The sequence below is a fragment of the Oenanthe melanoleuca genome, chromosome 1, assembly GCF_029582105.1.
Source record: "Oenanthe melanoleuca isolate GR-GAL-2019-014 chromosome 1, OMel1.0, whole genome shotgun sequence".
In the NCBI taxonomy this organism is placed as follows: Eukaryota; Metazoa; Chordata; class Aves; order Passeriformes; family Muscicapidae; genus Oenanthe; species Oenanthe melanoleuca.
Genome location: NC_079333.1, coordinates 6,035,518 through 6,107,606, shown reverse-complemented (window position 1 = coordinate 6,107,606; position 72,089 = coordinate 6,035,518). Strand labels below are relative to the sequence as shown.

Genomic DNA, 72,089 nt, shown 5'->3' with positions numbered 1-72,089 from the left:
CACCGGCAAGCAGCCAAAATATTTCACATAGACTTGAACTGCTGATGCCACTTCTGGATATGGCCTGTGTGCCTCACAATGGGCATCTCTGACACATTTCTGAAAAGTAAGGAAGTGCTTGAGTGCCTGACAGGATATATTTTAAAATTTAAAAAAACCCAAACATTGGAAAAAGACCTTGGTTGGCTGCCTTATGATCTAAGAAATGCAGAGAGTTAGTGGAAGTTTTCACCTTGGAGATACCCAAATGTTGTCTGCACAGTCAAGGCCAGGTGATGCTGTTTGAGCACGAAGCTTGAACAAGGTGACATTCAGGGGTCCTTTCCAATGTCAAGCATTCTGTGAAAAAGTGACTTAGCCCAGGTCCATATGGGTCTTTAGAGCCATCTCTAATATTTTGAACAGAAACATTAACTGGGCATGTACTGTGATTATTTCCAAATCACTGTCTCCTTTTTTCCCCCCCACTAAAATTCAAAGTTGCCTCCTATAAGCTTTAAAGATTGTTTTGAAATAACTATCCAAAAATATACACATGTTGTGCATAGCCCTGCAGAGCTTGCAGCAAGGCAAATTACAGTCTGGGGTGGATGAAGGAAGCTGAATCAAAACATATCTCTGTACAAAATGCTTGTGGCTTAGCAAAAGCAGTCTTTTTCTTTCCTCTCATGGTTAAAATACACTGTGTTATGAGCCAGTGTCATGCTATGAAGCACAGAGAAGAAACCATACTGGTCTTTTAAACTGAGGTTTGGGACAAAAGCTAATCCACAGAAAATTCCAAATACCTTTGAAATGGGAGAGTTACACTGTTACTCTCCTCTGATGTCTGACAATGCCTCATACTAACTTTTACCATCATGCTCATAACATTATATTATGCACACTATGCATTTTAACAGCACTCAGGGACAGAGAGATGAGAAAATATCTCTGAATTCTGACCAGAATCTATTCCAAGCAAAACTAAAAGGTCAAGTTTTACTCTCAAGCCAAGCAATAAACAGGTGCAGCTGCAGGTTGTGTTGGTTCAGAACACAACCAGATTGTCTCAGGAGCAGAATTGGAACAGCACAGAGTTCAATGCAGGCCAAAACTCACTGGTACTTTGTCCTGACCCCACTAAAGCTGTGGGGCTTCCAATGCCCTGACTACATTGTGATCAGCCCCCAGGGAGGGGTTTTTTTATCCTTTAGGCTTATATTTATGATCTAAACTTGGTCTCTCTGGTTCATCACCCAGACATGAAAACCTGTGTCTTTCAGTAAGGGAACAGCTGAACAATTCATACAGGTATTAGCAATTTCTGCTCTGAAAATGGCCTGGATACTATTAAGTGTGCAGGTCCCTTCCATGAGATAATATTTATCAACAAATGCAGCTGGGTGCTCAAGCAAGCACCAATATTTGTGTTGTGCACCAAGCTGGAAATAATTTGTTGCCCCTGAGAGTCAGGTGTGTCACATTTGGCTGATCTCCCTCATCCAGACAGGTCACATTTTGCAAGGTTCCTCACAAGCTAATTAAATATTTGCTCAGATCAACTTCTGCTTTGGCACCTCACCTCCTTGCACTCCTAGTGTTGAATGGCTGGCTGTGATTTTCACCCCATTTCATAATAAATGCAGCTCTAGAAGGAGAGAATATACAGCCTGCTTATTTTTAATAGGCAGATATTACTCCAAGTACAGTCCTTCAGGGATCTGTGTAGCACTGCATTTGCATATCCTCAAAACAAGGAATTTTTCTAAAGTAAATAAACAAATATCAAATATTATATTTCTCTGGTACAGTCACCATTCTAGTCCACTTGGACCAAAATCCATCCTCTCTCAGTGTTTTCCTTTATATTTTTAGGACTTTCTAGCAAAAAAAATCTTTTAGTACAATTAAAAGAAGCCAAATCAAAATGACCATAGCACAGCTTTAAGACTAATGCCTCAAATATTCAGAATTTCAATATTCAACATGGTTTTCTCTAGATAAACATGGCTGGGGAGGGGGAGCTGCAGGTTTGTTTTTTTTTTTTTTTTTCTTTTTAATTAGTGCAATAACAGAGCAGATAGATAAGCAAAACCTTTCTCAGAGCATCTCATGTCAGTGCTACACTGTATGGTGTGCCCACTTCAGAGGCAGCCAACTGGTTTTAATCATCCCAGTAGGGGAGCATCTTATTCCTAGCAGAAAACCTCAGGGAAAAAAAAAAAAAAAAAAAAAAAAAAAAAGACAAAAAATAATTTTAAAAATGAGAAAAACTCCAAGCTGGCAAAGGCACCATTATCCAGATAAAGTTTTACACTGGGGTCCATCTATTTATTGCTGAATTGTGGGAATCAGTTTATGCAGAGAAAGCAAGGGTCACCTCAGAGTCCTTCCCAGCATCTCCAGATGTCTTTGCTTGCTTTGTGCTGTGCATGAGCAGCTGCTCAGCCCCAAGTGACACATGGATTTGTCTGAAAGGTGTCTGCACCACCATGAAAGAGGCTGCTTTGGGCCAAAATACAAGTTAAAGGCATTTAGCTCACAGTTAAATCCAATAATATATATATATAAATAAATATATTTGTGTATTTATGGATAATACATTCAATCTCTCAAAATCTCCTGTACTGGGAGAGGCTGTACTGCCCCAGCTCTGGCCAGAGTCAGCTCCAATTCCCTTCCTTTCTGTCTCCATGGAGCAGAGTTGGATTTCTCATCCTGCTTAGGACACATCCTGGGGACAAGGGAGTGTCACTGGGACAGTGGTGACCCTCAGCAACAACCCTAGCACTTTTTAAGCTCCTCTGATTTATGCCAGAGGCTTGGTTTGCCTTTGAAGAGGATGGCTTTAAAGCTCCCCTCAGCCTTCCACTGAGCAATTAAACCACATCTTCTGCTCTCTAAATCTGCTGGATGTTTTTAAACACATTTATTTCTCCAAAACTAATTACTGAAGGTAAAATGATTTCCCATCCTGGAAAGTATTATCTTCCTCGAATACCTACACAAGCTCCAGTGTAATTTTCTACCCTGTGCCTGCAGTACTCTTGCTGAAACATCTGAGGCCCAAATTTCTGCTGGAACATGTGCAATAGGAGACAAAATTTGGCTCCCCAAGTGTGAAATAGCTCAGTTGTCTACTGACTCTACATAAAAAAAAAAAATCATCAGTTCTTGGAAAGGATTAATTTTCAAAACTTAAAGTAATAAAGAGGTGAGGAGAGAAAAAAAAAGAAAAGAAAAAACCACTTCATTTTTCACAGCCAATATCCCTTTATATTGCTCTGTTGAAAACACCAACATGTGATAAAGTTCTTTTCCTCCAAAATAAAGCAAAATATTTTCCTGCTGTCTTGAATTTCTCTTTGCTTTTATCTTCCTAGCTAATGTTTATAAAGCAGTTGTTGATAGAATCAGGCTTAATTACAATTTACAGGAGCAATCCTCATGACACCCTGTGAATTCAGGTACCTCTGGGAAGCAGCAGGCACCAAGTTCTGTGTTGACTGGAGCAGCAGCACCTTTTATGCTGATTTACAGTCCATATTTAAAAAGAAAATAGACTTAACTTCCCAGTACTCGAGAGAAATGGAAACAGATCAATCAATGAGATTTAAATCTCCAGTTCAGGCAGAACCAAAGCTGTGTTGGGACCCTACAGGAGTCAAGGAGCTGCTGCTGCTGCACGTCCCCAGGCTTGGGATGCCAGCTGGGAAAGGCAGCTTCCCTAAAGGTCCAGCCAAACCTGCACCACAAAAGCCCTGCTGACAACCCCAGGCACTTGGTTCCAAGTGCAGTGACATTTTCCTGGCTGGGGAATGCATGTATGAGAACACAGATGGTGTTAAAGGGGAGTAAATCACCCTCGGTCCCTGTGCACAGCAGAAGATGAATTGCTGTGGGAGATGGGAACAGTGGGGCTCAATCCTGATGCATCCCTCAGTTCCACACTCTGTCCCAGTGACACACCCTGATCCCACCCTGCAGGACCACTCCAGCTCTCCCCCTGCATCTGCTCATCCCTTGAGCCTCCCAGCTCACATTCCTCCCTCCACCATAACCACGGAGAGCAAAGCCCAGGGATTTCTGTGAGCAGAGCTCAGAGTGGAGGGGATAAAGCTGCAGGACCCAATACCCCCTTACATGAAAGCAAAAGATGCCAAAGTCTTAAAGTACTTTGGCAGAAAGCTAGCTCTCTATAACTAAGAATGCAAGCTCTGTGGTTACTTTAATCCCTGGAATAGCTCTGCAGATTTCTGAGTAATATTGCACAGGGCAAGTTTGGCTGTGCTTTTTTTTTTTTTAATATATCTTTAAATTACTTACTGGTGTAGGGCCCTTTCTTTTCTTTATATGAGCTTTCTTCTAAAACATACAGGAGAAGTGAGAAAAAAAATAAGTATCTGTCTGAAAACAACTTGTACTATAGAAAATTTGAATCCTGGGAGAGAAATTAGTTCCAGTAGCTGCCCAAGCAGCCCCATCTAGAAAGGATACATCTGCTGCCTCAAGGAGTTTTTCAAGGAAAGGAGCATTCAAAATAGTTTTATTAGTTTTATTGCTATTTTTATTGTCATTAATTCATTATGAAGCTGTCAGAGCTGCACCAGCTTCATTCTGTATTATTATCATTCTTCTGTGTCCAGAGAAATAATGTCAGGACAGAGATGGAGTAGAAAGGGGAATTGGACTTGCATGAATTGTAGAGATGAGTTGGAATTATTACAGGGTATTTCAGAAATATTCTCTTTTCCCCCCTCCTTTCTTCAAACACAGGCTTAGCATCTGAATGCAAAACTTTAGTTTAACAGAGAAAAGAGAGAGAAATGCTTTATGATTTCCATATGTTTTGGTACCTTTAAAATAAAGGCATGGTAATACTTAAAAAAGTATTAAGCTTCAAACAGCTGGTACTGTGTTTGTTACTATAATCATCTCTCTAATTATAGTGGAATGTGACAAAAAAAAACTAAAAAAGGGGGTTGCTTTGACAGCTCTGCACTCAGGGCTCCTAACAGGCCCCCAATTAGAACCTGGAGAAAGAAAGGAACTTATAAAACCTAATGACTGCTCAGCAATGGGATAGAGGTCTATTTTTGTTATAAAAGTACTTTTTTCCCCTACAATAAATCTAGCCTCCTTTAGCTACAGCAACTTTATTTAGGTCACGTTCGTGATATATACACAAAATTAAAGATCTTTTTTGTCAGTCAACACTTCTATTTTTTCAATTATATCCTCTGGTTTCTATAAACATGCAAAACATGCCATGAACCTGAAAGTGAGCTCCTGATGATGAATGAAGAATATTCTGATTTCCAGCAGTTCAGGATCAGTCTGAAGGGCTTTAGTCAGTGGTTCTGTGTAAATCTGAACAAAATGATCCATGTCCCACAGCATCCAGACAGCAGGTTTACAATGCACTTATCCAACCACTGGTGAAGAGTTCTTTTCTCTCAGACTCAGTGACAACTCTCATGCTTAAGGAAAAAACCCAAATACATGCAGTATATAATATATACAGTAATGCTGAGCACTGCCAATTTAAGGCAGCATGAAAAAGCTTAACACACAGAATGAGATGTAGAATATGGTCCAGTAAGGAAGTCTTATCCCAGTGCAAGGTTTAATCCAGCTGCACAGAGGTTAATGGGTATCTTTTCCTCACTCCAGTGCAGTTGGATTTGGCCTAAATTACTTTCTCTGTAATGAAAAGGGCTTTTTGCCTCTACTCTGTTTCCTTTATTGCTCTGTAGCTTCCATATCTTGTCTTTTCCACCACTCTGCACCACTCTGTTGTTGACATTTTAAAATAAAATTACATTTCCAATGTACAAGCATAATAGTATGTGAATTCAAAACTCATTTAAGTGAAGGTAAATAAAGCTTTTCAGATGTTTTCAGATCTTGGTTTTGGTGCTTGTCTGAGTCTGTTCCACAATACTTGGCAATTCAATTTTCTGTTTTGAAATTGCACGGAATGTTTTTCCACAGACAAGACTTGCCTAGGAAGTTCAAAGAAAGCCAAGACTGAACAGGCATTTTTTATTTTTAAATCCCTGCATCGAGATTATTTGTACCCAGGAGCTCTGCTCAATGACAGCTGCACAATGAGAGCCTCAGCTGCAGGGAGGGCTTTGCTGGTATTGTCTGTCATCTCACAGTGAGATGGTTCTAGCAAGAACCACTTATCTATGAACACACATGGTATACAAGTAATTTTAGCCTCATTGCCATAAGACTCCTTTTAATTTAGCATTTACAAACACAGCTCTTGTTGGGAGAGGTTCCTCTTTTTTTGGTTGGGGGGTTGATTGGTTGCTCTGTGCTTAATCCTACTTAAGAGCAAAGATCCTGATTCAGCCAAGGACTTGTGCCTAAATACAATCACTTATATAAGGTGTAAAGTTGCACCAAGTTTAGATGATGGGCTGAAAAGCTGTGAATTTGTAGAAGAAAATTACCCTTGCAGTTTATACTCAAATACATGTGAAAAAATGTATAGGGAGTAATCAAATTGACCTTTCAATAAGATTTTTCTACTAAGATATTCTTCAGTCTTTAAGGCTCTCATTTTCCACTGAATTTCCTTTCCCCTTTTGTCTAGATATGATAAAGCCCACACATTTTTAATGCCTCCTAAAGAAAATTAAAAAATAGCCTCTTGAAGGTGTACAAGATTGTTTGCACTGCTTTCAATATTTGTATTAAAAGAGAGAATGTATACAAGAGATGAGAATGTCATCTTGAACACCTGCTACAATTTAGAATATGCCATAAAAGTTCCATCACTTAGACTGTCTCATTGACCCATCAGTTATTAGCATTGAACAAATATTCAATTGCTCCATTTCTTCTCATGGCATACCTTTGGTCACCAAAATTTTTGTATTTATATCTGCAATTGTACAAGTGGAAGACATTTCCTGGGAAAAGTTATAGAAGTTTAATACAGTATTAATTTATAATGGCTCACTATTTTCTTACCATTGCACATAATGGGCATTTGGAGGATACATCCTTGAAGCTGCTCCAAAACCTATTTCCTATTATTTCAAACACTGCAGCAGGCATTCAGAAAGCTCTGCAAGAATCTCAAAGCTTATCAGGATGCATTCCTACCCTGTAACATTCCTTCCAGTTTCTGCTGTGAGGCCAAAGTCTATGTGGTTTTGGAAATCCAGCCTGTGGAAGCAGTTAATTAGTTAATGTAGTTTTCCATTAATGGTTTCACTGAACAGACTGAAATTACTCTCAAAAACTAACTTTGCATCCTCCTACAATCTGCAGCTTCCTTCCTGCTCCCATGCAGCACTGTGACAGGGATTCACAAAAAAAGATTTGTGGGGCACAAGGGTAAAACCCTTCCCTGTACCTTGGTATCAAAAGGCCTTGATTGCAAAGGAAGCTGCCCCAGGCTGGTTCTGAAGCTGATATTCACAGTACACATAATTTTAATCTAAAAGTGCAAACAGAAAGAGATAAACTCTCAAGAACTACAAGGCAAACTGGCATAAAGCCACTTGGGAAGCCCCATTTCCACTCAGACCTGCAGCTGAGCCAGTTGCCACTTGTCCCTGCCTGGTTGCCCCCAGGGATGTGCTCAGCTTGTCACACCCAGCAGCCCAGACACCTCAGCTTAGCTGTGCTTGCCTCCTAACAAACATTAACCTGGAGCAATGCACCACCCCAATGTCTCACAAAATGTCAAAATATCTTTTCTGAGCTTCACACCCAGCCCTGGTGTAAGAGGCTGCTGTCCAGCATGAACAAAGTGCAAAAGGAGATTGACATGCAAAAGGTGTTTTTGCCTCTTTTCAAACATGTGGGACTGTGTATTTCCACTAAACCTCCTGGAGATGGACTGATACATCAGAGATTTCCAATGGTTTCTATTTGTTGCACACAGATGGAGCTACAAGAAGAAAATTAAAAAGCCCAAACAACACCACCACAGAAAACATGTCAGAGTTGCTGTCCCACACTTTCATTCTTTCCCCTGTTGCATTCCCCTCCTGCACACACACACAGTTTTTGACCCATGTAAAAAATTTTCATTTTTAAGGCCTCATCTAAAACCACACTGTGCACCTCTACCAGCAAAATGAGTTGGTTATAACAGTACAGAATTATTCTGCAGCATTAAAAGGATCAAGTTTAAAATAAATCTGAGAGCAAACCAAAGAAAGCTGTAAAAGCAGATACAGGTAAAGCACACAGATTTACTGAATGACCAGTTCCATAGTAAATTACATCATGTTCCATTTCATCTCCTGCTCAACAGCTTTCCCCTGCCTTGTTTCCCAGCTTGAATTCTTTAGATGAGATCAGCTGTTCATACCCAGTTCATAAACAGCTGGAGAGATTTACCCTGCTGTGAATGAAACTTTGTTTGTGTCACTCAGGACAATTAGTTTAATCTTAATTCCTCAGCTAAGGACAGAAAAGCAGCCTGCTGTGATAGTGCACCAGGAAAGTTAAATACATATCCAGGTGTCCTCCAAGTAGTTGGTAAATATGAGATTTTAAGGGTAGATTTACATTTAAATCACTAAACCTTAAAAAAAAAACAAAAATAAAACCTCTATAGGTATATCCAGTCCAAAGCCATTTCCTCTCACTGTGGTTGTACAGGTATTTTCATGTTAAGTTTGGTGCCAGCAGAAATGCCATTGCCTTCAATAATAATTAGGGAGGTGGCAGCAAGGGCTTTCTAATTAAAATGGATTTAACTGTTGTATGTTAATTACTCTCAGTTAGTATCAATCAAGCAAAGGAATAATGGGGTCGTTTCACATTTAAATCACAGAAGCTTCAAGCACAAGCTGCCTTAGAGGAAATTAGCTTGTAATTTAACAGTGTTTATTAATAATTACCTGTAAATGGTAATAGCCAAGCTGTTGCACAGGCTGTGCCTCATGGTTACAATTATAACCATCCACACAAAAACTGACAGAGGTAAACCCTAAATAATCCCTTCTCAGGATTTCAATCTGCTCAAATTTTTATTTTTTTTTTCCACGTTTCCTGCCTTGGTGATTGATGTTATCCATCCTTGCCTGCCAGGCAGGCACGAGCTGCACAGGGCACTGGGATGTGCTGTTTCACCACAGCATCCCTGCCTGTGCTCACCTGCCTGCTGACAGCAGGGGGACCTCCCTGTTCTCCCTGCTGCTCTCCCCTGCACTACAGGCAATTTTTCCAGCCTGAAGAGCTGCTCTTACATGCAGCAGTTCACACAGAGAGGGGCTCTGGTCAGACCAGAGCCCTAATGTAGGACTACACTGTGAGAACTCAATAATAATATTGCCCATTTGGCACATTTAAACTTCCTTTTGCCTGTGCAGTCTCTGTTAATAGTCTAAATACATAATCAAGCAACTGGTACATGTTGTCCACAGGAAAAAAAATACTCATCTTCATAACATGCTTAAAGCCTCAAGTTTCCTGTAGTGTTTTCTGAACAGGTGGACAGAATGTGCATGCATCTCATAATTAGATAGGAGTAGTTTGAGAAAGCAGATCAAAATTGATACCAAAATGATGTTTACCTTCAGCTGAGCTATAATTTACTCAAGGACTCTGGCAGCAGGAGATTTTGTGCTAACTCATTCCAAGAAGTACACCTATTATTGTGCATCCACCAAAATAGAAGACTGTACCCCTTAAAGAGTTTGATTCAAATGCAATCTTCTCTAAAATTGCCCAGAGGAAAAAAAAAATTTAAAAAAATAGAAATAAATTAAAAAAAAAAAAAAAAAAAAAGAGTGGGGAGAACCTCTAATCCAGAAGACTGTATTATTCCCTCAGTAAAGAAATTAAATACATAAGAACAACAACAACAAAACACAGGAAGCATGATATGCTATGCCTCTAAGTTCCCTCCTACTTAACAATGTCAGGCAGCTTTTGAAAGTTTTATTAAATGAGCAGGAGAGCTACTGCAAGGCCAACATCACCAACTTCAGCCACAGAATCACAGAGAATACAAGACCTACTTATCATCTTTAGCTGATTTCAGTGCTCCTGACCAGACCCTACAGAAAACAAAGGCCACCTTACTGGTAAAAAGAAGATGAAAACTTACCTGAGTTGTAATCTTTTTTCAGGAAGAGTCAAGTGAAACATCACAAAATTTCTTATCTCTTTCTCCACCTTGGTCAGCAGCCAGCTCAGCTGTATATTTCTATGTGATTACCCTGACCTTTTATTAAAAAAATTAAGCTTTTATATTATAATGCACTGATCACAAAGTATAATGTCCATCTCTATCCTGGAACTGAACTCTCCTTGAATGATGCCACCACTTACCAAACCAGAGCATCCATCACTCTGTTTGCCAACCACAGTTTTCCTCCCTCCACACCCTTCTTGTCAGGCTCTGCCCACCTTCAGCTGTGTACTGAGAAAGGCAACACCTGTTACAGGGCTCTGCTGTGCACAAAGCATACAGAACCAAGGCTGGTTCTGCCTTTTTTGGGTTTTTTTTAATTTATTTTATTTATTATTAAAGCACTTCCTTAATAGGATGGTAAGAACAAACTGGAGAAATGGTTTGCTGAACTTCTGGGAAGTTTTCATAGATATTTTCCCCTTAGTGAGTCAGTTTATAGGCTGAGGGGAAAAACCATAATAAAAACATAATCTGAAAAAAATGCTCTCTTGTACCCATTTGAGCTTTTAGGAGCCATGACTAGGGCAGGAATATGGAGACAAACATGCATGGCTGAGGAGCAGCCCTGACAGAGCTGCAGTCCTGAACAGCTCCTGGCTCTTTGCAGGGCTTGAGCAAAGCTGAGAACTGTTTGTAGCAGGCACAAATTGCATTTGGATCCCACAACACTTTCTCTACCATTTCCTTTTGGAGGGTCTCACATTTTTCTCTCCTTAAAATGTCCCACATTTCATTTCAGAGCTCAGTAAATTGCTCTCTTTCAAGGCATTTTTTTTTTTCTGAGATTTGTTTCAGGTTCTCTCCTTTCTCAAGCCTGTGGTGCTCCTCTCAGGGAGGGACAGGGAATTCCACAGATGCACCTGCTCAGAGATCACAGTAAGGCACTTGCAGCTTCCCATATGGGAATTAATCCTTTAAACCTACAGACAGCACAAAAACACATGAAAATATATGGCTCTGAGAGACCAGACCAGCCTCACCTCACTGAGAGAATTTTTTTTTTCATAAATTTTTTTTATAATTTTCAAAGATAGCAGCAAAGAAATAAAGACAAAAGCGAACATTTGCCCTTTTTTTCCCCCCAGACCTCAAAAGAAAGAGCTGTGGAGAGCAGATGTCCAGCAGCATCCCTTGAAAATGAGTTTTGATGCATGTAAACCTCAATCTTTTTACTCTTTCCAGCAGGAGTGCATTTCCAGATTAATAAGAGTGACAAGAGTTGGATTTGTTAACTATTCTCTATGTTCTGCCCTTCCTAGGCTCCCTGTGATAATATTGCCAATACATCTCTGAGTTCTTGGGTTTCCTGTTGAAATTAGGATCCTGGCTCCCAAAATGGGTGAGGGGGAAAAAAATCCCAAAACAACTGAAACATTTCCAGGCCTTTCCCTTTCTCCCACAGTAGCCAAATTATGACAACAGGAGCAGCATAGTCCCATTTTACCTTGATCCAAAGGTGGATGTAAAGCTGGGTTTTCTGAGCTTTTTTGGAGGACGAGTGTCTGATGAACTATTTCTAAAATTGTTTTCTATTTGTGCTGCTGTACAACACATCCAGTAACCACAGAATAACAAGATAACAAGAGTGCAACTCAGTTCTTGTGGACTGCAAGGGTTCAGATGACTTAATGGTAGATAAAAGCTCACAGCTCACAAATGTCTTATTTTCTCAGGTTTAGCTTAGTTCAAGAACATTCTGTCTACAGTTATACACACACAAATTATTTTAGGGAAAAAAATATAAAGTGGATAAACACCTAGGGTGTCAGGCACAGGAGATGGAAATGATACAGGGCTGTCACTTCAGAGCAGAAAAATCCACAACTCCCAACAACTAGATAGTATTAGCACATTCAAAGCTCATGATGAAAAGGATAAAATCTTTATTGGTAACTGTCTTAGCCCATGTTGCTATTGAAATGTTAATATTGAAAGACCCCAAACAACAAACCAACACACACCACCCCAGCAGAAATCTCCCATTAAATGGAAAAAATTACAGATACCAGAAAGGCCTAGCAGTCATAAACTTCACAATGACAACAAAGAATTGCACCCTTCATGCAAATAGACATGTGTGTAAGAAGATGTGAGTTTTAGACCACTTTGGAAGCTCATTTATGGTTCCTGAAGATGCCCAGCTTGGTGCAAGCAGAAGGAACAGCCACCCTTACAACAGCAGAAGCACCAGCAGCAAGATGCAGGTGGTGGGTCCAGAGCTGCCAGCAGTGGATCCAGCTCTCACAGACTGAATCCTGGAGGGAAGGACTGCTGTAAACAGCAGCAGTAGTGCTGGTATCCCCAAGGAATGGAACATGAAGTGCAAGCTCATCCCTGCTGGGAAGGTTTGAGTCACAGCTCCTGGTGTCCCTCCTAAAGAGCTTCCAGCCCCTTTTCCATTGGCTGTGGTTGTTAATGACAGGGCCATAAATTAAGCCAGGTTGTAATCAATATCTGCTGACAAAGCAGTGTGTCCTGGCAGCCCTGGGAGGGATGGCTGCAGCCACCAGGCCCTGTCACCGTGACATGTTGTGACTATCAGCTGCCAAAACCAGCACAGGCCCAGCAAGAGCAGTGCATAACTCAGTGAATAACTCTCTGAAAAGCCCTTGAGTATGGTTAAATAATGACCTTGTTTACCTCATTTAGCCCCAAGTTCTCCAAGTAAGAGCTGGCCATGAAGAGTTCTTGTGCTCTCTGATATCCAGCCGGGACAACGTGTCCTGTCTTTGTTTTCAGCCATCAGGCTTGTGTCAAACACACCCTGACAGCTGCAAGATTTTTTTGGTGAAAACAATAATTCCACTTTTCCTTTCCATCTGCCTGCAGATGGTTTAAATCTGACCCATCAAACAGCAAAGAGAAAAAAAAAAAAAAAAAAAAAAAAAGGAAAAATAATATTCCGGCTGAAATGAAATTATGATTACTGATTTCATATAAAGAAAATGCGAAATCTCAGGTCTAAGATTTGCACAAGAGTCTTTGTAATGGTGAATTAAACTGCACAGGAGAACTGGAGGTTTTATCAGCTGGTCTGGGTCCTCTATACTTCCTCTTAGACCTCTGCAAACCAGCAAATAGCAACTTTAAAAATAATCAGCAATGTCTGTCATGGATGACAGCTGCATCTTCTCCTTCACCAGGGAGAACCTTTGTTAAGAGCCACAGAAGTACAGCCCAAAATCTTAGAAGGGAATTTCTGAAGGCACAGATCTGAAGCTTGGGGAACCCATTCAATTCCAGTGTTATGTTTCTCCATGTTTCAAATCCAAATAAAAAAATTGATATGATTCCCAGCCTGTTATCAACTCCCTGCAGCACAAACACTGTTTTCCAAGTTCCTGCTGTGAATGATGAGTTTGTTCATGAAGAACATCAAGGTTTTGCTGGTCAGGCACTGTCCAACTGGTTCCAGTGCCTGTTTGACAGGACCAACACACACTGCAAAGCATCACAGGCACTAAAAGCAACTAAAAGAAATTCCTTCCTGCCCAGGGGTCTGGGGGTGAAGAATGAAATGCCATGGCTTGTGCTGGGCTCACCACAATGTGCAGCCATTGCATGGAAGAGGAAAGAAAGTAGTTCAGGCATAAGCAGGGAGGGTGTTCTGGTCTTTTGGTGTCTCATGCAGAAAGCAATTATTTCTCCATCACAGATGAGAACAGAGAGCCTGGCCACATATGAGCCACAAAGCAGTAATATTTTTTTGAGCTATAGGCTTTAACAGTGATTTCAGACTCTACTGCCTCATCCAGACTGGTAGCAATTTCTGGTCATTTCCAGGTGAAACTGATGGAATATATGCAGTCACTGGAAGATTTTATGTGAGTTAAGAGCTGAGGAAACAAGAGTTCACCTGCAAACTCAGTAAATTAGGAGAATGTAGCTTTAAAGAATTGCAAATTGCTACAGATTGCCAGTGCCCATCCCCAGGATGATGGGGACACAGGTAAGGGGACATTGCAACACAGCTCAGGTGATGATGAGTTCAGTACTAGATCTCATAAAGATCCCAAGGATGTTGACAGAGAAATATCAGTGACAGCAAGGCAAAGAGGACAAAGCTATTTCCCTGGGCAGAGTAAATGAGATTTTTCCTGAGGGAGCCAGAGGGTGTCCTGAGCTCCTGTCCTTCCACTTTATCCCTCACCCAGGCTGCTGTTCCTGCAAGCACTTCCATTTGCTGGGACTGCAAGCACCAAGCAAACAGAAGGAGCTTGCACTTGGTCTGCACCTTTGGATATTTGCACATCCAAGTGTCCCAGCTGATGGACAGGAGAAATTCAGTGTGCACACAGAAGTGTGACATAGAGCTGCTGCCCCATGGGCCTGGACATCCACACTCCAGACAGCCAGGAGCTTGGAACACTGCCCTTAAAGCAGTGGGACTGGAAAACAAGATCAAGAAATGGGTGGAAAAAAATCAGCAAAAACAACAGGTGGCTAAGTCACACCAAATATCCTGTAGAACTTGGAAGTGGTACAGTTCCTACACATAGAGGACGAGTTACCCTCTGGAAGGGTGTCTGAAATGCAGCATAACACTCAATTAAAAAAATAAAAAAGTTAAGAGTTTTGGTGATTTTATTTTTTCCTTCCCACTGCAGTGCTCCCTAAGCCTGACGTGGGGATGTAGGCTTCAGCTCTCCCTGGCTAAATAAAGGCTAAATTGAGGTTGCAAAACTGTCATCCTCTCCTAAGAACAGACCCAGCTGAGGAAAGTGAGCTCTGTGCTCTGGTGACTAATGCTGCTGTCACGCTGCTTGGGCTGCTCTGCCCAGGGACAGCTCTGCCTGCTCTGCCCTCCTGAAGGGCCAAGTTCAACCAGCCCCAGCACTGCCCCACCTCCAGAGAAGGGATTCCTGCCTGCTGAGCTCAGGTGCTCTGTGGGAAGCACTTCCAGCATCCACCAGGAGGTTCTGCACAGAATTTCAGGCAGAATCGCTCCAGCCCATCCAGCCTCCTCCCTCTCTGTCCACTGGGAATCACAGATTATCTTGGAACAGACACAGATGCTTAAAAAAAAGACAGGATGATGGAAAAAAACATGACACAAAGCCTCCTCACGTGAGCAGCGAGTACACCCCACAGCTGTCAGCTTTGTTATGCATATTTTACATATTTACATACACAAGATATTTCCAAACATCCTTGTGTTTATTTAAAACTCCATCAGAAACATGTCTGGTAAAACAGATCCAGTGCAAATATATTTACTGGATAACACTTGCCTGCATTGTTTTTAAAATGCATTAGGGGTCCAAGGTAAAAAAAAAAAAAAAAAAAAAAAAAAGTCACAGTTTTCCAAATGAGGAAGAGCTAACTCTGTAATCCTTCAGCATTCACCTTACAGCAAAGGCCTCCAGCCAAACAGTCTGCAAACAAATGAAGCAACACTTCTAAAGCAAGGACAGCTGCTGCAGTAGAGAAAAGGCTTTTTCTGCTCTCATGTCACACATGCCAGTTGCTTATGGGTGGGTGGTGGGGGTGGGCTGGAATGGGAATAAATCCTTGCAAGGAAAGGCTGAATAGCCCTCCTCAAATGGTGTAGAGAAGTTAAAAAAAACCAAGTTCAAGATCAGAAAGGAGGTGTGTGCCTCCTCCTAAAAGCACACCCTAGCTGAAACCCAGGCAGTGACACCCACATGCACACTCAGCTTCAGGGAGCACTAACTCCCACCCAGAAAAGGTCAGATCACCACCTGATGAGGCTCTGAACCATGAACATTTCTGCTTTTTCTTTGTACAAGGTCCTTTCCCTCCCAGCCCATCCAGCCAGGCAGGGCTGAGGGCACAGCACAGCTGGGAAGAGCACAGGGATGGCTTCCCAAATCCTCCCCCAGCAGAAAACCAAGGGGGCAGGAGGGATCATGGGCTGGCTGCTGCTCCATGTTACCTTGTCCCCCAGAGCCAAGGGATTAACTTCCACACAAAACCAACCAGAGGGAAAAGGGGGCAGAGCAAACATTTGTGCATTTTGTGACATTCCCATTCTGCATGGGACCTGCTGCTCACAAGACAGGCAGGGCAGTGCAGGAAAGACACACCAGCAAGTAGGGAAGATTTATCCAGACTGCCACCCCAAAAGGGCTTTACTGATGGAGCTCTACATTGAGCCTCCTCATTGGCTTCCACACAGATGCCAAAAAATAAGTGCATACCTTTTACACTGGCCATTTGAGAGAGACCAGGGAGTTTCCTACTGGGAAACTGAATTTTCTCTTTATCCATCTCCATCAGAAAAGAATAGAGTGCTGTTCTTAAAAGGGAACAGATTTTTTGGTTTTGGCCAGAGATAGAAATCTTTGTTGCTATATTTGGCTTCCAATGCAGGACTCTCTGCTTGCTGGTGGGAGGAGGAAATTAGAGCTGGTGTTATTCATAACTAAATGGGCACGAAAAACAAACCACCTCCCTTTGAACCTTGGTGCTACTATGGGCATCCACATAACAAATCATTTTCAGAGCCTGTGATACCTCTGTACATGCAACAGCCGACATCAAAACTTTATTGCCCACTCATTTTCCCATAGTGATAAACTGTTGCAGATGTGCAGTTATTGTCAAGGCAAACACATTGGTGCAGTTCCTGGTGTTGGTTTGTTGGTTTGTTTTTTGTGTTTTTTTTTAATATAATTTCTTTCTTGTCTTCAAAGAAAGCAAAAGTGATATTTTGGAGAAGAGACAGTTACTGGAAGGCTGTGGCATCCAGCCCCCCTCCTCCTCCTCCTCCCAGCAACCCCAAAAAAGAAATCAGCTAAATCACTCGGCATCCCAGCCCAAGGCACAGCTCAGCCGTGAGGAATTCTCACCAGATGTCTCGGGCCCCACCCGGCCTCCCACGTCACAGGCAGCATAACCCCTCTGAGCCCGAGGTCCTGCAGGGACAGCCAGCCCCTGCCACCCTGCCTGCAGTGTCCAGGACAGGCTGGTGACACCTCTGTGCCACCAGGGACACCCAGCCTGCAGTGTCCAGGACAGGCTGGTGACACCCTGTGCCACCAGGGACACCCTGCCTGCAGTGTCCAGCACAGGCTGGTGACACCCTGTGCCACCAGGGACACCCAGCCACCCAGCCTGCAGTGTCCAGGACAGGCTGGTGACACCCCTGTCACACCATGGACACCCAGCCTGCAGTGTCCAGCACAGGCTGGTGACACCCTGTGCCACCAGGGACACCCAGCCACCCTGCCTGCAATGTCCAGGACAGGCTGGTGACACCCTGTGCCACCAGGGACACCCAGCCTGCAGTGTCCAGGACAGGCTGGTGACACCCCTGTCACACCAGGGACACCCAGCCTGCAGTGTCCAGGACAGGCTGGTGACACCCCTGTCACACCAGGGACACCCTGCCTGCAGTGTCCAGGACAGGCTGGTGACACCTCTGTCCCCACCAGGGACACCCAGCCTGCAGTGTCCAGAACAGGCTGGTGACACCTCTGTGCCACCAGGGACACCCTGCCTGCAGTGTCCAGGACAGGCTGGTGACACCCTGTCCCAGCAGGGACACCCAGCCTGCAGTGTCCAGCACAGGCTGGTGACACCCTGTGCCACCAGGGACACCCAGCCTGCAGTGTCCAGGACAGGCTGGTGACACCCTGTGCCACCAGGGACACCCTGCCTGCAGTGTCCAGGACAGGCTGGTGACACCTCTGTGCCACCAGGGACACCCAGCCTGCAGTGTCCAGGACAGGCTGGTGACACCCCTGTCACACCAGGGACACCCTGCCTGCAGTGTCCAGGACAGGCTGGTGACACCTCTGTCCCCACCAGGGACACCCAGCCTGCAGTGTCCAGGACAGGCTGGTGACACCTCTGTGCCACCAGGGACACCCTGCCTGCAGTGTCCAGGACAGGCTGGTGACACCCTGTCCCAGCAGGGACACCCAGCCTGCAGTGTCCAGCACAGGCTGGTGACACCCTGTGCCACCAGGGACACCCAGCCTGCAGTGTCCAGGACAGGCTGGTGACACCCCTGTCACACCAGGGACACCCTGCCTGCAGTGTCCAGGACAGGCTGGTGACACCTCTGTGCCACCAGGGACACCCAGCCACAGCTCCAGACCCGGCCACTCTTGTCTGCTCCTCCAGCACAGAGGGTCCAGTCCCACTCCTCTCCTTTTTTGTGACCTTCTCCTGCAGTCAGGTGGGACTGAGCACCAGAGGTCCCCCAGCTAGACCCTGGCTCCAAGGGACAGCCCATGCCCCCATCTGGGACCCAGTTTCCAGCTGATAACACCCACAACAAGATTTATCTGGATGTAACCAATGAGATTCTCCACAGGTGTTAAATTCACTAAAACCAACAGAGTGCCAGTGATTCACATTAAGGGAGGATGTGGATTGCCATGGATAAAATCAGTCACAAAGTAATGTATCCCTCTCCCTGCTTTCATTTCTTGATGCACTGAGAGCACAGAAATAACCCCTGTGAACACCTGGAAAGCCAGGTGTGGGGCAATGCAGCTGGAGACCAGCCCTGGCTAGAGCAGAAGTCACAGGGAGAAGAAAAATCACTTCAGGTATTTCATTCCCAGTTTAACACACTCCTGCTTCCTAAAGTACATTTCCCTCTGGGTGGCTCAAAGCAAAGGGGTTCTATGCCTCTTCTCACTGACTAAACCACAGTGTGCACACCTCAGTTCAAAGACAGACATTGTCTGCAATGGTTATCCTATGTTTTCCTTCCAAATTTCTAAGTCCTTACATTATTCTGGTATTTTTTTGATATCTGCCACATCCCACTCTAGATCATTCATCACAAGGCATTATTTGCTTATTTTCCAGCAGTCCACATCTCACCTTCATCTCCACTATTGAGATTGCTCCTGTCCCAAGAGCTCTCAATCCCATTCTCTCCTGTAGAAAGAATTTTGAACCCCCTCTCCTCCTCTCCTGGCCTCCCTCTCCTGGAGTTTTTGGCTCTCTCCATCTCTTTCCCAGCCTGAGAAAGAAAAAGACAGTGACTCTGCACAAAGTGCCCTGCTCTGGTCTGGGAAGCAGGGCCTGGAGTGGGATGTATGGGAAAAATCCTGCTCATCTCCTGATGCTCTGAAACAGAGTACATCCCATATGGTCAGGATCTTCAGAGGATTTTGCAACTAAATTCTTAACAGCTCCCTGCTGATTGCGTGCAAGTGGCAATTTTTCAAAGCTGAGTGCTTGGCCAAAGCTTGGAGGCTTTTTTTCCCCCACTGCTGGAGCAGTAAATGATGTATCTGTGACCAAAACACCAAACCTTCAGCCCTCAAGCCAGAACACAGACATGCAAACATTTCTTAATTAAACAGTTGTAAAACAATTTTAGCAAGGGCAGTTACCTCCTTAGTGAGAATTACTGAACTTTGCCAAAAAAAAAAAAATCAATTTGAGGTAAATAAATTGCATGGAAAATCTCTGCCTGATGACTGTCAAAGCTGCCAGGAAACAATAAAATTAAAAAAGGGGCTTACACTAAGAAGTCTCAGGTTGTGATTCCACTAGGTCTGACTGTAAAATAGTGTTAATGTAATTTTTAAAAAGATGTTAAGAATAAAAGAGGACATTGTAGCATAAGCTCTTGACAGTGTCTGAGAAGGCAAGCTTGTGCCTTCATGAGATCTCTGCTTGAAATCCCTTCATTGCAAGGTTTCACTGTGTTTAATTTTAGTACAGAACCAGTTCAGAACACTTGTTTTACAATATTTTCAACAGAAGACAAATCCTTGGCTCTAAAAATTAATCTCATGCAAAGAATAGAAACTCAGGATGCAGAAATTTACAAAGAGATTTATGAGTTCTTCAGTTGCATAAGAACAAAAAGAAAGAATTAGCTAATTGTTGAGAAATACAGACCAAACTGAAAATGCTACATAAAAAATATAACAATAAAATTCACATTAAATTATTTATTCAGTAATAAACAGTGACACTTTTCTTTATACAAAGCCCCCCCTCCAGCCCACCCCACCCCATCAGTTTTGATGAGAGGGACAAATATTCCAATGGAATTTTAAGGGAAGCAAGGTGGGAAAACAGGTGGGGGGAAGAGAGGGACCCTGATCTGACTGATGGTTTTAAACAACAGCTACAAAGAGCGAGCAGGGAAAGTGCAGCACAGTTCTGCAGATACTTCAGTTACTGTAAACCTCAAACTCCTACAAACACTGGCTGTATTAGGTACCAAACAGCTGAGCCCCAGCTCACCAGAATCAAGGCTGGAGCAGCTTCCAGGCCAGCACTGGACTGCAATTCAGGCATCCAGGGCTGGTCCCAAGCATCTCAATGCCTCTGAAGGATTCCAGGGACACTGAGGGGAGGAAAGAGCAAACAGCCACAGTGCACAGCTGAGTTGTGTTGGAGGCTTGAGCCTCTGAGCAGGTGCATGGAATAACTGGAGTGTTTTACTGACCCCCATCCCTAAGCTTCCTTTATTGGGAGCTGAAAAAATAAAAATGGTGCATCTCCCAGGGAACTCCAGCCCAGCTTTCAGAGGTCCCACTGTGGTGGCCTGGAGGTTGCAGAGCAAGAAGTGGGAGAGGCTCACAGGCACTGAGCAGACCAAGGCAGGTAAAACATGGATTTCCAGGGATATCCACAGTTCCCCTTGGCAACCAGTTCACCCCATAGGTATAAACCTGCTAACACAGCCTAAATTAATGTATTGAGCAGTGACTGCCCAACCATGTGCATACAGCTCTGGAGAGGATCATCTCTGCTCTCAGCTCCACCAGCTCAACCTTTCCAAGCCACTCCAGCCTCTCCTGGATTTTGAACTAGCTCAGGCAAGAGAACCTTACTTTATAAAAGGGGCATCTTCCTGCACCACAACTCTCAGATTGTGCCCATAGGGCTAATATGTAAAAGCAGTATTTATTTTTAAATACCTTCCTGCTTTACATGAGATTTTAGTTCCAAACAACATGCATCAACTTTTTTTAAAAACCCACACACAAACAGTATTTATCATCCAAATACCCTTTAGAAGCTCAGAGGCTGACATACCAAAACCAAGAATTCCACCTGAAAAATATATATGTTTCTAAATTGTTTATAAGGAAATATATATGTTGCTGGTCCATTGATATGGAGCAAAAGCTTGTACCTGAAATTAATTAAAATAATCATAATCAGAGATAGACTTGTCTGCTGAAAGGCAATATATTGCACCTCTCTACATAACTGCTGATTTCATTATCATCTTTACAGATACAAATCAAGTGATTTGAAAGGGTTTTTTTAACAAGAAGGGAAAAAATTCACTCCTGAGTCAACAGAGAATGTAATAAAATGCCTACATTTTCCATCTCAGATGAGATTTGATGAAGTCATTCACTTCATTTCCAAAGGACGTGCATTTGAGGCACGAGAGTGGAACAGAGGGAACCAGGTTTAGCTACATGTGGTGTATAAATATATTTGTAGGAAAATATATCCATACACACAAAGAATTGTGGGAAGGGGACAGCAAGATGTGTAACAGCCTGGAAGCAGAAGGGCTGGGTGAGGCAAGGCAATCCTGAGAGCAGGCTGGGGGAATTGTGGCATTCCCCTCCTTCTCTGAATGCTGGGATAAGAGATCTGTTCTCAAAAGTGTTTTGATGCAGGTGTGGATGATTGAGATAAAACTGCCATTCACTGAGGACCACCTGAACTTGTGTGTCTGCTGAGGGAAGGGATCAGAACAGAGTCCATTCTACCATTGCCAAGTGCAGCTTACTCAGCTCTCCAGAAATTCCAGAGATCCAATCTCCTGGGCAGTCAGCACCTGCACTGTTCCGTCTTCTTGTTGGGATGGAAATGGGCCATTGGAAAAAACTGGCAGACTACTTGAACCCTTCCAGTCTTCAACTGAAGACATAAAAATTGATGTCAGATTTCTCAACATTAACAGGAATAAAATAAAATTCAGGACAACTTTAAGGAGGTCAGTATTTTGAGTTCCTTGAAATAAAACAATAACTTCCCTATGTTCTCCCAGAAACAGTGAGAGGGTACAACATGTTTTATAAGCCCTCTCAAAAATGAATCATCCACTTTCTTGGGACAGCATCAGAACACACCACACACAAAAAGAATTAAACAACTCCTTTAGTAATGCATTAAGACACACAACTTATCTGTGACATGATTTCAAGAGCCTTTTTTTCCCCTATCTGAAGAAAGACAAGCAGTCTGAACCTTTCTGCCATGGATTCCCCCCCACTGCAGGGGAGTGCTCCCCTGCTCTTCCAAAGCAGAGCCATGGCAGCATCTGCTTCTCATAAGCACTTCTGTGCATGTGTGCAAGTGTGCGTGTATGGCAGAGAGGGAGAGAAGGAAAGCTGCTGAATTTAACCTAAAAGTTTGTCACAGGGAAGGGAAGGTTATTTTTTTTGGGGAGGGGTTTTTTTTTTTTTGTTTTCCATCCCTCACATTGTACCACACAGAAGTAGAGCTACTGATACGCATTTAGGTTTTTCCTTTCTGGTTAGCACAAGTGGCAATTAGTGGGTGAAGGGAAAAGGAGAATTTATTTCACTTTCAAAGTTGACAGGCTGGTGCATGAATGGCTACAGACAACAGCAGGTTTTTATTGGCACTTGTCACCCAGAGTTTGCAGAAGTTCTGCCAGCTCAGTCCCAGGCTCAGCAGCAGAAGGTGGGTGCAGAACAGTAGCCCTGGAGGTGGAAGAGGCAACAGCTTCCCCACTTCTTCATCCCCACTAGCCAAACTCAGTGATACAATTCAGAAATTCCAGTGCAAACTGTGGGCCTGTTTCATTCCTGTCCTGTTTTGCTCTAACATCTATAATTAACAAGAAGAGCTCCCTCATAGTATGAGCTTGTGAAGGGGAAGGCAGTGAGCAGAACTCAAAAATAATGCTGCCTTTTCTTTTGCTTCCCCTGCCACCAAAACACTCCATCCCTGAAGTTCAATGAGGACACACCCTCTCTTTGATTCCCACCTTTGCCAAATCCAGGGGGAGAAAAAAAAAAAAAAAAAAAAGCTTGGATTTTTTTCCTCCCAGTATTTCTAATGCTGTGAGCATTTCTTAGTCAGAGCTCTTTTTCTTGAGATATTTCCTGAACTGTACTGTCCTGATAAGAAAGTGAACTGTGGCAGCTGGCACTCCATTCCCTCCCATACAGTTTTTCCACTGCATTATGAATTTTTTGACAAATTGAGGAGCTAGCTCCATCAGAGCAGCAATAATATAGAGAAACTGTCATGAGAGTGAAATTTATTGAGAGAAAGAAATACTGATGGACTACAAAGATGAGGAAAAAAACCCCACCACATTTAATTCATCATCCCAACACAGAGACTCCAACCTTATTACTTTAAAGCAATATTTAAGCATAGTCCATTCAGCATTTATATGCTGTCTCAAACTTCAAATCAGCAAGGTAGAGACTTAAGGGTCTTGCCAAATTGTGATATAATTCTAATGCCTCCAGTGCCAGCATGTCAAGCCCTCTGCCTAGACAAGGAAGAATGCCCAACACCTCACAGGATCAAGTTCAAAAAGCCTGGAGGGAAGCAGCAGTGCAGGGAAGCTCAGAGTGGCATGCACAGCCCAGCACCCCCCTCCCCTTTCACACACATCCATGTGGTCTCCACCTGACTAAACTACATTTACAATGCTCAGTGCCTTAAAATTAAACTGCTTATCTCAGCCATGTGTTTGTCTCTTGGTTTTTCCCTCAGCCGGTGTGCCTTTCAAACAGGGATGTCTGAGAGTGGCAGAAATGTAAAGTTTGTAACAGCCTTAGGAGACACTGCAGAGGGACCCTGGGAGCACAGAGCAGAAAGGCAACACCTCCAACAGGACCCAGCAAGCCAGGCCCTGACCCAGGGCTGTTCTCAGTCCCATCTAAGCACACGGTGACACTCACAGGAGTCCCCAGGGCTGGGCACGGAGCCTGACCCAGCTCCAGCTCACGGCACCTCGCAGCCCCTGCCCAGGATTGATCACGCTCACCTTGGCTCCAGCCACAGCCTTCCTCACCCAAGCCAGAGCCAAGGCCCAGCCCAGGGGGTTCCCAGGCAGAGGGCTGTGCTTTCTGGTGGCCATGCAGCTGTTCCAAGGCCAGGCTCTGCCCCTGGTGCAGGCTCAGCGCACGCGGCTGCTCCCGGCAGCGCAAACACATCCTGGAGTCAACGGAGATGGGAACTGCAGTGCTGCCCTTGAGCTGCTCAGCACACAGAGCAGGCCAGTTGAAAACCTTCTGTCTCCACAAGCCACACATTTTTATAAACCTGGATTTTTAATATTTTTTTTCCATTTCCCTGAATATTGATGTTATAAGTTACCGCCTTGAAATGGCTTAGCTGAAAGTCCTGCCTGTGAGATTGTACTGCAACATAACCCACAGGGAACTGTGGTCAACAGCTGCAATGGATCACAGATGAGGCCCATATTTGTGTCTGATTTGAGAGTATTTGGTCCATTTTGAAAGAATGGATGGGTTGGAAATGCAGTTGCTGTAACCTCAAGCTTTGCTCTATGCTAAAGGTGTTTGCAAGCTTCTGACAATCAGCATGGCACAAAGCCACCTTTAGAAGCAAGAAAAACAAAAACACTTTTACTACAATCTAACACCAGGAAAAAATATTTGGCTGAAACTTCAGGTGCGAATTATACTTGCTTAAGCTAGAATAAAAGGACAAAAACATCAGAATCTAGTAAAGTGGAAACAAAGGAGTTTAGCTCTTTAAAAAGAAAGAAGACAGACATTTGAGGTAACAAACAAAAAAACCCAAAATGCACAAACACATCACAGACATCTAAAAATAGCATTTTATACATTTTTGCCAGTGCTTCTCTGAGAGCAAGTTCTTTAAACAGAACTTAACAATTTTACAATTTTTTTAAAAAAATATGTCATCCTAAAATAGCCCATCAATCCTTACCCAAACTTTCTGTATTTCTACAAAAATAGATGCACAAAGAGCTACAAAATACTGTATTCCTGAAAGAAGGCGCACTGTAATCAAGGCAGAGTCTTTTTCCTGACTATTGAGACTGTTCATAAAAATATCAAGCTGAACAAAACAAAACACTGTTAAAGGAGCAGAAAGGAGTTAGGTTGCCCAGCTGCAGCAGGCTCAGATGAGGAAAGAAAGAAAAGTTAGGTTTCTGGTTGTTTTTTTGTTTTTTTTTTCCAACACTGTGGGACCCATAAATGGCCTTACAAATAAAAGGCTCAATAGCAAAACCAGAATAGTTGGCCCTTCATCTTCATGTGTGTCCTTAGCTCCACTCAGGAGGAGTCAACCTCTGCTGCATCACCAGCTCTGCAGACTCCAGCTCTGGCTGGTCTCAATTTCTCTGTACTTCAGAACCAAGCAGTTTCCTTGCTCTTGTCCTGATGCTGTAGACCTATGTTTCAGGAGAGAAAAGCAAAATAATTAATATTAATAAATATTAATTAAGAAATGCTGTGGTTTTTTTTTTCTCTTCCCCCTCCTCAACAAAATGAAGCAAGGATAAACCAAGTTTTGATTATAAAAAATAAATAAATAGCAGAAAAATAGAGACATAAAAAGAAACTCCAAACCACAATTTAACAGTAATTTAACAATTTAAAGGACTTGTTAGCAACAGTGTTACTGCTCCAAAATTTTTAGTTTATGAGGGGTAAAATTAAACCATATTGAAAGCTTGATTCTGGCTCAAGGGTTTCAGAAATGGTGATAAAACTCCTGTGTGTGCTTCCTTGCTTTGAGCTAATGTGGAGCATGGAATGGAGTGAAAAAATGTCCCAATAAAGTCTGCATCAATTATCCAGTTCACAACAGAGCAATATTTCCAGGCAGGGTCCAGCCACAGACTCCAGCTCCTCTAGAAAATGCCTGGGACACTTCAGGATTTCACAGTTTCTGTGGCATTTCACCTCTCAGAGGAGAGAGGGAAAATGTTCTTGCAGCAGGCAAAAAACCTCCAAATAATTTCACCTACAGAGTGCAAGATCTTCAGCCAAGAATGGCTAGTGCTTCCACATGGGGAAAATTAATGGTTTTCAGCTTGCATTTGTTATGAGTTCCTCTAACATTTTCCTTTGTAAAAAAAGTGAGGACTATCTAATAAATGTGGTGCTATGTTGTGGCTTTAGCATTATAGACTTGGAACCTGCATTATCATCTGGGATTTCTCTGCTCCAGAGGGATCCAATCCCTAGATTCACACCTAACAGGGCATAAACCTCAAATCCAGACAATAAAAGGGGAGGTGCAGATTAAATTTCCCAAACAAGATACATTCTTGCTCCTTTATAGGGAAAGGAAAGGACTGAGATGCAGGCATGTATTTTCAGAGGTAATAAGGCACTCAATTAAAAGCTGTCCTTTGATGTTTTGAGGCAAGTAAATCACATTTCATGAAATTTCCCACTATAAATCATCATTCCTGCTATGCAATGTACCAAGGCACCTGACTTATTAACAATTTAGGGTTAATTTCACCACTAATGTAAACAGGGGCAACTCCAGACCTCAGTGATGTTATAACCACTGGGACTCCATGTTCATTTGATGTTTAACCTGTGAAAAGTGACAGATCCACGTGCTAGGCATGGATCTCATTTCCAAACCCAATCACACAGTGAACATGAAAGATCTATAAGTTTTCAAAAAGCCTAGCAGGGATGGAGGATTCAGATCTGACAACTACCTCGGTGCTTTAAGATCACAAACAGTTAAATATTTAATGATGATCAATATTTCAGAGCTGAGCTGCAAAGCAATGAGCACTCACATTAAGGATGAGAGCATGTGGCTCCATCCATGAGAGGATTCCCAAAGTACAGACACCTGTGTGTCCAGCAGTGAAGAGAAGGGAAAGCAGAGCCCATGGGTGTGGTTACCCAAACCTTGTTTAGTGCTTTCTGCTCCATTTCACATGCACCTGTTCCTTCAGACTGGAAAAACTGGGATATCCCTCAGCTAGAGCATGCCTATAAAAACATGTCCAGAGGCTCTTCATTCAAGGAAGATGTCTCCTTGTTGCTTAAGAGCTACTTGTTTTCCTGCCAGCATCATACACAGACAATCATAATGAACTGCTGCTAGTTCCCTTCAAAGCTCCCTCAAAGTTAGTGATGACAATTTGGGGCTATTTCTATTTTTCCCCCCACTGCTTACAATTTTTAAACAAACATGACCCCCCACCCAAAAAAGAAAAAGAGTCAGACAGCAGAAACCTTTCAGAGCATAAAGAAGTCATTTAAGTGCACAAGGACCACTAAAGGACACCAGAGGCCATGGAAGCATGTAAGAAGAGAAACAGGTTATATGGCTCCCAGCAGCTTAAAAAAATGACACACACATACATGAGATCTTCCATCTGACAGTAGCAAGTGGCAGAAAGGGAATAACTAGCTGAACAGAGCTGAGCCTTTCTAGGCAGGTCTTTGCAAGACAACTGCAACAAGGTTTAAGGTGTAGCTATGGACTCTAAGCAGCAAGAGAAATTTATCCAAAAAACCAAAGTTGTCCTGTTTACAGAACTGAATGATGAACATTTTCCATGCATTTTTCCTCTTTATATTCCTATATCCTTCAAGGCAAGAGCATCTGCAGTCCAAATACAGAATCCAAGGCCTGCCACTCACCCAGAGTTCCACTTGCAGTGCAAGTGCTGCAGTGCTTTCCTTTTAGCAAGGAAATCCTCACTTGCACTGCATGACCAGCACTGCCAGTACAGCAAAGTTCCCCTTCCCTGGGACTCCTACATTAGACCTGATTTCCACACAAACATTATGCAGGTTCTGTGGGAACACTTAAGCAAATTTAATGAGTTGTGACAAACTTGTAGGATGTGCATGAACAGACAAATGTACAGAAGGGATCAAACTCCAAATTCATTGTATAACACTGATATATGGGCATTTACCAAAGGGGATTTTCCACAGTAAACCAGGACTAAAGGATGGTGATTACTTCACCTAAAATTGAAATTATTCACCTCAATGCGTGTAACTTTACAGGATAAAGAACATGCACCTCAATTTTAATAGACTTACAGACGTGCCAAATTCCTGCTTTGCTTTTAGTGTGCTGGGGCTGCAGGAAGCCTCCTCCAGCACATCTGTCCAACAGCAGGACAGGATATCCTCCTAGGCTCTGCAAGGCAAGTTGCTCTGCTCTCCTCCCCGTGGGCAGCACAGCCAAACCCCACAGCTACCTGCAGGGTGTGCAGGACACCCCCCACCCATAGCACTGATGGCTGTAACCACCAGCAGCACTGCAAGACACAAACTCCCCTTCCCAGCCCCTGATCCTCAGTGCTGGATGTGGTTTAGCATAAGCAGGAATCTTTTGTGGTGACATGGATTATGGCTGCAGCCCTGAGCTGGTGACAGCCAGACCTTGCTTTGCTTGACACCAGCAGGCCTGAACTCCAAAAAATCTGTGCTTATTCCAACCTGTTTATATCAATGCTTGACATGAACTGTACCTTCATATTGAGCACTGTGGAAAGGCACTACACATCACCAGACACAAACCTAGCAGGTTTTAATAGCTCTTGATGCAGACCAGCATTTTCTTTAACCCCACTTATACCAATATAGAAGCTTCTAAAAGGGTTAATTTGCAGCCTACAGCATGAGGATTAGGCACATTTAATGGCAATAAGGTAGCTAAATCCTTCTTTATCCCCTAAAACAGGACCATGTAAGTTCAAACAGATGTGCCAGCCAGATCAATAGTTTGTCAGCTCTGTGAAGGGAGCTGTGCTCCTGTCCCACACAATGAGCTCTGAAACATGAATTCCCAAACTACGCCATGGATGTGCTGGGAACCTCCTCTCAACCTCTGAAGTGATTCAGCACCGTCCATTCATGAGATGCAGAGAGGCAACAGTGTAGCTGGAGGAGGGTAAGATTGCAGCCAGCCTGCCCTGATCCCAACACTACCACCCCACAAAACTCAGCAAATGTTCCTGTAATCACATGTGACAGCAGCACCAGGAATGTGACCCATGGTAAGAAGAGGGAGAATCAGTTTGTAAGTGAAGGACCCCAAAAGGCAATGTCCAGGTATAGACCAAATGAACTTCTTTAACATAAATCACCTGAAGCTCATGGAATCTGATCTATTGGCAGCTCCACGGGTTATTTTCTCCAGGGATATATGAGAAAACACTTTCAGAACTGACAAATTCTTGCCACTCTGGCCTTACCCAACTCTGGAGAAAGCAGTTTATGTCACTAAAAGCCAGTTCACTCTTCCAGGCCCTTGAGTCTGTAGCCTCTCTGTTGAGATAGCTGTTTGACATTAGAGTTAAATGGAAGGAAATGCTGAGTGATGTGGAGATTTATCCAGTGTAATCTGCTTTCCCTGAAGTGCACATGAAGCAGGTGCTGGATGTGACTCCATGTGGCATTTGAGCAGACTCCTCATCCCCCACACCTCCCATGGGATGCCACTGCTGGATGTGCACACAAAATCCTGACACAGCTGAGCTCCCTCTCCTCTCCACACCTCCAGTAACCAAAGCACAAGCTGCAGGCAAGGCTGAAAAGGGAGCTCAGCCTTCCTGCCCTTCCCAGCAAGTCTGTGCATGGAAAGCACAGGAGAGATGAGTGTGCAGGGGAACAGAGCAAGTAATTGTAATGTCACAGGTTTCCACTACCTGCTGTGCTTCATTGCTTGCACCCTTGTTTCCAAAACTGGGGCTGCCTAACAAGGTTTTGCTGCTGTCTTTCAGTGTGTGACCCTTTTGAATAGTCTCAAACTAGTGAGACATTGGTCTGCTGAGATTCTCTGTTTCTTCAAACCAGTCAGACATTTCCCCTCTTTCTTGTTCCCCACAGGAACTCATACACTAAAACCCACACAATCAAGCATGGTCAGAAGTTTATAGTTCAAATCTTTTCCACTGCCTCCCATGCTGAGCATCCAAAAGATGTGCAAGGCACTGCCAAATCAGCACCCTGAAAAAATCAGCACCCAGCTGTACCCCTTTCTCTAGGAGCAGGCAGCACCAAGTCAAAGCTGTGTTTACTCCCTAGGACTCAGAGTCCTTTTTGAGGTACTTGCTCTTAAAGAGAAAAACAACTCATAGTTTAGGCTGGACTTGTACCTAAGCCAGGCAGTGGTTTCTCCTGACTAAGAATTCCTTACACAGCTCTCTGTTCCCTCCCCAAGGGGTTAAGCCCAATACCAGGGCTCTGCAGCTGGACAGCTGGGGCTGGCAGGAGGGCTTGTCCCTTGCACCAGTGGCAGTGGCAGTCTGTTCATGCTTCAGAGAAGGCAGCACACTCCCCTTATAGGGTTTGTCACAAAGGAAAATCTCAAGGTCCCATTCTGGTCAGTTTATCCCTCTGTACCCAAAAGCATAAAATATAATTATTCTTGTATCACTGGTTTAGCTGAAAATGTTATTTATATATAAATTTTCCAGTTAAGAACCTGATAAGCTTTTTCTTTCGTTTAATTGACATCAAAACAGCAAGAGGCATAGTAATTAGAGGAGATTACTAAAGATTATTAGAGGAGGATTCCCAGTTGCTTTAAAAGGAAGAGACAGATTTGTATTAGGTTCCTAGTACTTCATCTTTAAGAAACAGCCTTTTTCCCCCTACCCATTCTTTGTTCCCCTACCCACTAATCAAGGCAAAGAAATGCTTCTCAGGTTGAGCCAGTCAGAGAGAGCTATCAAAAAGGGAGACAAATAGATACTTAAAGGAAAGGGGACAAAGATACAAACCTAGTGTTTCTTTAATCAGATGAAATACTGTCTTTAAGAAGTACTAATCTTCAAGGATTACTGCTGGTGAGATAAATATCAAACTGAAAAAGAAGCCCTCAGTGGGGCCTGTGAGCAGGATGGATGCACTGGGAACTGTCAGCCACCTGATTGCAAGGAACTTCAAACCCTGAGGGCTGCCAGACAGCTTCTGATTCTGAGACAAGAGACTCAGAGCTCTCAGACACAGATGGAATTCATGGTCTGCAGTTCAGACTACAGACCCTGCAGTAAAATGAATTTAATTCATACACCTCTGCCTAGACCCTACAGAAGGATGTTTATTTGATGGCAAGCACAGCTCAATCAGAACCTCTATTCTCCATGTGACACACTACACAGGAAGGAGATGCTGAGCTCTTCTACCTCAAGGTGCACTCCTCATGTCCTGCAAGTTATTGGTTTATTGGAGCTCTATATTGGTGGATGCACATATGAAATAGCTGAACAAGCAATTAATTATGCTTATGGAAGCATAATTAACTTTTTCCCACACTATTTAAACAAAAAGAAACAAATAAAAAACACAGATAATGTCACAACTCAACTGGCTTGAATGGGACCAAGGCAGATAAAGGTCTCTCAGCAAAAGAGAGTGGTCTGACAGCAATTGCAGGAGGGATTCCCACCTGGAAATACATTTGGACATGGCTCTGAGAACCAGCCATGCTTCAAGCTGCAGGGAGTTTACACTTGTGAGATGTTACATAGTGATTCGTGTCACTATAATCAATATAAACAAGAATACTGAATCCAAAGTAAAGCACAGACATGAGACACAAGAAAATCTAATTTCATTATATTTGTCTAAATCACTTTGTTGTAAATTGTTGATTTTTTTTTTTTTTTTAAGAGTGTAACCTGAGAACATGTTCAAGCCTCATCCAGACCTTGTGGGGGCTTGTGGCCACTGTTGCTGCAGTGCTAACCAACATGTTCAGGCTTGCTGGGACTTGTACCCCAGCAGAGTGGGCATGTCAGAGCCCACCAAAAACTGCCTATAAAAGGGGCAGTGACCCCGAGTAGGATGGACATGTTGGAAGAGCACAGACTCCCCATGTCTTCAGCACTGCTTGCCTGTTCCTTATCAACAAACTGATAAATTGCCTTATTGATTGACCTACCTGATTGTGGTGAGTAATTTATAACACACTGTGTTGGGTTGATGTGGCCAGAAATGTGTATTCTATCACCATCTGTTTAAACCAGGTGGGGTAGATTCCTTATCTCCGTGGCACATACTATCTGCTAATGGGCCATCTTTAAGACAATATGGAGCAATCATCTTAATCTTTTCCACAACTCATCCTCCCTCCAAGAAAATATTATCTGCTGCTGGGCCATTAAGTCCCATTGTATGACTGATAAAATTACATCATCCCACTGGGAGATGCTCCAAGCAGGGGGAGGAGCCAAGCCTTTCCTACCTAGATAAAAACTGGGATTTTGGACAGCAAGTTACCTTCTTTCCACTGGATTCCAGAGGAAAGCCAGACCTTTCTACATCGTCTCTGGACCTTTGGAGGAAGGCTGCACCCTTCTACAGGAGCACTGCTTCAGCTGAACCACACCCGCCACTACTGCAGGGGGAGTGTAGCCACCATTTGATCGGACTGCTACCAACACCCTGACTGACAGGGTGTCAGGCTGTATTCTGACTCTGTCAGAATGTTTTAGGATTGTTCTTTGTAATACTGTATTTCTGTTTTAATTTTCCCAGTAAAGAACTGTTATTCCTAATTCCCCTATCTTTGCCTGAGAGCCCCTTAATTTCAAAATCAGAATAATTTGGAGGGAGGGGGTTGACATTCTCCATTTCAAAGAGAAGCTTCTGCCTTTATTGGCAGACACATTTCCTTCAAACCAGGACTCACACCTCTGCTCAAACAACAACAGACACCACCGCAACCACCACCCCCCCAGCCCAAAGCAGGTTACCTGCGTCGAAGCCAAAGCCCGGCACGATGTCCACGGTTCCGTGGAAGGCTCCAGCCCAGGCTGAGGTAGCGCTGGTGACGGTGGGCTCTGCCTTGGCGCCGTCACACGGGGGGATCCTGGCGCGGACCGGCGGCAGCAGCAGCGAGCCGTAGCGGGGGTCGCGGGGCGCGCCGGCGGCGTGGCGGTGCACGTACACCTCGTGCATGTACGGGGGGCTCACCTGAGACGCTGCCAGGGGGTACGGCCAGGACTCGGAGGCGGAGGGGGGAGCGGGCGGGGCGGTCTGGTGAAGGCCGTGTCCCGGCCAGCTGCTGGGATCTGCTGCTGGGAAGGTGCCTGGTGCGGTCACGGGGAAATCGGGGTGCACGCCGCTTAAGCAGGGTGGAGGGGGGGGATGCTGGTAAGAGCTGGTCCAAAACGAGGTGGGGAAGCTGCTCCTTTGGCTTGAAATCGTCGAGCTTTCTGGTAGGGAGGAAAGAAGGGAAGTAGGACTTGTAATATATGTTATAAAAATAATTCATGTTTATGTTAAATTTATGTGGAATAAAATATGCTTGTATGGGAAAAAATAAAAATCTTTAGAACACACACAGCAGTTGGGCAAAAGGGGTGCTCCACAGGATTGTGAATGGCCACAAAGAATAGAGATCTAAATTAGCAGGTTAGTAGACATGGCTCCAGCAGAGATGGGCTCTTTTTCTGGGACAGTCCAGGAACACCCAAGCAATGAACAATTGATAACTATCACCAATCAAGATAACCAGAGTGTCAGGAACACACATCTCACTACTGGATTCCACCAACATCAGCGTTCATCAACATTCATCACTTCCCAGAAATGGTTTTGTCCAGCCCAGCACAGAGAAAGAAAACTACGTGTACAGCAATAAAAAGAAAGAAGAACCTCTGCCCCGGGGGGGGAAAACCTGTATAAAACCAACCCTGCCCAATGACATTTGTGAACATTGGGGGATCCAGAGTGACAGAGTTCGGATCAGTGTGTTCACCCAGCACCGACCCTGGGCTCCATGCTGCCCTATTTTGATTGTGGCTAAGACCATATTTCAGACGTGAAATAAAAATTTTTCTTTTGATTATTCTTAATTCAGCTTGATCATTTTACTACCTATAACAGACTGAAGCTGCATGACACATTTCGTGACAAAAACCCCACAATGATTTGCTGCTCTCTGAAGTTTGTAACAAGCTTCCTCAGTAAATACAGAATCACAGGACATTTGAGGCAGAAGGATTGTCTAGTACAATTCCCCTGCTCAAGTGGAGCAGTTGTCCAGCACCATGACAAGTCAGATTTGAGTGAGCTCCAGACTCCACAGCCTCTCAAAAAAAAAAAAATAAAAACCCAAAAACAACCACCAACCTAAAAAAATCCAACAAAACAAAAAGTTTTCTTGTACTCAGATGGAATTTCCTGTTTTCTAATCTCTGCCTATTGCCTCCTGTTCTGTCAGCAAGCATTGCTGAAGGGAGCCTGGCTTGCCCATCTTCATTCCTTCCCATCAGGTTTTTAAATACATAAGATACCCTCACCCAGGAAGATTTTTCTTCTTCAGGCTGTATGGTCAGAGCCCTCTCAGGATCTCTGTGCAGAAATTGTGAGGAGAAGCTAACTCCTGCCCAGACTAGAGCACATTATTTAGAAAGGCAGCTGTTGTGGCTGCAAATGCTCCTGAGAAAAAAGAACCAGCTCACACTGCAGAACAGGAAACATTTGGCTAAAAGAAAATCAGATTTTCTCAAACTAGTTGCATGTTTTGATGGGATAAAGGTCATATCTAACACAGCTTATGTTAGTCCTTTATAGAATATCCTGATGCCCTCTGCTCAACAGGATCATACAAGCAGAACCATCTATGTAGCTCAAAGATGTTTTTGTCAGAACCAAAAGACTTGCTACTTCTTACAGCTAGGGCTCAGCTTATATTTAAATGGATTCCAATTCCTCTACATTATGAAATCACATTCTAAAAATTCCTCTTTTGAAGGAGCAGTTAGTGTTTTTGATGTGTAGCAAAGTCTTGGCTTCTCCATTCTCACAATCCCCTTGCCAGCTCATGCTAGAAAGTACTGCTTCATGCAATATGTCTCAGCTCCAAAAGGATTTTTTTTTTTTTTTTGGTCAAAGATGGAAATATGAAAATACAGAACTTCATCTCTGATGAAAGAACAGTCATAAAAATAGCCTATGGAGAAATAAAGCCAGGGAAGTTTAATATTTGATGAGGCAAGGAATCCTCTGTTCCTCATAACTTTTAAAAAAGTACTTTTTTTATTTTTAAATCACCTTTATTTTGCTTTAATAAGCAGCTGGAATGAGATTTGGGTGAAGACACCATTGAGAATGAACAGATTCTTCAAGCACTCCCACCTCTGAACTTGGCTTATACAAAAATATTTTGGAAGCAAAAACTTGAAAGTGTTTTCTGACTGCAGCACTAGGACACTCATGTCTCTGTTTTAAAATCCATTAAAATCATAGAAATTTTTCCACACATCCATTGGCTTCGATTTAGGCACTTTATTGAGTCTGATTAACTTCCGATATTGGAAGCGAACTTTGCACACATACCATGGACAAACCTAGAGCCAAAGCTTTGTGCCAAAATGATTCACAGGCTGCAGGCTTATCTGACAAACTGCATCCCAACATGGTTTTCTTCAAAAGGTTGTTTTTAGCCTCGTATTTCTATTGCAATTCATGCTTGAAGACCACAGAGAGCTTCAAGCATATTACAGAAGCTTCAGCACTCCTCCAAAATTGGTATTGTTCCTTGTTTGTAAACCATTCCTTGTGAAAAGGGATTACACTGAGATGGAGAGTGTGTATGGCTTGTGCTGTTGGCAGCAGGGCTGACATGAAAAAAAAAAAAAAAAAAAAGAAAGAAAAAAAAAAGAAAACTTCATGTCCAGTCTGTTGTTTTCCACACTACTTAACAGACGAGCATAGCTTGACAACGCTCTGCCAATATTCTGGAAAATTAACCTCTGTAATCGAGTTTTTGAAAACTATCTGGCTGTTATCTGCATGGAAAAGCCCTAAATCCAAAGCACTGTACTTCAAAAAAGCACAGAAAACCACAAAGTATCTGCAGGACAGCTTTAGTAACAGGAGAGAGCACTTCAAACCACTGAATCCGCCAACGTGAATTCATCCCGGATTGCATAACAGCTTGGCTCTGCCAGTCATGCAGGAGGTCTCAGCCACAGAAAGCATGCTTGGTCATCTCCATTTCTCAAACCTGTGCAGGTTTCACAAAGCCAGCACTGCTGACTGACTCTGTCCCGGGCCAGCCCCCACTGAGTATGGCCACCCTCGCTGGGAAAAGCCACTCGCGTGTCTCCATCCAGGTTATATAAACCTGCAGGAAAATTTCACACCCCCAGTGCTCAGGGATACCTGGCCTTGAAGGAATGTGGGAAACAGCCTTTTCCACACAGTAAAAATAAAAAATCTCTGTGCTTTCATGGCCTTTCAGGAGGCATTTAACAAAAACTGCCTGCCAAGAGAGATACTGCAGTTACCACAATTTCCTACCCTAAGTACAGGGAGGCAAGGACAAGGCAACATCCCAGGGACCACAAAATTGTGGCTGATGCAAATGTTCACGGTGGCCAACCCAAATGCTCATGGTGGCCAAGCCAAATGTTCACAACACACACTGAAAACACACCAGAAATGCACACGCTGGAAAGGACACAACCTATGGAGCTTTCTGTAGTACAACATCAGCTCTCACTTAAGGCAAGAGGAAAGAAAAGTAAGATAGAAAAACAGCCAAACACTTCCAGCAAGGAAAAACATGTTGATAAAAATACCATTAAAGTAACATTAGTGTCAAGGTATCATTTGCACCTGCAAAAGATTCCAGGCAGCTACACCTAAAATTGAATATTCAAGTTAGCCTGTCGTAGGAACTGTATTTTATAAAAAAACAGTTTTCAAAATAATTTCAGCCTAATCTGATCATTAGTTTCAACACACAAATTATGAAAACTTGCTCTTTTCAGATCAAAAAGTTCTAATTTTTATATGTAAGCAAAATCCCTCCTGAAAACAAAAAAAAAACCCCTTGCAATATCATCTTAATGATAAAATCAGTTTGCATTTTAATCAGGACACCTTAAAAAAAAATAAAAGAAAGAATATAAACAAAAAAATATTAAAAAACGTCAAAAACATTGCTAATCCCTCCTTTCAGATAAAGGTGAAAATGCAGGGAGCCCTGGGAGCCAGCTCATGCTCACACACTTTCCACTGTAATCCATACCTCCCAAAACAGCTGTGCAAAAAGGATTTTCTTTCTAACGTCCTAGTAAGAAACTGACACCAATTCTGACTACACATGAAGGTTGTTTATGGAAGGACCTCAAGCCAATTAGTTCTTTAGGTAATGGGATGAAAACTCACATTCATGTGCTGTAACTGAGCATCTTTGATATTGTGCATAAACCAGAAGACCAAGCTATGAGTTTGGTCCTTCCCCATTGTTTTCAAGCAGGAATATTTCAGAAACCCATTTAGACCTGATAAAGCTTTTCCTGTCAGCTCCTCTTCTGTGGAGCAGCAAGTGCCCTCAGCTCTCTGAGCTCCCAGGGATTTTCCTGCCCCTTCAGCAGGTGCAGGGATGGCACAGGGTGTATCTCCTTACTTTATTCCCAGAAGATGTTCAGGACACACCGACCTCCATTCCCCACAGAGGGCACAGGACACACGGGGTCAGGAGGCAGCATGGCTGGAGAACCCTCAGCCCAGGCCACTCATGTCCCCTGCAGAGCCCTCTGGGGTGGCTGTGGAACCTCAGAGGGGGGACAAACAACAGGGCACGTCTGAGGCCAAAGGGAAGATGCATGACCCTACCCAAGGAATGTCCCCAAGCTGGCTGAAGAGGGCTAGCTGTGGGCATGGGGTCTCTGGGGACTGCCTTGATCCTGTTGCTAAAACATTTATAGCCTGTCTGGGCCATTTATAAATGCTCCAGTCTCCTTTTTAGTAAGCATAGGTTCAATCCTGCTCTCAGTCGAGTCAACGGAAAATTTCCCATTAACGTTAATGGTCCCAGCTCAAGCCATAAATTCCTCCAGCTCCCCAGCCACTTGTGCTGACCTTTGCTTAAACTTCCTTGGATTTGTCATCATCCTTCTGGAAAGCAAGTCCTCCTGTGCTATTTTCCTCTTCACAGTTGTTTCCAAATACCCCATTTCTCTTCGGTATCTGTGGCTTTCATCAACGCAGCCTCACCTCCACATGGCTGGTTAGGAACACCACTGCTCCTGCTCAAATCCCACCAGCACCTCTCTCATCAACCCAGTGTAAGGCCACTGCCCACCATGCTTAGTTTGCACCCCTCTGCCAGTCCACATAAGGATGTGATCAGGAATAATGCAGCTGTGAGAATCTTAAAAAATACCCAGACTGCCACATCCAACAAAATGGAAACAGCATCTTACTAACATAATTTCAAATTTGGAAGTTTTGTCTATAAGGGCTACCTAGTGTCTCTGGCAAGGTCTGCTCTTTGCCAGGCCAATACATATAATGTACCTAGGCATTTATGTGCATATATAACAGGGGGTAAGTGTTAGGACAGTCAGTAAATGCCTCGCAGAACTCACCACATTTCTGCTCCCTGCTCAGATGCAGAGTAATGCCATGCCCATTTTACACCCAGCAGCCATAACATCATCTGCACCTCTCCCACAAGTAAGTGTAATGGAGAACACCACATGGCTGCAGCCCCAGGAGCCAGGGCTCACCCCCCAGCCTATTCCATCCTCTGCTGGCCCCTCCCTGCCTGGAAAGTGCCATGGACAAATCCTGGACTTTGCCTCATCACCTGGCAAAGTCACTCGAGAAGGCTGAATAGGTTTCCTTCACATCCAAGGCCAGCACCCCAAACAGCTTTACTCTGGCCTCACAGGCCAAGTTTCACACTTGGAGCTAAAAAAAAAAAAAAAAAAATCAAAAAAGCCTCCAAGCTTGCAGCAGAGGTTTGTGAAACCGCATGAGCTCTGCCCCCTCCCACCCAGCCCTGGCAGAGACAGGATATGGCAGGAGATGCCTGCTCCTTTCTTCCATGCCTTTGGCTACTCTCTCCCCCTTTAACACTTCAGATCAACCCAAGAAGCTCCTCAGTCCTTGGACATTTGAGGGGGATTTTTCCACTTCCACAGAGCAGGAGAATTCCAGCTGCAATGCAATGTGTGTCGCTGCAGTGCAGCCCGAGCGAGAGAGTGAGTTCCTGCCCCTCTTACCTCTCCACAGAGGATTGAGCCCTGCCTTGCTCTTGGAAAGGGCAGTCTCTGAACTGAAGCTACTGGCTTGGCTCAAAGCTCTCGAGAAGTGCTCATCCACCACAGAACCAATGTCCCCCTGGAAGTAAGTGAACAGGACACAGCGAGAGTTCAGGTACTCCATCTCGGCAGGCTGGTCTTTCTCATCCTCCTCTTGCTTGCTGGGAAGGGTCACTTCCAGAGACTCCTGCATCTTGTTGTACACAGCTAACTTCTTCTGGGATTAGAAACAAAACAAACAGGACATCTATCAGTGATGGCATTCAGTCGAAGCTCAACTTATGGTTTCCTTAACAAAAAATAACTGAATACACTGAATAAGTGGATATTCATTTTGTAATTAAATTTGGTCTACCAGGATATTTCACACTGGCATTTCACAAAGATGAAAATACCAGCACCCATTTAAAAGTCTCTATTCCTCCCACACAGATGGACCTGCTTCTCAGGCATGGCTCACAACCACAATTTATCAGCGCCAGCTTTCACTCAAAACCTTCAAAAAAAAGCAGACAGGCTCTAACAATTCTCTCCTGACTCCCACCTGGAGAGGATATTTCATCAATAAAGGCTGGAGAGGTCAAGCCCAGCCCTGTGGAAGGGTGACCAGGCACACAGCATCTGCTGGGCACACTCCTCCAGCTGAGTGCAGAGGGCCCTCTGGATTCCCCACACTTACTGCTGTAAAGATGGGACAGTTCCCTGCTTCCTGAAAAATTTTCTACTGTATTGTCAAAGTCCACAAAATGCATAAATTTTCACTCACTGACAACAGAACTTTTACCACAGGAAGTCATACCTTGGGGTGGTGACTGGGGTCAGGGGTTTGAGAGTTTGGTTTTTTTGGCTGGTTTGGGGTGGTTTCTTGCTGTTTTGAGGTTGGGGTGGGAGGGGTTTATTTTCCTTTTTTTTTTTTTACAACATATTTTAGAAAAAAAGGAAAAAAATTCAAGCCATAAAAAATTAAACGTGATCTGGGGGAAGAGGGGGATTGACAAGTCCACAAACACATGCAGAAAAATCCACCCCAAACCAAAAACACAGAGAAGCAAATAAAAAAGTAAACCCCTCACAAGCCATCTGTGAATGGCTATTTCAGAATCCTCTCTCTCTCTCTCCCGCAAATCAAACCTAAATGTCAAAATAAATGTGTGTGAAGATCCATTTTGCATGGAACATATTTTTCAGATGTTCCACTTTACAACTGTTTTCACAGAAAAAAAAAAAAAACCTCTCCCCACAACAGTCAAGCTGCAGGAATCATAGCTTTTAGCTAGCCAGCCATTTCCACAGCTGACTTTGCACACAAGCACTTTCAGGAACCCAAAAACAACTACAGTCCATATGCAGAAGTATTTCATAGCATTCCTATAGAATTACAGTTTGACTTATCTTTAATGGTCTGCTTGGCAACACTCTAGCACCATCAGAATCTCTTTAAGTTTATGGCTTTTTTTACCCTTTTTCCAAAGTACTTCTACAGAAAAAGTTAAACAACTACACAGTCTATAAAGTTTCATTTTTACAATAAATATGCTTGTATGATTTAAGAATAATTGAAAGTTGTTTGCTGACCTTGTGTACCATCAATACATTTAAATTTGGTGCTTTCTAAAATCAAATACTCTGATAAAAATTGTCTCACTGTAGTACAAAACAAATGCTCTGGGGCAAAGTCTTAATTATGAACGGTTATTTTCAAAAATAACTGTAAGAAAGAGCTATTGACAAGTGGAATTAAAACCTATTATACTTAAAGCTCACAGTAACTTAAGCAACATATCTGACATTCCAGTGGGTTAACTGATAAATGTAAAACAGCTCAGTGACACCATTAATTCAGATGCTGTTGCACAAACTGCAGTGAGGGACGTACACGATTTTTATTTCAGTTGGAGATATGCAGGCAATGGCCTGGAATTCCAGTAAATCTGTGTTTCACAAAGCAAGTTATACTGTGGCTCAGTTTAGCACAATATTACTTAGACTTATGGGAGAACCACTTATAAAAATAAATAAAACAAACAAAAATACAGAAACAGTAAAATAAAGCAGTTTTACTAGAATTACTAAAATGAAACAGTCTGAGGTTGTAAACATATTTTTGCAAATGCAGAATTTGGGATAGCCTACACTTTTTTGGGAAGTGCTTCGTGCCTTCTGTAAACAAACAAACATCTCAGGAAATATTTATTACTCAAATTTTTACTAGGGTATCACTCAAAGTGAGCTTCATGGTTTTGCCTGAGTAATCATGGTCTCCTAATATTTGTTATCCAAATGTTTTCTGGGTATCTCTCAAAGTGAGCTTCATGGTTTTGCCTGAGCAATCACGGACCACTGTGGCTTCAGTGAGACAGAAACAGTTCTAGCAGCTCTACACAGACAGGAGACACGTGCACTGGAAATCTGCAGTGCATCAACCTCAGTGCCTTGGCCATCCCTGAAGCTGCACCACAACTCAGATCCTCTTAAAAATGCAGGACAAGTGGTTGGGGAAGGTACTTTTCTCATTTTTGGTTCGGCTGGGGATTGGTTTTTTAAGTAGAGACAAAGTATAAAAGAGATCCTGTTTAGAGAAATGGAAAGAGATCCTATTTAGAGAAATCTAAAGGGGTCTGTTGCATGGCAGACCCTCATACAGGCAGCACATTAAAAGGGACTCCCATCCCCACAGGTGCTCGCAGTGATGCTGCAGTTATGCAGATGCAGGCACGCAATTACAGACAGACGCACACCCTAACACCGCCCCTGGCCTGACTTGCTGATCAGGAAGGAAGTCTTTCAATGTTCCTATACAGGGACTGCAGCTCAGGAAATTAAAACTTATCTCCAGAGTCGCTTCTCTGTGCAGGAATGTTCCCCCTTCCACAGCTCAAGAATCTCATTCTTTTTCCATTTCAACTCTCTTCCCTCCCCTCCAGTCCACCGGCAGTCATGACAAAGGTGCTCTGAGCACTTGCTCCTTCAAAACCACCAAATCTGACCCTTTTTTAAAATGTAAAAAAAAAAAATAAATAAAATAAAATAAATAAATAAATAAATAGGACTGATGGACAAGAGCAAGGCCTCATGTGGGGATTGAAGTTATTTACAGTGCAAAGTTGTGGTTTGCAGTGAGACACCTGCAAAGAAAGGGTTCTAAATTTTCAAAACAGACACAGATCTAATTAATTTGCATTTTAGGAAGAAATTAATAGCCTGTAATTGCAAAATTCTTTAAATAAGACATTACAGTGAGAGAAATAAGTTTTCCTTGTACACAACATCCTTTCCACTGTGTACATCCTTTGATAATGTGAGGATTTTGTCCCACAACTCATCTAAAATACCCTGGTTGCACACAAATTCCCTAATTTTTCTTCTGACCTTAACAATAATCTTCTCAGTATTTTTGACTGCAGTTGTGTGAGTGGAAAACGATGCAAGATCATCAGCTGCAAAATGAATTTGTCCCACAATCATGGGGTGTGAGGGAACAAAAACAAAAAAAACCCACAATCACCAGGGTAGGTTTATGGTAACTAACCTCAGTCTCACTTGTACTTTTTCATTTGAACAGTTCTACCATATATTTAAGCAGCCAACTGCATCTGTAGGATCTTTACAAAGAGTATTTTCTGACCAAACACGATGTTATCTCTTGTCAACGTTCAGTATTTTAATGAATATTTTATATTCATGAAATACACCTCTCCGTTCCTTACACTACAGACTGATATCAAGCCTCTGAAAAACAAAACAAAACAAAAGTCTTCTCTTGGCCAAGACACAGAATACAGAAGTGAAATTCAGAATTCAGAATTTAAGTAAAAAAACAGGGAAATTCAGTCTCTGTATCCCTTGGGTAACAGATCCTAGTTCACGGCTGAAATGGCACAACCTCTGGGTAAATAGAGCTGTACAGCCCAGGCTGAATTCAGCTTCAAACAACATTATATTACTTTTATAATATAATGTTACCACATGGGCAATTCCAAAGAAAATTTAAAACTTTCACTTCAAATAGTACAACGAAAGGAAACTGGAAGTCAACAATATACCACTGCTGATATGGGAATATTAAAAAGAAAGTTTATTCTAAGCAATCATTATCTTGTCTTCTTGAGCACTTTTAGACCAAGAAAACAGTTGGCCCAAAATCTCACACCAAATCCTCTCTTTGAAGGTTCCTGTTATTTTCTGCCATACCCTACCCAGAAAGAAGCAGAACAGTTCCCATGCAATGAAATTTTGGCCACATTAAAGCCTGTGGCAAAACTCCAACTGACTTCAAGGGTCCTGGGTCTCACCCAGAGTGTCTGGTAAAAGTGTCAGAACATTCTTCTTTGCAAATTGAAAAAATTCACTTGTAGCAGAAACCAGTTAGTAGCCAGCAAAACAACAACAACAACACAAAAACAAAAACAAAAACAAACAAACAAACAAACAAAAAAAAAAAAAACAATCCCCCCCAAAAAAACAAAACAAAAATAAATAAATACACCATACTTTGAGAACAGAGAAGGTTTTACTTTAGCCAAGTTTGAATCAAAAATTCAGGCCAGCTCTTACTTTTCATATAAACTAGTTGCCTTTTCCTACAATTTATTATCTCCATACATGCCACCACACAGCATATGGTCCTTTATGCTCCCAAGCATGAAAGTCTGGTGTGCCTGTGGCCACCTGTTACAGATTTTCCATTATGAGAAAAAGAACAGGAACCAAAAATAAAGAATAACTATGCTGAGGAAACACTATATGACCCTATCCTGAGAAAAAGGCTGTCATTTGACATAAGCTTCTGAGAAGGAATTTCAGCAACAAACTCGAAGCAAAGCCTCAGACAGTTCTCCATTTGTGGAGCTGTCTGCCAAGCAGGCTCCTACTGATAACACAGAAAGCATTCAAGGAAGAAGACAATTCTAAGCAGTCAGGGCACTGACTGCTGGGCCTGAAAGATGTATTTATGGCACTGCCCTAAAAACATGAAACAATTAGTTCTATCCACACAAATGAGCAAGGTGAGAGCTTGTTTTCAGCTGAGCCAGGGGATTTGTAGAGATAGAGCCTGGAGGTCTTGCTATGGAGGAAAGTGGGGAAAAAAGAATGAATTTACACACCTTTTGCTGTACATGTAAACAGAGGTGTACACTTAAAGTTTAAAGGTCTAATTTTATGTAGATAGAGGAAGATTAAGTAGAATTTGGTCCCAGTCAGAATGACAGAGTAAAGTGAGCCAAACTCAGTGCTATCTCGTGGGATTGAGCCAAACAAAACCTCACACCTAGGGCAAGAGCTAACCCAGGTTTTACATGCTGTATATCTGAGAGTAGATGAGTTATATAGGTTATATAGCTTCCATAGAAGCAGAGCAAACAGCAAAGGAATAGCCTTGAGAAAGAACCTGAACTGCAAAAATTGAATGTGAAGCCATGCTCTGCTGTTACCTTCCATTAGCCACAGTGGACTGCCACGCAGCATAAGCAGCACAACAAGCCCATCCTCAAAAGCTGGGGGCACATGATGCAAAGAATTTCACTGAAAAAGTTACAGTATGTGAATTGGGGTTCAGCCACAGCCAGCTGACCCAGCATCAAATGTGACCTGTCCTTGTCTGCAGCTCTGTCAGTTTGGAAGGAAGAGCCCTGTTAGTGACCTAAATTGCTAATGAAGACAAGGCCTTATCTGGAACCATTCTGTCTACAGCACTGCCAGCAGAAAGTCTGACTTGAGCACATCACAACCTCCTTATGCAAGACTTGATTTAGCAAGGACGGTGTTGGCTTAGATGTTGACTTGCCTCTACATACCATGGCGAAATTCCAAAACTACCATTTACTGAAACTTCCCATTCCAGAGGTCTTTAGCTGGTGTGTTGGTGAGCCAGGGTGAGTCCTACCTGAGCCTCAGCCCTGCAGCTTGCTGTGCCCAGCCTGCCGTGACAGGACGCGTGCCGGGAACACAATGGGATTCTGCTCCAGTGACGTGTTCCCAAAGCCTCTCCGAGCCCCGTTACACCCATTCCTACCCAGCCCAGAGCAAAGCCAGAGCTCGCTGTCACAGCTGCACAGCCCCTCAGCAAAGCTGACAGCAGAACATTTTCAATTTGCCAGCCTGCAGGGTTTCACCCCCACGCCTGCACAGCTCCCCACCAGCACAGAAACGCGTTCGTATCTCAACACCGTCACCCTCTCACTCCGTCCTCTGCCAAAGGAGTGCGGAAATCCCAATTTATCTGTAAAATCAGGGCCACACCCCATTTTCATCAGTTCATTCTGGCACCATATGAGCATGTATATATCCAGGTTTTGCCTGCTTCCCTCCAGCAAGCACCCTGGACTTGAGCAATCTCAAAGATCTAAGGTGCTAAGCCTCCACTCCCATTAACATTCAAGAGGAATTCAGGCTTCGGTCCATTAAGAGCTTTAAAAAAAAAAAAGAAATCCCATCTAAATTAATTTGCCAGCAAATCTGTTCCTGTGAAAGCTACATTTCCAGAAATTCTGCCTTTCTGTGCAAGGCAAAAGTCAGTTCCGTGCTGATTTTAAGGGAGGAAAAAATACAGACATAGAAATGTGTGGGGAAACTTTAAAAAGGCACTATGGGCCACCCCCCAAAGCTACAACACTTCTGCACAACCCAGGTGCACACTAGTCTATCATTTAAAAGCAGTCTGAGACTTCCCATTTAAAAAAAAAAAAAAAAAAAAAAAAAAAAAAAATTAAAAAGGAGACAACCATTTGAACTGCCCCTGACCCATGGAAACATGACATGGTTGGCTCTCCCAGAACTTGAGCCTGCAGTGGCAGCTCCACAGCTAAAGATCTGCTTGGCTCTTTAAAGCACAGAGAACTGATGTCCAAAGCTGGCATAGCCAATTACACATCTGAGATGGCTTTACTACAAATAGCTGTGGAGATGCACAGAGCTTTAGTTGGAGCAACACACCTACATCTCCTTGCCCTGAGAAAAAAAGAAAAGCCAACAGCAAGCAGCACAGCATGGAAGAGCTTTCTACTTCAGAAAACAAATTGAGTGACACCAGCGTGGTACAATAGCACTGAAAAATGCTTTGGTGGAGTCCTCAGATATTTTAAAGGTGAGCTCCATTTTATCATCTCCAATGCAGAGACTTATTTTGTAGATATCCCACTAATTCATCTCCATTCACAGCTATTTTTAAACCACAGCTTTAATTCCAGCAAAGAGGAACATTCTTTAAAACGGTCATCATCCTCACAAAGAGTGCAGGAGCGTTTTACATGTTGAACACATGTGTAAGAACCAAAAACCTGGCAACAGATCCTTCATCTTTTTTTTTAACCTTCTCTACCAGTTGAATAAGCATCTCTGACAGGACAAGCCTGAAGGAACAGAGACTTGCAAAATGTCATTCACTACCCAAACAATAAATCTTGATGCATGAGGAATTCTTTCTATGTTTACTTTTTTTTTTTTTTTTTTTTTTTTTTTTTAATTTAGAAAACATTGGATTGAGAGAAAATACATAAACCACTCTGAAGTTAGCAGCTGTTAGAAGTGCAACACTTTCTTGAGCAACAAGAGCTTGGCTTTTCAGTCTGACATCCAAGTAGCTTGTGAAGACCTTCCAGCTCCAAGTGTGTCAGAAAAACCAGTGCAACAAGGATTAATTAAATTAAACAGTCAATAACATGTAGGATAGCCATCTTTAGAAAGCTTTTAGGTGGAAATGTGATATTTGGGGCCAGCTAAGACTCAAGAGCTGTATTGGCTCAGCAGAGCTATCTACGTTTCTTGCCTTGCTTATATCTACTTGTTAAACAGCATAATCCCCAGGAACTCAATTTAAAATAAAATTATAAGAAATTTCAATGTTCATTAGGGTGCTCCTAGAGCATTTTATATATGGCCCTGCTTTTGGAGGAAGAAATTTCATACTTATGCTTAAAAATAAAAAGCACTTGTACTTGAATGTGACACGGTCATTTAATGGATTTCCTCCTACTAAGTGTTCTACAGATCTGGAAGAGAAATACAGACAACTATTTCTAGAGTTAAATGTCAGAAAGCTCAGCAGAGTTTCAATTGCAGTTTTCTGCTTCTATGTCACTCAGTCAGAGAATCAGGCTATTAGTGATTATTTATTCATTTTCCCTCCAAATCACACTGGACCTCCAGATATCTAAATACAAAACTCATAAGTGAAATTACTGCACAGAATGAAGCTTCTGCAAGCTCTGACCAGGATTAGAGAAGAAATAATAGCAAAGGCACTCTGTGAGAACTCGCAAGATTCCCAGAGCTCAGGTTCAGAGTGAAGAGCATGAACAACCTGGACAAGTTCACTGGGCTATTTCTGCAAACGGGCTCTGTCTCCCAACAATAAAGGAAAAAAAAAACCAGCAATACACGATAGGAATTTTAATGTTTTAGCCCATACTCGTGTCTCCCAGGCAAGTTGATACCAGGGGTCACTTCCCATGTACGGAGAAAACAATCTTCATGGATAATAATGATAAAACCTTATGGAATGCAGCAACAACCAAAAAATGTATTCTCAGATGACTACATTAGGGCCAAGTCAATATTAGTCCCACTTCACCCACGCACTGCATAGTTCTAAAAATGCTGTCAGCCTGATAAGAATTTCCTGATTCACTTAAAAAAAAATTAAAAAATTAAAAATACATCTGATCACCAAATTCAGCTGGAAATCCGTCGCAGACGATCTTCCAGGAGTGCCGGGTGCGGGGAGCAGCGCGGGTCCCCTCCGGTTCCGCCCGTGTGCGCTCCCGCTCCGCAAGCGGGACGAGCGGGGAGAGCCATCGAGCGAGGCACAACGGAGAACACAGGGGCGAGAGGAGCAAGGGAATAATTTTCTCCTCCTGCCCCACGCCAGCTGAGCTAGCCAGATGCAAGAATTTGGGGGGAAATTCTTTCTTTTCGTGCTAGGAAAGGTCTTACCCAGCTCCGTTGCTCCGGGGCACCCTCAGCAGCTCCCCGCATCTCCAAATCAAGCCGGGGGCTGCGGAGCGCATCGCTGGCTGGCCGGGGCGGAGGTCTCCGCCCAGAGCAGCCAGCGGGCGAGGGGGCCACCCCAAAAAAACCCCCGCACCTCCCCAAAAAGCCCCCGCACGGCGGCCCCTGGCGCTGCCTCCCCGCGGCTCACCTGCGCGGGCGCGGCCAGGTAGCGGGGCGCTCCGCACGCCGCCGGGGCGGGCTGCTGCATGGCCACGTCCGAGCAGCTCATGGCCGCGGCCGCCCCGCGCCACCGCCGTCTCCCCGTTCCTCTTCTTCCTCCTCCTTCTTCTTCTTCTTCTCCTCGTGCCGCTGCTGCTGCTCCGGCTCCCCGGCGCGGGGCGGCCGCGGCCAAGCGCCGCGCAGCCCCGGCTGCCAGCGCATCTTGGGCGGCTGCCGCGCCCCGCGCCCGCACTTATAGCGCGGCGGGGCTGCGCGGGGCGCCCGGCGGCCGCGGCGGCGGCGGCGGCGCTACCGCGGGGCGGGGACGGCTCCGCGCCCCGCCCGCCCGGCCCGAGGGCCGCAGCACCTGCCGGCCCCGCCCAGAGCACCCGCTGGAAACGGAGGAGGCACCTGGATCAGCTCCGGATCCCCAGGGATTCTCCCTGGAAATCCGTCTGGGAGGATGGAGGAACCGGCGTGCTCCGTAGGATGCAGGCTGTTGCACGTTGCTGGATGCTGCGTGTTGGATGCAGGCTGAGCTAGCCCAGAGTCTCTCTTCCCTCCTCACATTTTTTTTTTTTTTTTTTTTAATTAAGTGTATTTTTTCAGCTTGAAAAATATATGGAAAACTCGGAAATCTGGTTGTAGCTACTTTTTTAGTGTTCAAATATTTTCCTGGCCTATCTCTGTGCGTGCGTTTCTGCCCTGCTGCAGTGCCACGCTTGGAGGCTTTCGATGCCATTCCTCACATGGCAAAGGCTATGCCTTGTTAGCATTATTCCAGCTTATGAGCCCGGGAGGGATTTACACTTGTTTGCTCTTGTGTTCTTCTCATCAGATCTAAAGTGAATTATTTGAAGTTTCTTTTTCACAAAATTTGTTTTGAAGTATACCTGCATTTAACAGCAGCCAGAAATTGAAGCTTTTAATCAAAAGCTCTGAATTTATGCTCTTCCCTCTCTTTGTATATATATATATATATATATATATATGCACACAAACACACAGACACATCCCCTTGGCCAGAACAGTTAGATGAATACACGAGGTCAAAATAGCTCTGTCTGACCCTAGGAGGATTCCCTGTTTTTAGAAAGCGTATTTCCAAAACATTCAAACTGCAATACTTTGAACAAAGATCCAATTTCCTGCAGACATGCCTAGTTTCTTTTTTTTTCCTTTTTCTCTTTTTTTTTCCAGTTTGGTGCATACAGATTTTAAGGTATAGGACATTTAAGTAGCAGTCTGATAGCTTGTTGCATTTTAAGATTTTAGAGTATCTATATGCTTTTTAAGTGGCACTGTGATAGCTTGTTGCATTTGTCAGATTTTTAGGTGGCACTGTGATAGCTTGTTGCATTTTCAATTTTTAAGTAGCACTGTGATAGCTTGTTGCATTTTAAGATTTTAGAGTAGCTATATGCTTTTTAAGTAGCACTCTGATGGCTTGTTGCATTTTGTGGACCTATGTGAATAGATTCCAGCTGAAGCATTCACCTTTGCAGTCGCTGCAAGGTTTCTGCCAGGGTGCAATGCACTTGCATGTACCCAATGCACGGGCTCCTGACCGGCTCCTTGGTCAAAACAGAAAATCCAGGTGCTGATTGCTATCTACAAATCTCTTCTTGATCCCTATTAATTTTGGAAATCTCCTTCCCCTCATTTCCTACTGCAGCAAGCCCAAGGCAGGACATCACCCTGCCAGGAGCCAGGGGCCGTGGGCCGGCAATTCCAAGCACCACCTTCTGAAGTTCGCTGTTCCTGGCCAGGAGCCTGCTCCTAACCTGGAGGTTTCACCGCAAGCACATGGCCAGGCTGCCTGCAGGCATTCCTCTGGCTGCCCTGGATCCTGGCTCCTGGCCTCCTCCTCGCCTCTGGACGACTGGCTGCTATCCACCCTCGCAGTCCTCCCCGGGAAGCTTGTGCCGCTCGCCGCAGAGGATTGGGAAACATGTTTCCTGCTTTAGGGAGGATGTTGTTCAGCACCGTTCTGTCTGAGGTAAAACGCTTTCAGATGCAGTGACAACAAGGCGTGGTGCTAGTTTATAAAAAACGACACCCCCTCAAAAAAAAAAACAAAAAAACAACTCAGAACAAAGCCCTCCTACACTTAATAACAGCCCGCAAAATCACAAATAGAAACAATTTTTTTTCAATACCAATTGATCATTCTTAGGAGAAAATCCAATATCGGTCCTTAAAGCAGAACAGACTAAAATAGAAAATGATTTATCGTTTATTATGTTAATGTGACACATTGAAGTGGGAGTACATTAGTGATCATTTTTCACCCAAGTACATGAGGCATTTGGAAGAGATTTATAAATGCACTAACACAGAGATCACTGTTTCCACAAAATGCTGAAGTGCTCCAATATTTGGTTAGCACACATTTCTTATTACCAGAACCTGACAGAATTCCTCTCAGATGCCTTCGGGCATGGTGCAGTAGCAGGATGCATCGTGTCAAAAAGCAGATCAGGACCATTATCAGGCAGATGTTTGACACGATGCATCATGCTGCTCAGCCAGCGGCACACTGCCATCACTCAAAAGGATTTTGACATGATACAGTGTGCCAATGCTGTAGCACAAAACCAGCGTGTTCCAAAAATAGGGACAAATTCACCTCTGGCAATAAGTAGAAGTAACTGCAGTGACTTCATTAGATTTGCATCTGCTTATGTCAACAGTGAGTTTGGCTGGTAATCTTGAATTTATATAAAAGAGTGGTAGGTGGCTGCATTTTCAGGTATTTGCTGTATTTTTTTCTACTCCCAGCATTCAACCTCCATGACACAGCTGGGGTGAAACCACTACCTTTCTCAACTCCTTCCCCTCCACCGCACAAGAAGCAGCATCAGATTTCCATTTATAACAGTGTAACAATACCTCGGAGTACTTAGAGGGCCACTCTTTTCAGAAACTTGGGAGGCTGCGAGTTTGGGAATTTCACAAGCGATAGGAACTCACAAAAAGGGAAGAGAGGGGATCTCTGCTTTCTGCCTCCACACTATTTCTCAACAGTAGCTGCAAGTGCTAGGTGCACGAGAGCAGCAAAATAAATTTTGACTGGCAATAAGAGTAATAGTAAAAAGATGACATGAGAGAGCAACCAGGATGAAATGTGAGATCTGGTAAGATTTGGAGACTTCTTAAAAGGCATTGTAATTTACTGTTGTTCCCTTTCATCACTTTGGAATGAAAAGCACAGCTTGCTAATGCAGATGCATAACACTGACAAAAGGAGAGGAGGGGAACCAGCTAAGGTATGACTGGTGTGAGATTTTTACAGAAGAGAAACATCCCAGCTTTCTGCCTCAGTCTGTTTCTTTAGTGAGGAAAAGAACTGACTGGTTCTATTTTAAATAAAGTTCATTCATGTTTGCTGTGTGTTCTAGCTTCTTAAATCCATCAGGGTACAACTGATTTTAGGACCAGCTGAACTTCAGTGATGCTAAGAGTAACCAGAAGGAATAAAGACCAGCAAATCCTCAGAAAGCACACAGCAAATACCACCAAACATGACTTGGTACAGCAGCTACATGGGTTGTAACATCAGGGGGAAATGGCTTGTCTGACACACTGGAGATCTGAAGGAGAGAGGAAGAGCACAGCAAAGTGGCAGAGCAATCTGCACAGGCTCTTCAGCTTTCATTTATTGTCTGCTCCCAGACGAGCTTTGCTGCTGGATTTAGAGGTGCTCACCCTTTCCACAGATCAGAAGAGTTGTCTAGCAGTCTAAATAAGTTCTAGAAACAGTTGCAAGCATCTCAAACCTTTTGAAATATATCAGCAAGGAATAAGGGTCTCTTCTCACTGTTGTACAATTATTCCTAAATATTTCTTTGAGGAGACAGCTCTGTACAGTGAGCAGTACCCCAGAGATTACAGATTCCAAAACACTACTGTATCCTATCCCTCCTCCTTGTTTCACCCTCTAGTGGCATTCTATAAGTATTTAAATTTTTGGAAACCACACTCTAGCTAGCTGTGGCTGGTGTTTACAGGCAAAGCTCCTTTGCTTTGCTTTTATGGCCTGCCCAAAAGCCAAAAATATAACATGTTAGTTTTTCCTCAAGGAGACCAAACTGGAAGATACATAAAGCATCCCAAGGATACATACACTAGGCATTACCTATGCCTTGTGTATACAGGAATAAGAAAGTTAAAAACAATGTTTGTTCACAATTAGCTGGGGATTCTCTGTTGAGATGGACAATGACTTTTTTTTTTTTTTTTCAACAAGTCAACTTTGATGTAACAGCTTACACTTGTAGCCATACACCCTCACCGCCAAGGCTTTGACCCCACTGGAATAGGAGGCAGCAGCTCGTGTGTGGCAAATACATTACCCTGAGATTTTAGGATCTCTTGGTTCAAAAAGCAGCAAACCACTGGCCAAAGTTGGGATCATGAGATACATGTAATCTCTCCATAGAATGTAAAGATCTGGACACCTCTCTGGTCATCTCCTTCCTATTTTGTAATAAAACCAAAGCTGCAGAGCCAATTACAGCAAATATCTTTCTTCAAACCACTAACAGCTTTCACATTTCATGCCTGTAATCTTCAGCAAATAGATCAAGGACTGTTATTCATTTTAATGCCTGAATGCATTATATTTATTCTTGTTATAATATGTTCTGTTACCACAGAAAATGTTTGGCTTCCAAAGAAAAAGAGGGAATTGTGTCAAAAGTCCAAATTCTTCCTTGAAATGCAAACATTTTTAATGGCTTTAATGGAAGATATGCATTGGAATCCCAGGGCACAATCTGGCACTAAAATCCTCCATCTAAACTGGAATTTTTCACCATGGCTTTTTCATAATCTATTATTAAGCATGTTTCCATCTCAGCAGTTGAAATTTGGGGCCCTGTTGCATCTGAGAGGGAAGTGCAGAGCAGCTGGGAAGTAAAGGAGAAGCAGAAAACTGATTGAAACCCTCATATGCTGGATGATGCTGTTCTCCTCCATCCTTCTCCCCACAGGAGAAAAAAAAAAGCACATTGGGGTGATCCCAAAACTTGTAGCTGGAACAGTAGCAGCATCTGACCCAGTGCAGGGCAGCTTCAGTGCTGCTCACAGCCACCCCAAGGGTTTCCTTGGTCCCTAACTGGCTGCAGATTGAGCACAGATTCCTTTCCTGCTTTCCTTATAAATCTCTCAGGCTGCAGAAGTGGTCAATGTGGAGTGATTGAGGATGAAGCCCAGCAGCCCCTGCCTGCTGAAAAACCAGGGAGAACTGGTTTTCCTGCTCTGTAGCCCTGGTGACCAGCCCATGGGCACTGACATCAGTCCAGTTGTCAGTGTAGCCACTCACAGGATATCCCTGCAAATCCTCCAGGCTTTGGCACAGCCCCTATAACTGTGGAATTATGTGTATGGACACTTTTTGCATGAATTAGCCAGAATATGAAACAGAGTGCCTGCCAATTTTATGGATATGTGTCTAAGTGGTTAATAGGACAGAGACACTGGTACAAACTAAGATTAGTACAGTGAAATAATGATTCCTTCGATCTTGGACTAATTTTTAGTTTGAAAAAAATCTCAGTCTTAGAATCTTGCTCCCTTCTGCTCAAACTATGCATTAATGTCCTTCAACAATCCCTGCTGGCACAGCTAACATCCCTGCCAATCTTGCATTCCAACATTGCAATCTTCAGGAAAGCAGGAGTGATTTTGCACTCCTGTTTCATCCTCAGACCAATATCACACCCCAGCAGCCTGTCAGCAAACACTGAAAGTCCATCCTTCCCAAGTGCCTCCTCATGAAACAAAGGAATGGCAGTACTGTGTCCAGTTGAGCTGCACTTTACTTCCTCCTCCTTCCCCTTTGCTTGACATAAGTGGTTTCAATAATATTTCAGCTAATAACACTCCTTATGGTTTATTTGGTGTGAAAAGTGACTATAGGAACATTTGATGAATGCTCTGGTTTGCAGAAACAGGGCAGTGTGAGCCCTTCCTTTGGCTCACAGGACAGAAAGCATTTACTGCAAGGAACACTGCCATGTTTTTAATACCACATACCATTTCCCAACTCCAAATAAATATATGTTAAAAGGAAGTGAAAAGTTGTTTTGCTGCAGTTTTATAAATGCCTTTAAAAATTTAACAATTGCTTGGGTTTTTTTGTGTGTTTTTTTAACTCCTTTTGCCAAGAGTGTATATTAGAGTAATAATATAACTTCCTTCTATTCTAGATTATAATAATTATCAAGACTGTCAGCATTTCCCAGTTTCTTTTCATATAGCTCTTGTGATTTCATTATTATAGGCTTTTCATTAGCTTTTCTTTCCTCATCAAAAGGACTTGTGTGTTTGGTGAAGGAAACGGCTAGAAAAATACTTCTAGAGTATTACCTGTCTCCTGGTAAATAAAATGCAGCCATCAATAGCACCTAGCCAGCTCTTCTATTTTTTTTCTGTGACATCTTTCCCATCACAGTGGGAAAGCAAGTAATTAATTCCTAGTGAAATAGTATGTGGCATAGTAAAATGTGCAAAAAATTTATATATGATTGCACTAATTCTCACCATGGTGAGCTATCACCACTTTTTCTCTTAGAGCTGGAGATACAGAAGCTGTGGGCTTAATTAGCTCAAATCATAACCAGAACTTTTGTCATTCAGGCATGGGCTTCAGTCATGCAACTTGTTTAGATTCTTGTAGGGAGCAAGACCCATTGTCATGATTATTTCCTACTCTATACTCTATGGGTATCTTTGTGCTTAGGATGTGACTGCCTTAACAAAAAAAAAAAAAAAAAAAAAAAAAACAAAACAAAAAAAAAGACTTAGAAAGAAAGATATTGTGATCTGGGACTTCCCAGAAAGCCAGAGGAGATGGGAAATGCAGGAGAATTGTGCTTGCACAAAAGGCAGAGCACACAATCAAAGAGAGGTAATATTCCCAAAGTCAGGGCTGAGAGAGCTGAAGATTGAGCTCCATCTTCTTTTTCCATAATGGAATTTTCTCACCAGTTAAAAGCCCTTACCCCTATACACACACACACACACACACACACATTATCTCTAACATCTAGAAGAAATGCTGTGCCTGTCTTAAAATTACAGACAACAGTGTTCTGGAGGAGATGGGTCCAATGCAACAGTACTCAGTGTTTTACTCTGTTAGTGTCAAGTTTTTTAAAAGAAAAAAATTAAGCACTTTCTTCTAAACTCATCTTTTGTATTTCAAAGTGAGACAGAGAATTATCACCTTTGGAAAGGTACATTTGAGCCAAAATAACAAACAGGCTAAGAGCTCTGGAATAGCCCCTGCAGCTCTGTATATATAAAACAGGTAATTCTCCAGCTGTATCAGTGCCAGAGTTCACATAAACACCATCAGTTTTTGGTGAGCTTGAAGGTTTGGTTTTGTTTTTTTCAAAGCTTGCAGCAATAGAGAAATAGGAAGCGGTTAATAACACTAAGAATAAACCCAGGCATTTGAATGGCATGCTGTAGCTTATTTTAGAGGTATTTTTATGATTTTGGTAGAGCTTGCTGGGGACTCTCTCTGCAGCCTCAATTCCCTTAATTTAAAAGAAGTACTAATTGCCTTCCAAATTAGAGAAGGCTGCACCATTGGTGAATAATAGCTTGGCTTGGGTTGGAAGGGACCTTGAAGATCTTCTATTCCCACCCCTCTGTCATGGGAAGGACACTCCCTCTAGACCAGGCTGCTCATCCAGCCTGCCTTGAACACTGCCATGTTCTTTTACTGGAAGCAGCTTATTCTTTGCAGGCCTCTCCCAAAGATACCAAACACCAACTTTTTTTGCTTCCCTCAATTGCAGCCCAAATAAGCAAGCAGTAAAGAGAAGTTGCTCACCTGTTCTTGAAATTCTTGCAGAGAAGAGCCATGTGAGAAGGATACACAGGCAGCAGTGGAAGAGAATTTCCTCTCCTGGGACAGGGAGCACAGCAACAACCCTTCCAAAAGCATTTTCCTTGGAAGGAGAATAGGAGCCTGTTTGTCTCCCCTGTCCTTACACCTAAGCCCTGGGGTCCAAGTGTGTTGCTGTAAGTCCAGGCTAGAGGTGGCAAAGTCCTTTCACTCCAACTGAAGGCAGCTATTTCTTCCACCAATGGCATCTGCATATTCCCAATGAGGGAATGCTTTAATAAGCTGCTGCATCTGAGAAAGGTGGGCTGCAGGGTCCTAATTAAACAGCAACTGACATATCACTTTTCAAGCTAAACATCCAGCTGGGATGCTCAGTGTAGCACACTTGGTTTGTAAACAAGAGCACAGAGCACTCCACAGAGCAGCCCTGTGCACTTGCTGCCATGAAATGCTGCAGAGGCTCCCCATGCCCTTGTAACAAATGATCTAATGATTCTCAGGAGGAGGAAACAAGGCTGATTTGTAGTTCTCTTCAAGGGGCTGAGACAGTTAAGCAAGACTTCTTAATTGCCTGCCCTTTATTATTTAATGCATAAGTTAAAAAAAAAAAAAAAATCCTTAGGGCCAGATCCCAAAAAGGTATTGAGGTATTCAAGCCAGGTAGAAGTTAGCTGCAATTACAAACAGTGACACTAAAAATTTCTGCTCAGCTGCTGCCCAGCTCAGAAAACTCTTAAACTTAAGTAGGTACCTATTTCAAATTTAAAGTTCTCCAGGTGCCCAGCATTCAGCTCCTGCACATGCCAAGAAACAATTCATTCCTGACAGGTCTGAGGAAGCTCGTGCTAGCCCAGCGCTGAACCTCTTGAGAGCCCAAAAGGTTTCAGTCCCAATGAACTTGGTGGATAGAAACACCTGAAAGCCTACCTGTATCTCCTGAAAGGGTTATAAATAATGTCAGCCTAATTATAAGTAACAATGTGGTCAGGAGTCTGGCCTTTCCCAAAGACATGTCACAGATCCAGCAGGTACAACAAGGAAATCAAAGCAGCAGTGAGGCAATCCCAGTGTTCTCAGAAATATTCAGAGGTGCAACTTATTAAGAACAAATGAGCCAGCTACCTCACCCATAGCAAGGCAAGAAATATGCTTTTAAAACATTGCAGCTTCTCTCTTCAGATTGAACTGTGGGAAAATTAACCTTTAAATAAGTGGCCCTCAAGTCAGACTAACATCTGAAGTTGCTTGGCTGTGGGGGTCCAAAACCAGTGGGGCAGCCCTTGTAGTCTTGGCCCACTCAGGATCCTGCTAGGAATGTGGAGAGAGAGACAGGAATGAGTGCAGGAGCACTTTGTCCCCTCTTCTCACATATCCTGTCAGTGGTTCTGATCATTTGAAGCATCTCTCTTTCCCAAAGAATGGCATTCGTGCCGTGCAGTTTAGATATCACCATTTTGAAATAAGTTTGCTGTTCTCTTTTGTTGCACATAATCTTATTCTCTTTGCTCAAGAGGGATGCAGCTCTCTCAGGAGAGCCTTTGGGGCTGTGTTCCACATACAACAGCATCTAATAAGATTTATTGCTATATTTCCTTGCTTTGCTGTAAATTCAGGTACTGCACTAATGGAACAATGAGATAGACCCTTGACTTGGTTAATACAGTCAGAAGGAAAAAGGCTTATGTAAGAGCCTATGAAAACAAGGCAGTTCAGAATCCAGGCAGCTGCTCTATTCTTGATCCCTTCCATTGTGCCTGAGGACAGACAGACGTCAGCCAGCCAGATCTCTTACATGTGTTATTGTACTCTGTGAAGTTTGGGCATAACAGAAACAATGGCAAAGGTGAAATGGTAATGGCAACTTCTGTTCATCTTCTGACAGGCTTTAAACCACTTCATGTGGCATTGCACTCCTAGCAGATTTGATTACTTTTAAAATTAATACTGTGTAAGGAAAAAAAAATGTCCCTTAGGCCTGTTGCAGTATTTATAAAGGTAATTTCTCTGTTTTCAGATTGTTTAAGCTTGGCAAAGATATTCCCCTTGTTGTGAATAGCATCTGTAGAGACAAATAATACAAAAATCATTCTTAGGGTCCAGGAGTCATTTTGTTCTGTGTCCACTTGTTGTCATGGCCAGTGCCTGGAGATGACTGCAGGATAATGGAAATGCTAATGCTCCATACTGAAAACTGCTTGGAAGAAAAGCCTGCTTGGCACAAAGTTTCTGCCTTCTCAGAGTGAGCCTAGAGCTCCCACTGCTCCACAATGAAGGGAACAAATCTCTACAGAAGACAGAACTTTCTGCAGATAAAAAGGTGAAAGGTTCCACCAGATTCCTTACAATGTCAATAATGATACCATCAGATATGAGAAATTGTTTTGTCGAAAATATTCACAGAGACAAATATAGCTATTTTAGTAATTCAACCAACTCCTTTACCTCTTTAAAGGGAATATAAACATCACCATGAGCAGCTGAAAGTTGCTCAGACATTATTGACATTTTTATATTTCTGTATATAAGGAATAGAAATGGTGTTCCATGAATACTAGTACTAACCTCAGTAATTTATAATTTTAATGTGCTAAAGAGAATGAAGATGTTGCATTCATTCATGGCTTCCTCTCAAAAAACTAAGAAAGCTGAGTGCACATAATGAATTTTAAATTAGTCAAATCAAGGTGTTAGTTAATTGCATATCATTAAGCACCAACACACACCAACACATCTCTTACCAATTGCCTCACTGGTTTTTTGGCTTTTGAAATGTCCAAATAACACCTTGAGTAGGGCTTTATTGACTTTCTCTGCCTAGAGCACCCTTAAAACATTGTTAGAATTAAAATTCATTGAGAGCAGTGAGCATTTTTCATATAGAATTCCCAAATTAGAAACCACGAAGATTCCCATTGCAGAGGAAGTTCCTTTCTCTAGCAGGAGTACAAAACATCATCAGAAGAAAATGTCTTGTCCAATGGCAAGCACCAATTTTTAAGAGAAGTGAATGGGTGGGAATGGTGCTGTGCTCATCCTGCAGAGCATTAGGGACAGTACAGCTCACTGGATCAGGAATTAGCCTGATGAGGGCCCTTGAAGGAGAAAGCAGGCACAGCAGGACACCCAGTGCTCAGGGGCCAACAGCCACACTCCAGTCACACTGTGCTTACTGCCCTTGTGTCAAACAACTGGAGTGAGTGATCCCTGTGGCTGGGGTTCAGAAACATGGATCAGTTCAGTCAGACAGCACCAGTGGAGAGAGGCTCCAGGGAGAAGACATGACTGCAGCATAAAGGCATCAACAGAGCCACCTTTCCATGCTGGCATGAGGGGAGGATGTGAAATGCAGCAGGATTCTCATTTCTGGCAGTCCAACCCTTTGGTTTGGTACTGCAATAGATTTTTGGATGATTTTGGTTAGATGGTCTCAAAACAATGTGGCATTTTCAAGAGGATTTTGCAATTTGTGGCTTGTTCTCAGACTCATGTTCAATTCTGTGAATCATGAGGGACTTGGGATGCTCTGAATTATTCATCATAAATAAAATTGACCAAGAGCTGTCTGTTAATAATGCTAATTCAAGCTTTTATCTGTTTCACAGGGCTCCTATTTTTAAATACAGCTCAGGTACATGGTGCAATTACATATACCAGTTGTGCATCTCCTAGGCAGTGAGATCTAGTGCACACACAAAAAAAAATTAATTTCAGTGTCTCAGGAGTCTTTTTTGATGTGATGTCTTCTAAAACAAATGGAGAGCTTTAAAAATTATTTTTAAGATTGAGTATGTCTGAACTTTTTGATAGAATTCTAAGGTTTGTTCTGGTTTGAGCTTTATTTGGATTGGATCATTTGGAAAACACCACTCTGATGTTTTCTCAGTAACTGTGAGAACAAAATTTGATTTGCACTTTAAATGAAAAGTAAGGAATGTAAAAATATAATAATCACATGTCTCAAAGAATAGATGTTAAACCCAACAAATATTGTGTGATTTGAAACAAGAATAAAAAATTTTGGTAAAACTGATAGAAGCAAATTTTCTTAATGTTTGAGGTTCATATTTGGCATTAGACACTCAGGCTCTTTGGTAAATATATGGGAATGCATAGCCCTGCTTGAATTACATTTCTAAACCAAAGGTTGAGCTATAAAAATCCGTTTTCCATAACATGCAAGATAAGCTTAGCTTTGTCTGAATCTCAATGCCACCTGATTTCAAAAACAGAACTAAACTCACCAGTGGAACTGAACCTCTGAAAGTGCTGTTTTGCAACAGCAGCACAGAAATGCAGGTCAGGCTCGAGGTAAGAATGAATTAATATAGTAACACATGGAAAACCCCAGGACCAGAGTGATAAATTCACTTTATGAGATCAACCAGGACTTTCTTACATGACTACCACTTCCACCTTCAGGATTAGGCTCTGGTTTGAACATCCTCTTAGTGAACACACTGAGCATCACTGACTGGAAAAAAGAAAAGTCTTTTTTCCTAGCAAGGCAGGTGGTGCTAAGCAGCTGCTCAGCCCACCTCTGGCTCAGCCAGCAGGCTGGAAAAAGAACATAAAGCCTGTGGGGACACTTGCTGGTTTTAGTGGGACAAACTTCATAATCCTGAGGATCATGGGACAATTCATTATTCAACCAAACTGCATTTTAGATTTCAAAAAAAAAGCAAACAAGGAGCTTTAATAAAAGGCCATTTTTGTTTCTAGAAGAGGAAATATAAATACTGTGCATGCCAATTAATGTTTCTAGACCACAGTCATGCAACCTTCTGTTTAAATCAATAATACTCTGAAAGACAAACATACATTAAAAAATGAATTAACCTCCAGGCTGCAAAATTCTCATAAAAATAGACCTTAAACAGATAAAGGGCAAGACTTCCAAAACCCATGAAATTAAATTGCTTTTATATTTCCTTTTTCATCCTATAGCCACACCTCAATATTGTCATTATAATTGCATCAGCAGTTTTGTATTGTTCTTCAAAGTAAATCTTTCATAACTCAGGCTAGCCATGAATAATTTTGTTTCTGGAATGAAAAATCAAAACCTGGGCTATTTTAAGTGGGTATGTGACCACTGTTCCTCAGGGGAAATAGAAATACCACTCCTCACTTTGGTCCAGAGTCATACTGGATGTGCCTTTCCATGCTGGAAGTTGCTCATCATGGGAGGAGAAATTCAGATGGTGACCTTAAACCCTAGAGTTCAGTAGAGCTGTGGAGTAATTGATCCTGACTCCTCAGTCTCCCAAGGCAAACTTGCATTTTTCTGGGAGCACAGAAACTACAAGAAACACAGAAATGGGAACTAGTGAAGTATTCCTCTCTGAACAGCTACAGGAAACACCTGAAAATTGTTTGATTTCAGTCTCGATAAGACAGCCTGAACTGCAGAAGAGGCAGAATTCAAAAATGAGTCTGAGCCTTCTTTGACATAGGTAGATAAAATCACTTTGGTTGAAATAGATCTGAATTCCTGATGGATCCCATCAATTGTGATGATAATAAAAAAGTCTCTTAAATATTGAAACTATGAGTAAGTTTTATTGCACATTGCAATATTTTTTTTTTTTTAAGGAGACATCTCTATAATCACACTGGGCCTTAATCAGTTGTCAGTAACATTTATGCAAGATTAAGAAAGTCTGCTGAGAATAAGAGTAGGCGCTGAAGAAAATATCTGATTAAAAGTGAGTGATAAAGACATACCAAATTGCTGGGGAGTAGTTGCCACAGGACAGTCAGTGATATGATATCAATCAGGGGTGCAGCAGAGAAATCCACAGTGATGACTTAGTGATGGAAAGCACAGAGAAAACACCAAGTCTCTCCTAGGCATATATAACATGGATTTATGAGTACAAAATGAAATGCAAACTACCCAATTGAGGTGAATTTTATTCAATCTTGCCTTCTGTCTATTTACCTACTTTTCTTTTAAGCATATTAATCTATCATTTTCATATTCATTCTGTAACTGGAAGGAAGGTTTCCTTTGAATGATGACTTCATTAGGATATGTTCTGCCAGATAGCAATGCCTCCAGAGTTATGTATTACATTAATTCTGTCACTTCTTTTGCCTTCTATTTTTATTTCACACAAATTATGAAAAAACCTCTACATGCTGATAAGGGGAAGATGCTATTTTCACGTATTTGGCATAATTTGCATGACAGTTGAACCTTCAAATAATACTGAGTTCACAAAGTAGGACTGCTTACAACACTAACTGAGGCTGCAGCTTATCAGAAAATTATTACAAAAGACAAGAATTACAGAGCCAAGTCTTCACTACCTTTAGGAGCTCTTGGAAAAGTCAAGTCTTTCAAAATACCCTTTGGTGCAAGCTCTATATATTCCTTACCACAATCCAGTCATTCCTGCAGTTCTATTAAACATATTCTCTCCATACAAGAAAAGCTGAGAGAAATCTCATGATAAGTCATGGAGCCACCAGAAAACTATGTAATAACAACAAACTCAGTTTATCTGCCCTGGTGTAGGATCCTCCCATCTGAAAGGGGATGGAAGAGGACACACTCAGTGTAAGGACTATATACTCAAAACATGCTGGAGCATTTATGTTGCCCCAGCACAAAGAGGCACTTGATATCCAAAACCAAAAGTGAATTAGAGCCTCCTTGTATCTCTACTCCAGCAAAAAAATTCTGCCAGTTCAGTCAGAGCAAGAATATCTTGATAAATTTTATGTAGAGACTATTTGGACCTTGCCAAGAGAGCCTGTGGAATAAAATGTAGTGCACTAACCTATTTCTTCCTGCACTGCAGCCTTTTGCCCACCAAGAACCCTGGGGAAAAGGAGAGTATGGGAGAGAACAGAATGGACAATTCATCACATTTCTCAATTCATTTTAGGCTTTCACCAGCATCACCTGCTGTCACAAGTCTCCAGAGAAGAGGGTTCTGACCACCAGGCTAAAGCACCAACCATCAGGATGCCACAGTGCTGAGCTAAACCCAGCTGTGCGTTTAGAAACATTTCACATTCCTGCATCAAGGACACTGAAGGCAACTCTATACAGAAAAATGATTGGTCTTATTAGGAAGAAAAATGAGCTTGCTTTTAAATTTTATTAACTATGTTATATTAGCTCCAATCTGAAGTAGGGAACAGAGATGATGGAATAACTAAAATTTGTTAAAACAGGTAAAGCATTTGTGATTTTCCTAGTAGTAGCCAGGATAACTTAGGTACACCTCATCCAGACTCACATTTTGGGCTGTGCTAGAGACTGATTAATAGCTTCTCATCTCTGCAAGTACAAAGTGATGATTTTGTTCTAAGCACACAAGGTATTGAAATATTAAACAGATGGAACTGCATCACCTCTGCATCACTGACATCAACCCAAATTCAGTCCCAAATCTGTGACATTTTCAGTTCAATGGGTAGGATTTTGTTGATGACACAGTACAAGATTTTGACCCTGCAATACATAGAAGCTATTTCATTATATTAAAAATGTGAAGCTTTGATGGGCTGAAGAGGCTCTTTCTGACTTTGTTCTATGAAATATCCAGGGGAGGTTTCACCCTGCTGTGTGGGCATGGAGTAGGACCCAGTAATCTGTGGAGAACCCCAATGAATAGCCTCACACCAGCACACAACAACAAAGTGCTCAGAAATTCTCTGGAGGAATTACTGCACCTTCCTCACCTGCTTAAACACTGCAGGAAGAAGCCCCAGCTATTTATTTTTCTCCTGTGCTGTTACATCAAGGTTTGCTGCTGGCTAGAGAAAGCTTTTAGATTCTTCTGCTCTCCCCTCTCTGAATCCAGGCAGCTGATCAAACATGGGAGGTGAAAAGTCACCTAAAAATCATCATTCAATGAACTGAATGTGGAAACAGAACTCGTATTTCTTAATATTTTTCATGGCAAAATAAGGTATGATTATAAGACTATTGCCATAAATAATAAATGTATAAGAAACTACTATACAATAAGTTCAAATCAGCATCCGATGTGTCTTCTCATTTTTTAGGGTATTACACTGAGCACAATATGAAAAACAAAGTCTATGAAACAGTCAGACACCTCATTAACAGGAGTATTATGTCAAGCCTTACTGACCAAGCACTGATAGGAAAAATAAACCTATTAAAATCCTCTTGCAGCACTTCAGTGGAGATTAGTCAGCAATCACAGACAGTTCTCATCAGAAGATTTTTGCTGGTGGATAAGCTGTTTAGAGGCTGGCACTAGTATTTATTTAGTGATGCAGAGCACAGGTAAAGGTAAATACTGAGGTGTGAGAATGAGAGATGGAACACCTTGAGTAACTTTTGTCTTTTTTACTCAAATCACGTGAGAACACTGGGATAAAGTCCTCAGCACAGATGGGAACACATTAGCATGCTGATGATAAATGACAGAGAGTCAGAGGGGGAAAGAAAAGCCAGTGAGAAATACAAAGCAGGGGAGGTGGGAGAATGCTCAGCTAAGCCCTGACTGTGCCAAACCCTTCCAGCCAGTTTGAAGGGGGACAGTGTTGGTTCTTTCAAGTCATTCCTCAGGATGAAAACAAACTTCTGCCTAAAAAGACTGAAGGATTTAAATTCAGTCATTGCAAGACAGCACAATGAGTAACAGTGCTGTTATACCCCCATAACATGGTAAAAAAGAATACCCTGCCAAAAACCAGTGCCATGTGCAAGAGTCCTGACCAGTGGAAACTCTAAATTTTCAGAGCTCCATAAGAAAATTTTAGAAAAGTTGAAAGTTTAAAACCAAGACAGCTGATGTGAGGTTCTTGAAACAGCTTCAGTACAAGAGATTGCAGTCTTGACTCCCTTCAGAGGAGGGGAGAAATGGTTGCTTGTAGGATGTAGCTGCTCACATGGAACAGTGCTGGGATATGAAGATACATGTATGAATAGAAAATGCCAAACTCCTATAAGTTTCAAAATAAACCCTCTTTCATTCAAAGTGCTCAACCTTTGCACAGGTGGAAAAAAAGCAGCCTCAAACTTTCATTCACTACAGCATTTCTTTAAGAACTAAAAAAGGCACTAAATTGATGCAGGTCTACAAATTGCTGCATTAAGTCTGCTATACACAACCCACGCACAAGAACATAAGGGTAATGTAAAAACATGCATTAGGGATGAAAATCCCTCTCTCCCCCTGTGAAAGGACAAGCTGAGGGTTGATGGTGGGTGAGTATTGCTAGCAAAGCAAACACTTCACTACCTGTGGGTGAACATTTCATGCATGTTCTTTATTATAAAGCCCACTGAAAACTTGAAGTTGCTTTCCTGAAGGAGCTGTTGTGTAACTCTGACATCTGGGGTTTGCAGTTGCTGCCCTGTTTGAACTGGTTATGGAACACATTAAACCCAGAGGGCCCCACTTCAGCTGTTTACAAACCTTCCCTTCTCCTCCAGCAGCCCATCTTTTTCAACAGGCTCCAGCTCACTGCTGGGACTGAAGGCTCAGGCCTGGCTTTGTTAGATAAGCCACACCATGGACTGCAGCAGGAAGCAGGTTTTCTTTAAAACATCACTTTTCAAGAGTCCAACATCCCTGGTTCCATACACCATTCATTCTTTTGTTTGTGTTGCATTATTATAGTCAGGAACAAGCAGCAGGTTCATGCATATCATGCCAATAGCATTACTAAACAATTCAAATGAATAAATCAAAGTAAATCAAACTCTCTTTTCTGTTCACAGCTCATAAACACACTTGGAATTTGTTGCTCAAAATAGCCATGGATTTATCTGTGCAGTTCTCCTAATGCACACAAGGTGCTCACAGCAACTCCATGCAAATATCAGAACTTCAGAATTCCTGTGAAGAGAACAGGCTGTCACAAAATGCTTTGGAAGCTGAGGGATTCAAAAGGCAACTAGATAACTAGTGAAGGAAAATCATAGCAAGTTTCTATAAAACCCAAAGACTTTGGGATCTTTGAATTTCAAATCCCTGAACCCTTTTGAAAAGTGCTGGAAAAGTAGCAGTATTTTTAGTGCTCACTCTGCTTATCATTTACCTTAAGAGCAAGGTGAGTGTTGGGAAGAGATGACTGGATGAAACCCATGACTGGTCACACCTTTATCTGGCCCACTTCTGCCCTTCTTGTGTTTCAGTGTCTTATGACAGAGAAGTACCACTCTGCTTTTCCTATTTTTCATGTTTTATGGCAAATATCTGCTACACTAAAAAGTCAAACTATTGATATATATTTATGGTAGAAATTCCCTTTTATAAAACATTCAAAAAGCTTGCTTATCTCTGTGTAACCATGGTATTTAAGCTGATTTTATTCCATTTCAGACTCACCTTAGGAATTTGTGATTAACTAAGAGTATCAATAGGCTCAAAAAGCAGCTGCACACAATCATGGACAGCAGGTCCATAAATGGATAATAAAAGGAACAGGCAGGAATGCTCCCTAAACACAAAAGTTTTGACTCTGGGACAGCAGGAAAGGAATGAATCTCAGGATGTGAGCAGACTTATGTCAAAAGCTATGTTGGACTTTGTGTTCAAAATCTTCATGGCAGTGTTATTTGTTCCTTCTGATGATGTCTACAAGACACCATGAAGTGTAGAGTGGGAACCCAAAATGGATACTACAATGGATTAGCCAAGACAAAGGAAGAATAGCACATAAAACTTACTATATAAAACATCACTATTCTTTACAAAATTAAAAACTATGTTTAGGGAAGAAAGCCTTTATATTTCTAAAAAAAGTTAATACCTGTAGACAACAGCTGATGTTCATCTCATACAGTAAGACTTAACATTAGTCATACTACAGACAGGAAATTATGCAAATAATTGCATAGAAATTTATGAGCACATGGACAACATTGTGGTTTTCACAGCAATGATGGACACTTAGACCTGAGACTTCATCTACCCTAAACAAAAAGGTTCAACTGCAGCTTAAGTGACTCTGCCCAGACTGACTGAAGTAGGTCAGGTGGTGAAAGCTGTGTAGCTGCAGAGGCATGGATCTCATCTGGAGAGGAACCAAACCTCCCTGGCAGCTGCACTAGGCTCTGTGCAGTAGCAGCTATTTTCTTAGAGGGACCCAGCAATTAGTCAAAAGCTAATTTGGGAAAAGCTACGTGAGCAGCAGTAACACCATGAAAGCAGCATGTGGTGTTTGGTACTGTGCCACTCATTACTTTCCTGGTACTGGGTAAGAGGACACTTGGAACCAAACAACTCTGCCAGACAAAAAACTTTAGGCCTACAAACACATTTATGGGCAAGGAAGATGAATTAAAATTTACCTGCAGATTTAAGAATTTTTATAGTTCCCAATGAAGTCCAGAATATTTTGAGTCATTAACCATTAATTGTCCAGTCTCTCACAGATTCTGCTCTGCCCATCAGCTCATCTCTGCAACTCTACTGGACCTGGCTCTGATTCCAGCACAAAAGTCAGAGCAAAGTCAGAATGGTGTGCTTCTCACTGCAGTGCCTGCATGCTGATAGGATGTTATGAAACCACAATACCATTCCAAAATGGCACACAGCACATTTCTTGGTACATGAAATATGTTCTACAATAAGCTAATTGTTGATAAAAGCCTCTATAATGTTGCTAATTTTGTCTGTAGAAAAGCTACTGAAAAGAATGACAATCCTGACAGGTAGATTCTTGAGTGATGTGAAGTACTGAAGTATGTACAGGATGCTGTGCTTTTATTACCTAAGCACTAATGGCAATTTCAGGAGGAATTCAGGTAAAGTGGTGCATAAGAGGAGATCAATCAGGAGAGTAATAGGTCATGTTATAAGTCAAGCAAGTGACTAACACTGGCAGGAATATAACCAGTCAGCTGGCTGTGGTTTTAAAGAAGTTAGGTAGTAAAGAAGTCAGGTAGTATATTTACTGCATAAAACAAGATATTAAAGAATTTGGTGGAACAAAAAGCATTTAAATACACAACATCAAAGTCTATCACGTTATCATTCTCTGTTTCACAGAACCCAGGAGATGTGAGAAATCTTCTAGAAAGTCAAGCAGAGCATCAACTGCAGATTCAAGATCTGATCAGAGTCTTGCCTCCCTGTGGTGTGAGTGTGCCTTGCTTACCCAATGACAGTGACAGGAGCTGTCTGTTTGTGGGGAAGAGAGCACAATTTTCTACCTTGCCTGGCATATCACAGGCTGTGTTTTCATCATAACCTAGTCAATGATAACCCAATCATAAGAAAACATTTCTTTAAAGGAAGGAAATGTTCCCTCCAACAACAGAATTCCTCATCAAAATGCAACTCTGCTGCTGGTTCCATACAGCAGGAACATGTCCTGCAAAGTGCTGCACTCAGTCTTTAAGCACACTGTATAAGCACACCTCTATTTTTGCCTTTGGGAAACACAACGAAATTTTTCTCAGTCACTTCACAGCTGATTTTTCCAATGCAGAAGAACTTGGCTGTCCTCTGGGAGTGCAACACAGCTGCCTTTTTATATGGGAGGAGTATAAAGCAACCAATACCTCTCACATGCAGCCCTCCCTGGACTGGCTTTTGCAAACACAGGCCCTAAGTGCCTTCTTTCATGAGGCTTGTCCACACTTGCCATTAGCACACAGCAAATCTGATTTACCATGGATTTCCTCAGTGCAGGTAATGATTCCATGGCTCTGCCTGGCTTGTGAGTAAAGCAAAGATTTGGTTCACATGCACAGCTCACTTGCTCCCTGCCTGTGTGAACATCACCTGAGAAGAAGCTGGCAAGGGGCTGCTTTGACCAAACATTCCTCCAGCCTGAGCCCTCCTGGGGCACAGGTCCTGTAAATACTTGTGTGCTAAATGCTCTCCAGAGCTAAGACGTTTAATGCTGCCCTGCCATGGCATCTGTTTGGCCATCACACATTTCCCAACAGTTCTTGTCCAGCTAAATGCAGTTCAGGGCTTGGGGTCATCCTCCCTGTAGGATCCAGGATATAATGACAAAGCCTTCACACCCTGTCCTTCATCCTCCACTCTCTGCTGTACTTGCTAAGCATCAGTGTTTTTACCAAATTGAGATCATCCAAGCATAAAATCAAAATTACACACTTAAAACAATGTGTGGCAGTTTCCTATTCACTTTCACAAATCTAAGCATTATAATAATTGGGTTTTTATGCAGTCAAAACAAATTCCAACCAAAGTAACAGATTTCAGTCAATCCAAACCCAGAATGTTACAAAAAAAGTTTATAATTCACAGAGATTAGCCAGAAGCATTTTTCCCCTCCTCCTTACCTCTGCCCAGGTTGGGAAGGAGGGAATTCCATTGCTGCAGGCACTCTGGTCTCCTCCTTGGAAGGTGAAACTGCAAGACAAGAGCTCTGTAAAGGAGTGGTACATGATAAAGAAGACACATGAGCACAACCAATGCAGATTTCTAGAAACTGAAGATCAGTCTTTTTCACTGAGTTTATTTTGGGACAGTGAGAGCTTTTGAGCAAACAGAAGCCTTCTTCAGTGAAGCTGTAAATGCCATTTCCCACATAGACTGCATACAAATCATGAGAGAATTTTTGTGCCATTCAAATCCTTGCTGTATTATTCCAACCATTCATTTATTATATTGCTTATTTAGCAAGTCAGTCTTCCCACTTTGCAAATAAAATGCTTTTACACAGGAATGGATGGGTAGGAATTACTTGATAAATTTAAGAGAGCCAAAACCTGCACAGTGGCTATTAAAAGGCAGTTTGGAGAACATGACTGGTGATATGAGCCCTCAGGCAGGGGCACAAGGAATCATGATGGAAGAGGCAGCTCCAGAGCATTCACTGTAGGGCAAGTCTGGAGCCTGCAGCATGCCAGGTATGGTACAGGGGAAAAGATGAATTTGGCAAGAGTCACCTGGTGTGCAATATCTATGGTGATGGTTGTACAGGTATTAATGAGAAAGTCTGTAACCACTTAAAAGAAATTACACTTATGAATTTTAACCAGCTAATAAATAAAGCCAGAGACCCTAAGTACTTGGGCAAATCATAAAAACTTCTGAAATGGAAGCATAGCACATGTTATATGTAGATTTCATTGAAGTATCTGGCACAGATAATCACACCTTTATATGTAAAAACATATTTTTCAGTTAATGGCAGAGGCTAGCATAGGGAAGCTTTATGGGTATAATTATTATTGCTAGATTGATCATTTGCAAAAATAACTGATTGCCCACAGCAGACAGGCCCCCCAGCAGAAAAAAAAAAGAAAGGTTAATACTAAGTTAGAAGATAAAATTTCCCTAGAAAGGATATGTAGCTCTACTTGCCCAGCAAAAAGTGTAGGATGTACATCTGGACTGCACCACTGGTAGCTCTACCTTTTCATGACTGCTGTGGTGGGAAGAGATGCTGCCCTCTTGAAAAGTAGAGTGTCATCAGGTGGGATGACAGTGGGATAAAATATATGGTCCACCTTTCTTTAAGGTTGCAGTACACTAATTGAGAGATGAGTAATGATGAATAAAAGTATTGAAAATGATGATCCTTTTAAGGACAGGCCATGCAAGCAATGACTGAGAGTGATTTTCATCTGAGAGCTCTTTACATGCTTACATGAATTAAATTTTTCCCTTTCCAATGATTGGGTGTTGCCATCCAGAAATCCTCACAGCAGAGTTTAAAAAGTAACTGCATCCAGACCCCACCTCTGTCTGCACAGAGGTACTTATTTGGGGTCCAGTCCCACGAGGGACATCAGAAAGGTAGCACAGGGAAATGTCTCACAGTTGTGTACACTGGGACTGTATGGGTAGAGAGAAAGTCATGGTTCAAAGCTGGTGTTTATTAATGTTTCTAAAATTAGAGAATACAGATGTTTTCTTTATGGGCATGATGTAAACTCTACATTATGTAAATGCAGTAACAGAGAAGTGAAAGTTTCCAGCACGTAATTTTTTTATGCAACTATTCTGAATTATTTTAACTATTATTTAAAAAAAACACCTATGAAGATAACTTAGCAAACTGTCTACAAGGAAAGCTGATTGACTATGGTGCAGTATATCTTATTCTTTTAATGCTGAAAAGATGAAACCATTTTAGGTTTCCTATAAAAGCACCGCATATCTGCTAAGAAGCTGGCTGGATAATTTATTTTTGTAACTCAGCGTGTTGACAGAGAATTCTTGATCTCAAAGGATATGATTAATTGTGGGCTGAGAGGATGTTTCCTTGGTTTGATTGGTCCTGCAGAACACATTGGAGCAGGTTTGGCCCCATAATAACTTCACTGAGCTCCCGAGCAGAGGCATCCAAGATGCTGCAACTGGTTGTGCCCTTAAGGATGAGCTGCAAGTACTTGGCCACGGGACCAGAGGGACTCAGGAGGGGAACAGGACAGTCTAACCCAGTTGCAGATGAAGCTGGAAACATAAACATCTGTCTTATGCTGGACTATTCCTGCCTTGGTATGATTTGAGCTCACAAAAGAAGGACCACCACTGCCTGTAGGCACCAAGGCATGGCACAGAGGCATCAAAATTATCTTTGAGCATAGTAGCTCTGGCACTGCAGTGGAGAAATTACAATGCAGAGACCCTGGCATCTCAGCAGGGTGATTTAATCTGCAAGGGCTCTGTGCTCCTGTCACTGGCAAGGCGGCACGCCCGAACTATTTCTCCTGAACTTCGCCTGTTTTATATTAATGGCTTTCACTGCTTGAGGTATTTTAATTGTGTTCTATCGCCAAAGGCTTTGCAATACCTTGATGATGTTTTATGTAGAAGCAGAAGTTTCTGGTTGCTTGAAGACTGAGATGACACCCTGAGTAATTGCACAGCTTAGGAAGATGGTATTTGAGCATATGCCTGACAATTTCACATTCGCATTTGATAACCTCATAATTTAAATGAATAATCTAAAACCACAACAGAAATGCCCCGGTGGCTCTGATGCATTCATTTTTAAAGGCAATTAGCATACAGGGTTCCTGACACTCCCAGCTATCT

At 42.6% G+C, this 72,089-nt stretch overlaps 1 protein-coding gene across 2 annotated transcripts; it reads right to left on the bottom strand.

Moving 5' to 3' along the window:
• Positions 1-20,028: 20,028 nt before the first annotated feature.
• On the bottom strand, positions 20,029-48,585 carry VGLL3 (vestigial like family member 3). 2 transcript variants are annotated; one of them, XM_056498117.1, is made up of 4 exons: positions 48,256-48,585; positions 39,081-39,336; positions 32,808-33,269; positions 20,029-25,499 (listed from the first exon to the last, which is right to left on the bottom strand). In XM_056498117.1, exons 1-4 carry the CDS (start codon positions 48,334-48,336, stop codon positions 25,456-25,458), a joined length of 843 nt encoding a protein of 280 aa, XP_056354092.1. In that variant the 5' UTR covers positions 48,337-48,585; the 3' UTR covers positions 20,029-25,455. The 2 variants fall into 2 exon arrangements, with proteins under 2 accessions (XP_056354092.1, XP_056354101.1); XM_056498126.1 differs by having other exon boundaries at positions 24,900-25,499; positions 39,081-39,333; positions 48,256-48,562.
• Positions 48,586-72,089: the final 23,504 nt, after the last annotated feature.

Excerpts from the sequence above, each read along its gene's own strand:
- VGLL3 (XM_056498117.1), bottom strand. The coding sequence starts at position 48,336 with ATGAGCTGCTCGGACGTGGCCATGCAGCAGCCCGCCCCGGCGGCGTGC. Across the intron at positions 39,337-48,255 it reads ACCTGGCCGCGCCCGCGCAG|AAGAAGTTAGCTGTGTACAA; the intron begins GTGAGCCGCGGG and ends TTCTAATCCCAG. Across the intron at positions 25,500-32,807 it reads GGGCTTTGGCTTCGACGCAG|GTCTACAGCATCAGGACAAG; the intron begins GTAACCTGCTTT and ends CCTGAAACATAG.